Below are 72089 nucleotides of genomic sequence, written 5' to 3' on the forward strand. Positions count from 1 at the left end.
CTATGACGTTCTCGGGACTCCTTGCCTCGATCTCCCTTAAGTCCTTCGGATTGGCTTGGTAAAAATGCTCCACCGTATAGTTCGCGGTCTCATAGACCGTTCCCCGAAAGATGTCTGGAATTTTCTCCAGATCTTGGGCGTTGACCGGGATACGCACGATGGGAGTGGGGACCGGCGGAGCTCCGGCTGGTGCCACCTGGTCTCGAGCAGGGGCTAGGGATCGTGGGGGAGGAGGCGGCATCTTCTCCATAGCTGTGGGATTCTGACCTCTCTCCTTGGCAGGGGACTTAGAAGTTGTCCCAGCGGCAGGAGGAGTCTTCTTGGGAAACCAGGGCCTCTTTACAAGTGACCTGAAGGAGGGATTCCCCTCCTGGAAGATGGAGCGCAGGTCGCTGTCCCCGGGCTGTGCCATCTCCTCACCTGAAACAAGAAGAAAAGGACGTTATTACACATGTAAAGTTATTATATCATAGAGGAAATCTAAAGGTGTATTGAAAAATTCCTACCCTCCGAGCTAGAGGAGGAGTCTATTGTCACGACCTCTGGCCTCGAAACTTCTATAGGGGGGGTGTCTAAGTCTACTACTTCATGAATCAAAGGGGGTTTTGGGTCAGGATCTGCCTCAGGGCTGGACTCCTCTACGTATTGTTTGAGTCCTGGAGCAACTATACCCTCGAGAAGGGAGAGCCATGACCTAAGGTTGGTCCCATACTCCTCAAAAAAGGTCGACCTAAAAGACAAGGTGTTGTCTACTACTGGGTACCCCTAGGACGGCCCATGTCAAGGCGCAGTACTAATTGATCTACGCATTGGAGCAAGGTTATGTTACGGTCTGGGTCATTTTGGTGGCGGTGTACGAGCTGGCTTGGGTTAAACCTAGCTAGCCTAAGATCTGCGGCAACCCTGTCTAGGTCCCTAAAAGGGTATGGGTTACCTTGGCCGGAGGGACTGGCTTCTGCCCCCGATTGAGCTCGATCCAAATCGGGGTCCCGAGCAGCCTCCGGAACTCGCCTCTTCCGCACGAGCGGCATCTCGACCTCCTCTTCCTGCTCGTCGCCACCATCGACCGCAGTATCTCCCTCGAGAATAGGTGTCAGCACGCGGGTTACTGGATAATTGGCCTGCGTCCTCCTCAAGCCCAGAGTTTGGCCTGCGGAGATTAACTTACACACCAACATCGTGTCATCAGACACGAGCTGGCGATAGTCCTTCTCACTGGGCGGAAGCCCCGCCAGGGTATCGTATTGACCCCCAAGGGTCACGGATTTGGCCGTCCTCGCGAAAATGGCTGCATGATTATGCTCCAGTCAGTATACATGCGAAAACACAGAAAAAGAAAAAAAGTAATAATAATTTCGTGAGCTGAGAATAGAAAGGAAGCTTACGAGGACGGTTGAAGCAATGGTACTCGCAGTTTTGAAACCCATTCGACATAAAGAACTGATCTTTGAAGTCGTTGGGATGGCTGGGTAGTTCGATGACCGCAGATGAGTTCGGGAAGCGGGTCAGGTAGTAGAACCCATCGCCTCGTCCCATTTGATCCGGACTAGCCTTGAGGCAGAAGAAGTAGAGAATGTCTGTCGGAGTGGGGACCTCCCACTCATGCTTCAGAAAGAGATATTTCAACCCCGCCAACAGACGATAGGAATTTGGAGGAAGTTGAAATGGTGCCAACTTCACGTAATTGAGAAAGTCGGCAAAGTACTGATCAAGGGGGAGGAAGGCCCCGGCCCTGAGATGCTCGTGCCAGGACACGCGCCTAAGTTCCCAACAGATCCCTGATATTCAGGGATCCTTGTGTCAGGAGGGTCAGGCTATTACTTGCCTTGGGGGAGAGGTTTTGAGAGAAAAACCACCTAGGAAGCGTGACCCCTAAGCTACCCGGTTTTATACCCTAAAAACCTCTCATCTTCCATATCCCGAATGGGTATTTCCTAAATTTACCAAGAAATTTACCCAAAAAGTACCTAGTTATGAACATCACAATCCTAGACATGTTTTAGGGTCTACTCAATACGCCTAAAATCGGAACCTATGTTCCAAAAGCTATTCAGAAACAACCTATTGTTTATGACTATGAGACGTAGATTTGCATGACAAAGAAAAAAGGAAATCAAAACATACGAAAAGTAGGAAACTTACAATATATTTTCCAAACGGAGGTTGCAGGCAGCGTAGAAGTAGGAGTCCTGGAGGAATCCTTAAAACTAGACTTCTGAAGGGTTTTTGTGGTGAGAGTATGGGGATTTCTGGGATTTTAATCAGAAGAAGAAGAAGAGCTTTTGAAATTCGAAAGAGAGAAAATAAAGAAAAATTTCGAATGAAAGGTGATGAGTACTGAAAGCTGCCAACCCTATTTATAGGTAAGAGGCATGAGGAAACGAGGACCATCCGATCAAATAAATGCGAGATACGAGGGTGATAACTCAAAAGACGAAACGGCAACAAAAAGGTGGCCAGGCCATTTAATACAATCCTCAAAACCCGAACAGACGCCAATCACGACGTTCCACGTGTTTGATACTCAAGTGATGGACAGGGTCTGGATGATCGCAATAGGAGTTTAAAAAAGTCCCTATCGTGTAAGTCAGAAGTGACGTCGTAGAACACGAGCAAGGACTTGGGGGGCAAATGTACGCCCTGAAAATCAGCACGTGCCTTGTTGATACAGCTCGAGTACAGCGAGCTAATAAAAAGCCGTAATCGATGCACCACGTGTCCACCTCTCATCAGAAAACATTCGGTGCCATCCCCTATACAAATAGCCCGAGTTGTTTAGACATTTAGCAACCTATCACCTAGAACCATTTTTGTAATCTGGCATCAAAAGGCACGAGCTAACATTACGTTAAGCTCATGGTACACCAAAGTTCTGACGTACCTCAGGGTCTTTATAAAGTTGACCACGCAATATAAACGTGCATAAAACAGACATCACGTGTCTTTTTTATTCCCGAATTCCTGGATACGCAATATATACGTGCGTGATCAGGCACCACACGCCTAATTTAGGCCATGCGACCCATTACCTTTTTTATCTATTGATTAGACCACACTTCAATGTAAAATTTAGATATTAATCATCAATGTCGCAAAGATGATGTGAAGGATCAAGAGATCACGAGATGACCACAATACCTACCCAGAGATCATTCTCCTATAAATACCAGGATCCTGGGTGGTGCAAGGGGTTGGATTTTTTTTTTCTGTAATGCAAATACTCTGTAAAAATAGAGAGAAGTTTACAGCAATAATATCGACTCGTGGACTAGGGAGATTTTAACCTCCGAACCACATAAAAAGGAGTGATCATTTTCTTTGCAGCTAATTTCCAACATCCTTGAGCATTATCACTTTCTTAGTACGATTTATCATTAAGCATTAATTCATCCTAGTTATTCATATAATTCACTGTTGGCGAAAAACTGTGTCAACATATGGTTATACAAAATATAAAGTGTTGTTATTTGGGATGGGGCAACCTCAAAATAATTTGCTACCCCTCGGAAAAATTTGCGCAAGGGAAAAATTGCCCCTGCTTCTATGTGGTACCTCGACCAGGCACTAAAGGCACCTCCGGGCACATTTGTCGTCTGGTCAGGTGTAGGCTTATTTAGAGTAATCCCAGGAAGCCCATAATTCTTGGGATACTTGGCCACCATCCTAGTCGATATGACACTTGGAGGGGCTATGTACCAGGGAACATATGCTCATGGGCCCTCGTGTAGACGGGCCTTAGTTTGGATATCGAGTGGTGCAACCCTTACGAGTTGAGGGTCACTCGAATGACCCTCAATGTTGGTTGTTGGTTGTTGGCTGGCTGGTAGTTGAGTCAGTGGTTTCTCTTTTTCTCTAGGCAGTTTGTTTGACACGGCCCATACTTTGTTTTCTCTTTGATGATATTTTAGGAAAGTTAGTCGTAGAAATTTGGGAGTGGTGGCGAAGGCTCCGATATGGGTAAAGAAGGTTGTTCCTGATCTTCGAACAGCAAGGCAAGGAGATCGTTGTCTATTGGTCTCTCACCTCCCCAGGGATCGTGCATGAATATCTGAAAAGAATAAGGGGAAGTGAGAATCTACGATCAGTAGAGAAAGAAAATAAAAGAAAAAAAATAGCGATTCTCATAGATAAAATTTAAGCTTTTATCCGACCAGCAACATCTAAGTACAAACACAAAAAACCTGCGAGCAGGTTGGAAAAATAGATCAAAAAGTGAATTTGAAAAGTTTTTTCAAAAAAACTTTTCAACTTCATAAAAAGGCAAGAAAAATTCAGTTTTTCCAAAATACCGATAATCGAATTTTTACTTCGATTTTGTGCACGAATCAGTGACAATATGCCTAAATACCCTTTTTAAACATCATTATGTGTCATAAACTGCCTAAAATACCTATTTTATCTCATAAAATCCTATGTGTTTTACCCAAAAACTAACTGCTCTCAAGAACATGTGAAACTAGTTACAAAACAAACAAATCACGGCCAAAGATGCGGAAAAAAATTGCTACAAAATTAGTAGGAGGGGTTCGAAAACTTATTGGAAGTGAATTTGTTGAAGAAATTGCTTGTATTCAGAGAGAAATAGTGATTTTATATACAGCACTTGTATCTATTTTCAGGGCTTGTGAAACTCGGTGAACCCTTGTTCGCTAATCGCAGGTTTTGGAATTCTTTTACATCAATAAAACACTAAGTGAATGTAGGTCATTACCAATCTTTGGGACACCACTATAAAATCCTGGTGCCGTTTACATTCTAGAATTCAGCTCTTTAATTCTTATCGTTATTTGTGACTCTGTCTCGTTGACCAAATCAATGGTCAACAATTAATATAACTAATAAATATATTTTTTTTAAAAAGTAATACAACTTTTAATTTATTTTAAAAGTATATTCTGTTAAATATTTAGAATATTTCAGTAAAATTAACAAACAAAAAATCATTAACTACACACTTTTTATATATAGATACATATATTTATTAACATATATTCATATATAAAATCATTTTTTTTCTTTGGGATAAATTCAAAGTATACGTACGTTACGTATAATGTTGAAAAAGCATGCCATATAACTAATAGAAATATGAAGAAAAAAGTTCATCAACCTGGAATATTAAATTATTCTGTCTCAAACAAAATATAATGAAAATATTATCCAATTAAATACTTTTTATCGTATCTAATCCTACATTATTTCTTTCATCACAATGAATATCAAATATCAAATCTTTGAATTTACATGGTAATGAATTCTTTAATATTTACAAATTTACAATGAATATCAAATCTTTGAATTTACATGGTGATGAATTCTTTATATTTACAAATTTACAATGAATATCAACTCTTTGAATTTACAAAATAATTGCATTATTTATATTTTTATTAAGGATATTGTCGGTGATAATACCTAATTTTTTTCAAAAGTTACATTTTAATACACAAATTTTTTGTTTTGCAATAATAATACATAAATCTACAATTTTAGTGCAATCATTAGTACTCACTGTTAAATATCCGTAAAGTATCCATATAGCACATTTTTATCGTCGCCAATATCTCTAAATCCTTTAAATACTATAAAAATCATTTAAAAATAATTTTAAAATTTTAAAAATCTAAAAGATTATCAAAAAATAATTAATAAAACTAAAATTTGTGAAATCGAAATAAGCCAAATTAATATGGAAACTCAAAATCATCATAAAATTCATATTATTAATTAGTTTTTAATAATTTTTTTAGATTTTTTTTAAATTTAAAATGATTTTCAAAATATTTAAAGAATTTAAATAATTTAGTTTAAAATTATCTCAAAATTCATATGTGACATGTGGATATTTAACGGTGATTACTAATGGTTACACCAAAATTGTAGATTCATGTATTACGTCCAAAAAAAAATTGTATTAAAGTATAACTTTTGAAAAGGTTTGGGTATTATCGTCGTCAATTAGACTAATAAAAATGTGTCATGTAGATACTTAATGGTGAGTACTAACGGTTGCAATAAAATTATAAATTTAAGTATTATTACCACTAAATTGGGTACTAAAATGTAATTTTTGAGAAAATTTAGTTATTATCGCCACGAATATCCCAAAATAAATATTAGCAATTAATGTTGCATTGTTAGATTTATAAAAAAAAAATTATCCATACTTTTGACGAATATATTTTCTGTGCCTGAATTGCAATAGAACTTAGAAGAGATATATATTTACACTTTAAATTACTATAAAAATATTTTTGTTCTTATTTTTTTAAGTAAGATGACTAAAATATATAATTTTAAATCTTCTAATTTTATGTCTAAATTTTCAGTTTTATTAAACCCCGATAATAATAGAATTAAAATTCTATTTACTTCTTTAAATTAATTTTTTTGAATCCTTAAAAGTGATATTTGTTATTGAAACAACATGACGATCAAATTGTATGGGAAGAATCATCTAATATAAAATTAAGTTTATTGTATTTTTTAATTATATTTTAATAAATTTATATTTCAGACTATATTAAATATTTATTTTTTAATCTAATATAAAATTAAGGTTTGTTCATTTTATTAAGAATGATTCGAATTTGTTATATAAATAAACTTTGTACGTCCTGATTCTCCCACGGGCTGATTAGGGAGCTGAGATACGGCCTAATCACGAATACCACGTGAGCATCCCCAAGACCGGAGCTGCCATCGTAAGGTCCTACCTCCTTAGCTCGAGGTAACCTAAGGGTTCGCCAAGATTGCTTAAGGACTGAGCCTGGGCTCTGAAGACCACAGGTCGAGGGAAGCATCCAGCTCGTGGTACGAGCTGGAGTTGAAGGCTGTGACCTTTTATAAAGTCAATCACACAAGGTAAACGTGCATATATCAGACATCACGTGTCTGATATACCCCTGACTTCTCGAACACGCAGTAGGAACGTGCGTATTCAGACACCCACGACTGGTTTGGGCCGTGCGGCCCATTATCCCCTTATCTATTGATTTGACCACACTTATGTATCAGGTTTAGGAATTAATCATGAATGTCACAGAGTTGACATGATAGGTAAGAAGGTCACGGGATGACCTTCTTACCAACTCCCAGGTGCCTTCTCCTATAAATATGGAGACCCTGGGAGTTATAAGGAGTTGGATTCTATATTGTAAGAAATACCCTGTAATCAAATATCAAGTATATAGCAATAATACTGACTAGTAGAGTAGAAGGATTTTAACCTTTGAATCACTCAAAAAACGTATTTTGAGTCACCATTTCATTTCTAAGATCATTTATCTATTTCGGTTCAACCTAAGCACTAATCCCTTTCTCTTCTTTTCTTAATTACCTGTTGGCGAAGAACCGCGTCAACAGTTTGGTGCTTTCATTGAGAGCAAGTCAGATTAGTGCGGCCGCAAACATCCAACTATGGTGACTACTCGATCCAGACACGGTAACGAGACGGAGCAACATGATGGGCAGGAGGCTCATCATGTCGCCATCCCCGACGAACAAATTCCTGAAGTCCAACAGCGGCCAAGCAAACAGCCGGCGGGCCAAGACGACACTGGAAGTTCGGCGCCCCGGCCACCTAATCCGAACCCATGTTATTACACTGCGGTGGAGATGGAGAATGCTCAGCTGAGGAGCCAGCTAGCAATAGCTAATCAGCAAATCAAGGATGTGCTGGCCCGACTACCCCCTCTCACAACCGACGTTAACGTCGGAGAGAGGCAAGGCGAGGCTCCTAAGTCTCGCCGGGGTAATCGGTCCAGGCATAGCCGCTCGAACAGACTTCCGGCAACCAACTCCACTCCCTCGTCGCACCGTCGAGAGGCAAACTTCGAAGAAATGCCTAGAGCCGAACAACAGCAGTACAGCCGTTCGGTCAGGACTTCGACTCCTAGCTCCCAACCAGCCTCGAGCGCGCCCAGGAGAGCTCGAGGAAATTCCAGAAGGAGGTCCGGGGAGGGCTCGCAGCGTCGGCCCATCCCCAACAGCCATCCTGCGCCTCGTCCAGACCGCCAGGCGTGGGACCCGCAGGTTGGCAGGGCCGAAAGGCCCCCACCTAATTTGATCCATCCTGACGGAACTAGGATCGCCTCTCCGGTCAGGCATCCTCCGTCTCCAATCAAATATCCATCTCCTCCTCGGCCCGTCCGAGATATTCCAGCCTATGGAAGTAGCAGGAGAAACCCGCCATCAGTCAGACCTTCCCGACGTAGCAGGACGCCGAGAGAAAGCCCAGATCCTCACCACCAAAGGCAAGCTCCGAGCCTCTCTAGCAGGAGCTATTGGACTGGCAGTCGTCGGAGTGACCTTTTGGGCGGAGACTTGCGTCAGCGTTTGAGCTCGGCACAAAGTCCACAAGCCACCCAGGGGGGCGACCTGCGAGATCGCCTTAACTCTCATAGAGGGGAGCCAGCAGGAGGAGACAGCCATGCTCACTCAGGGGGAGCCCTGTCCGAAGTACGTAACGGAGGGAATGCCCCAAATAACCTATCTCAAGATAGGAGGGGCAATAACCCACCAAATATGTACAATGGATCCGGAGCTGTTGAACAGCCCTGGAATAACCAAGGAAATCAGGACCAAACCCTCGAGCACCTGGCCCAGATGGATGAGCTGATGAGAAAGCTCCTGTCGAAGAAAGAAAAAGATGAATATGATTTAGGGGACGAGATGGAGCTCTTCGCCCCCAGCATAGTAGGAACGGCTTACCCACCTGGTTTCCGTATGCCGCACCTGTCTAAGTTCAATGGAGACAAAGATCCGTCGGATCATCTGGGGATGTTCAACACCCTGATGATGGCCCACAACATTGGCCCCGAGCTGAGGTGTTTAATCTTTCCTTCCACACTGACTGGACCAGCCAGGCAGTGGTTCAAGCAAGGCAAAAGACAGTCAATCAGATCCTAGAAAACTTTCTCGGCTAACTTCAAAAGGGCATTCCGAGCCTCCCAGGCTGCCCGCGTCCAGGCCGACTCTCTGGGTAACGTGAGGCAGCAGCCCGGTGAAACTCTGAAGGCCTACCTGAGCAGATTTGTGAACATCACTGCTCGGGCCAGAGACGCGGATGATAGCTCCAAGCTCATGGCCATGAGAACTGGAATCCTCGTCGGAGGGGAACTCTGGAAAGATATACAAAGAAAGGGAGTTAGCTCGGTTAACGAATTCATCAACAGGGCCCCAGGAATGGATCAACTTGGAGGAAGTCAAAGCCTCAGCTGCAGGAACCAGCCAGGTCCCTGATCAGCCCGCTGGAGTAGGGACGGAGGTCATGGCAGCGACCCAAAACGTCACACAAAACAACCAGCTCGGCGGAGGCAAAAGAAAGGGGAATGGCGAAAACAGCCAGCATGGCCCAAAGTAGAATAAGTCCGTGGACAAGTTCAAGCCCATCTACGAGACTTATACTGAGCTCACCCAGTCTAGGGAGAACCAAAAGGGGAAGAGAGACACCTCCAAGTTTTGTCGTTTTCACAACGATGTTGGCCACAATACTGATGATTGTAGGCATTTGAAAGATGAGATCGAGACTCTCATTCGAGCCGGCCCCTTGGTCCAGTACGCGCGGAACAGGGTTCCAGCAAGTCGACCTGCTCCAGAAGTCCCGGCCAGTCAGCCCGAGTCTCGGGTAGATCAGGACGTCCCTCCTCCCGTGATAGGAGGAGAGATATCCACCATCTCTGGAGGTCTGCATATGGCTGGCACAAGCAGAGGTGCCCAGAAGAGGTACGTGAACGAACTCAAGGTGCACAATGGAGTAGAGTTCGTCCCGGAGCAGCGCCTGCCAAAGCAGCAGTGATTGGAGAAGCAACCGATCATTTTTACGGAGGAAGATACGGGCCATGTCTAGTTCCCGCACAATGACCCTCTGGTCGTAGCAGTTCAGCTCGCTAATCGAAGGGTTAGGAGGGTGCTGATCAACAATGGGAGCTCGGTGAACCTCCTATTCTGGTCCACGTTAGAAAAGATGGGTTTGACTATCGCCGAGCTGAAGGCGACCTCCATGATGCTGTACGGTTTTTCGGGAGAAGGATCAGCGGCTATAGGGACTATCGATCTGGTGATCACCCTGGGGGAAGGATCTCAGACAGTATCCAAACTCCTCGAGTTCGTGGTCATCGACTGCTCCGCTGCGTACAACGCAATTTTGGGACGGTTCACGCTCATAGCCTTTGAGGCCGCCACGTCCATTCGCTACCTCGCGATGAAATTTCCTACCTCCACAGGAATATGCACTGTCCATGGCGATCAGCTCGCTTCCATGGAATGCTACAGCATTTCCATGGAGGGAAAATCGAAACCCGGGCAGCTGGCAATGGCCATCCAAAGTGGTGAAGAGGAATCTCGGGACCCCTCGACTGGTCCTGAGATTGAAAAACCTCAAAGCGCCGAGGGGGAAAATATCGTCTTAAGTGAGGATATTGACCCCCGAATAGGCGAGGACAGATCCGAGCTCCAAGCTATTGAGGAGCTCGAAGAAGTAAACATTGATCCACAGAACCCATCATGGATGGTCAAGCTCGGAAAAAACCTCTGCAGCGAGAAGAAGGCGAAGCTGATCAGATTTTTGCGGGATAACCTGGATGTGTTTGTGTGGTCACACGAGGACATGGTGGGAATCAGCCCGAGTGTCATCATGCACACACTTCATCTGGATAAAAGCGTTCCCGCAAAGTCCCAGAAGCAGAGATGCCTAGGAACAACCTGGGCTGAAGCCTTAGAGGAAGAGGTAGCCCGGCTCAAAAAATGCGGCTTTATCCGTGAAGCCAAGTTTCCGATTTGGGTCACCAACCCCGTGCTGGTCCCGAAGCCCAACGGGAAATGGCGGACCTGCATCGACTTCTCCGACCTGAATAAAGCCTGCCCCAAGGATTGTTTTCCATTGCCAAGGATTGACCAGTTCGTGGATGCCACAGCGGGGCACGAGCTCATGTCCTTTATGGACGCGTACTCAGGCTACAATCAGATCGCCATGAATTCGGCGGACCAGGAGCACACCAGTTTCATGACCCCGACTAACGTTTATTGTTACAAGGTCATGCCCTTCGGGTTGAAGAACAACGGAGCTACGTATCAAAGGTTAGTGAATAGAATGTTCGCAGACCAGATCGGAAAAAACATGGAAGTGTACGTTGATGACATGCTAGTCAAGTCAAAGACTATCGATAACCATGTTTCCGACCTGGGGGAATGCTTCAAGATACTAAAGGAGTATGGCATGAGGCTAAATCCACAGAAGTGCACTTTTGGAGTCGCATTGGGAAAATTCCTGGGTTTCATCGTCAATACCCGGGGGATCGAGGCGAACCCCGACAAGATTAGATCATTGCTCGAACTTCCCTCACCCAGGGCGCGCAAAGATATCCAAGGCCTGACAGGAAGGGTGGCAGCCCTCAATCAGTTTATTTCCAAGTCCACCGATAAGTGTTTGCCATTCTACAACCTGCTCCGAGGAAATAAGAAGTTCGAGTGGACAGAAGAATGCGAAAGCGCTTTCCTCGACCTGAAGGCACATCTGGCCGAGCCACCCGTACTATCCAAACCAAAAGCAGGAGAGCCTCTTTTTCTCTACCTGGCTATCACGGAGGATGCAGCCAGTGCCGTATTAGTCCGGGAGGAAAACCGGATTCAGAAGCCAGTCTACTACGTCAGCAAGAGACTTCTCGGAGCTGAATCCCGATACCCGTTGATGGAGAAATTGGCGTTCTGCCTTATCACGGCCTCGCGAAAGCTCAGGCCGTACTTCCAGTCCCACTCAGTACACGTCATGACCGATCAGCCTTTAAGGAAGGTTTTGCAAAAACCTGAAGCATCGGGATGCTTGTTAAAGTGGGCAATCGAACTCAGCCAGTTCGAGATTCTATACACTCCGCGAACTTCTATAAAGAGTCAGGCCCTGGCCGATTTGTAGCCGAGTGCACAGGATTCCGGGAGGATCCTGCAGAAGACTCACCCCAGATCACCTCGACCCAGGCATCGTGGAGGATATTCATGGATGGTTCATCCAACGAGAACGGCTCAAGAGCTGGAATCATTTTGATATCCCCTGAAGGACATAGATTCCACTCGGCGCTGAGGTTCGGATTCAAGGCCTCCAACAACGAGGCCGAGTACGAAGCTTTGCTGGCCGAGCTAAGGATAGCCCAGGAGCTGAGGGCGAGCTCCGTCCAGTGCTTTAGTGACTCCCAGCTCGTGGTAAACCAAGTTCTGGGCGAGTATCAAGCACGAGGACCCAAGATGGCTGCCTACCTAGCAAAGGTAAAAGTTGAGCTGTCCGCGTTTGGGCGAGGCTCGATCGAGCAGATACCTTGGGAGCAGAACGCCAACGCGGATGCTCTTGCCAAGCTTGCCACCTCCAGGGAGACGGAGAGCTTGGGGTTAGCGCCAGTAGAATTCTTGGAGAAACCAAGTATAGAAGAAGTCAGGACGGAGGTCGAGATGATCGACGCCAGGCCGACCTGGATGACCCCCATCCTTGAGTATCTCACCGAGGGAAAGCTACCTGAAGGACTTAATGATGCACGGCGAGTGCTGTATCAAGCTCCCAGGTATACTGTAGTAGACGGGGTGTTATACCGACGTGGACACTCCCTACCCCTCCTACGATGTGTTCTTCCAAGCGAAGCACAGGCCATCCTGCAGGAGGTGCATGAGGGTTTTTGCGGAGATCACACTGGGGGGCAAAGCTTGGCCTTAAAGGTCCTGAGGCAAGGTTATTACTGGCCAACTCTGTCCAAAGACTCGATCTCATACGTGAAGAAGTGTGACAAGTGCCAGCGATTCGCCACAGTTGCCCGAGCTCCCCCAGTCGAGCTGAAGATGATCTCTTCCCCATGGCCGTTTGTGGTTTGGGGGATCGACTTGGTTGGCGCCCTCCCTACTAGAAAAGGCAGGGTCCGTTACGCCGTGGTGGCCATCGACTACTTTACGAAGTGGGCTGAGGCAGAACCTTTGGCAACGATAACTTCCAAAAAAGTCCTGGACTTCATGGTTAAGAGCATTATCTGCCGATTCGGGCTGCCCAAGAAGATCGTTTCTGACAATGGGACTCAGTTCGACAGCGACCTGTTCACCGAGTTTTGCGAGAGGTACGGAATTGTGAAAATTTTCTCCTCCGTGGCCTATCCTCAGGCGAATGGCTAGGTCGAGGCTGTCAACAAGACGTTAAAGGAGAGCCTCAAGAAGAGACTAGACGAGGCAAAGGGAGTCTGGCCAGAACAGCTCCCCCAGGTTCTCTGGGCATGTCGGACCTCGCATCGGACTCCTACGGGTCATACTCCTTTTTCCTTGACCTTTGGGAGTGAGGCAGTCCTCCCTGTGGAGGTTAAGGTGCTTTCCCATAGGGTCCAGTCATATGACCAGGACCGCAACCACGGGCTACTTTGCGCTTCCCTTGACTTGGTTGATGAGAGGCGAGAGGATTCGCAACTCCAGCTCGCCCATTATCAGCAGAAGATCACTCGCTATTTCAACTCAAAAGTCAAAAATCGCGCCTTTAACGTTGGCGACCTGGTCCTCAGGAGAGTCTTCCTAGCCAGTAAGGATCCCAAAGATGGAGTCTTGGGACTGAACTAGGAAGGTCCATATCAAGTCATCGAGGTCATTAGAGAAGGAACTTATAAATTAGCTCGGCTAGATGGAGGGGCAGTCCCACGAACTTGGAACGCCATCCATTTGAAGAGATATTATCAATGATTCACTTGTAAGGCCTGAAAGGCCATTTTTTATGTATTAAGCAATGAGAATTAACTTTTTTTCTATGTTTGTACATGTTTTCAAGTGTAATCTAAAGTAACCACGAGAGACCCTTTCCAAGTTACTTGGGGGGCATATGGTACCTGGATATAACCAGGTCGCCTTAATGACTTAGAAGTTGATTCATATCGATTGATCGTTGTTTTTCTAAAAAAATGCGAGATATTGATAAGGATTAACGCAAACTAAGCCCTATCCTGGATATAACCAGGTCAAAAAACTTAGAAGTTGATTTAAATCTATTGATCGTTGTTCATCCTAAAGAGCACGAGATATTGATAAAAATTAACACGAACTAAGTTTTCAAATTAAGTTCCTGGATACAACCAGGTCATAAAACTTAGAAGTTGATTTAAATATATTGATCGTTGTTCTTCCTAAAGAGCACGAGATATTGATAAAAATTAACACGAACTAAGTTTTCAAATTAAGTTCCTGGATACAATCAGGTCATAAAACTTAGAAGTTGATTTAAATCTATTGATCGTTGTTCTTCCTAAAGAGCACGGGATATTGATAAAAATTAACACGAACTAAGTTTTCAAATTAAGTTCCTGGATATGACCAGGTCAAAAAACATAGAAGTTGATTTAAATCTATTGATCGTTGTTCTTCCTAAAGAGCACGGGATATTGATAAAAATTAACACGAACTAAGTTTTCAAATTAAGTTCCTGGATATGACCAGGTTAAAAAACTTAGAAGTTGATTTAAATCTATTGATCGTTGTTCATCCTAAAGAGCACGAGATATTGATAAAAATTAACACGAACTAAGTTTTCAAATTAAGTTCATGGATACAACCAGGTCATAAAACTTAGAAGTTGATTTAAATCTATTGATCGTTGTTCTTCCTAAAGAGCACGAGATATTGATAAAAATTAACACGAACTAAGTTTTCAAATTAAGTTCCTGGATACAATCAGGTCATAAAACTTAGAAGTTGATTTAAATCTATTGATCGTTGTTCTTCCTAAAGAGGACGAGATATTGATAAAAATTAACACGAACTAAGTTTTCAAATTAAGTTCCTGGATACAACGAGGTCATAAAACTTAGAAGTTGATTTAAATCTATTGATCGTTGTTCTTCCTAAAGAGCACGAGATATTGATAAAAATTAACACGAACTAAGTTTTCAAATTAAGTTCCTGGATATAACCAGGTCAAAAAACTTAGAAGTTGATTTAAATCTATTGATCGTTGTTCATCCTAAAGAGCACGAGATATTGATAAAAATTAACACGAACTAAGTTTTCAAATTAAGTTCCTGGATACAACCAGGTCATAAAACTTAGAAGTTGATTTAAATCTATTGATCGTTGTTCTTCCTAAAGAGCACAAGATATTGATAAAAATTAACACGAACTAAGTTTTCAAATTAAGTTCCTGGATACAACCAGGTCATAAAACCTAGAAGTTGATTTAAATCTATTGATCGTTGTTCTTCCTAAAGAGCACGAGATATTGATAAAAATTAACACGAACTAAGTTTTCAAATTAAGTTCCTGGACATGACCAAGTCAAAAAACTTAGAAGTTGATTTAAATCTATTGATCGTTGTTTTCCTAAAGAGCACGGGATGTTGATAAAAGGTAACGCGAACTAAGTTTTTGAAAAAATTGTAACTGAAATGCGTAGAGGCAAAAGGAAGTTAATCAATTCAAAGGTAAAAACTAATTGTCTCGAGGTGGGAACACCTCATGCAAAAGTTACAACAAAAAAATAAATAAATAATAAAGAGTGGGGACAGAATGGAAAGGCCCTAGGTTCCACCAGTTGGCCCCTTGGAGGTCACCGTCTCGCCCTGCTCAGCTGCGCCAGAGACTTCCCCGGCCTCGAAAGGTGCTTCTTTCTCGAGGTGAGCTTTGAACTTCTCCAGCAAGGGCTCCCAGACGTCCGCTGCCAGGAAGGAGAAGTCGGCGTCCTGATTATAGGCCCAGCAATGATAGAACATGTCCTCCATGGCGGTGCCTGAAGTTGCGTGCTCGGCCTCCAGGGCAGCCTTGGCCTCGGCCTTCGCAGTGTCTAGGTTGGCCCGCGAGGTGGCGAGGGCGGCTTTGGTGGTCTCGAGCTCTTGTAGCTTGGGACGGGCCTCTTTCAGCTCGGCCTGCGCAGCCGCCAGAGCGTCCGTAGCCGCCTGCAAGGAGGTCTGGTGGTTGTCCACAACCACCTGGTGCTCGCTCCACATCTCCTCGAGCTGGGCCTTGGTCCTGGCTATGCTCCGATGAAGGGCAACGGCGCTCTGCGAAAACGGAGAGACACATGCCTTAAAAAAAAAAGAGAAGGGAGAAAGAAAAAACAGGGCAAGGCATGATAGTCAAAAACCATAAAAGATTGAGGTTAGCTTACCGTTAGGGCCATGCCCAGTGAAGACTCCAGCACGCCCACCGGGCTCCTGGTTTCGATGGCCCTGAGCTCCTTCTCATTGAACTTGTATATATGGCTGACGGCGTAGTTCACCGACTCATACACCGTCCCCCGGAAGGCCTTTGGAATCTTCTCTAGGTCCTGGTGATCAACCAAGATGCGCACCTCGGAGGTTGAAATTTCCGAAGTCCCGGGCTCCGCCCCTGTGTCCCGGACGAGGGCCGGAGCTCGCGGAGGGGGTGGGGGCATGCTGCTCCCCCCTGCGGCAGGAGGAACAGTTCCCACGACCTGAGCGGCGGGAGGCTACTCTTTCTCCTTTGCAGGAGACTTGGTCGGGGTCCCGGCAGTTTTCTTGAAAGTCCGGGGCTTCTTCATTTTGGGCCTAGAGGCCCCAGCTGAGGGATTCCCCCCGGCGAACGCAGCTCGAAGACTCCCTCCGGGCTGAGACATCTCTTCTGTCAAAACAAAGATATGGTTAGTACACAAGTTAGCAGCCATTCAAAAACAAAAACAAAGGGGGAAAAAGAGAAGTTCAAGTATATATATATATATATACTAAAAGGGATCCTACCCCCCGAGCTAGAAGAAGAACCTATGGTTACGACCATCGGCCCCAGAGCTCCTGCGGGAGAATCTAAGTCGATTATTTCCCGAGCTGGCGCAAGTTCTGGATCCGACTCTGGTTCCGGGCTAGATTCTTCTACATACTGCCTTAAGTCCTGGAGCTACGGCACCCCTCCAGAGTGATGGCCATGACCGAAGGTTGGTCCCATACTCCTCAAATAGGATCGACCTAAAGGCTAGGGTGTTATCTACGACTACGGTACCCCTAGGTCGGCTATCTTGGTAATCCAGCACGAGCTGGTTGACACAGTGAAGCAGGGTTGTATCCAGGTCCGAATCACTTCGGTGACGTTGGACGAGCTGTCTGGGATTGAACCTAGCTAGCCGGGGGTCGGCAATGGCCCTATCTAAATTCCTAAACATGTAGGGGTTACCTTGGCCAGAAGAACCCGCAGCTTCTCCGGACTGGATCCTCTCCTCATCCGTTCTCTGGGCGACCTCCAACGCCCACTTCCTATTCCTCACGAGGGGAACCTCGTCCTCATCGTCCTCCTCATCTTCGTCCCCCGCGACCCCCTCCACGATGGCAGGCCTAGTATCGCGAGCAGGGGGAAGCGCCTGGAGCCTCCTTAGGTTCAGAGTCTGATTTGGGAAGATCAGCTTACAGGTCACCATCGTCTCGTCTGTCACGAGTACACAGTAATCCTTTTCACTGGGGGGCAAGCCCGTCAGTGTCTCGTACTGAGCCCCGAGGGTCACAGATTTCTCTGTCCTCGCGAAGATAGCTGCAGGATTAATCTAAGTCAGAAAGGGATACAGGAGGAGCTAAACGATACTTAACTTATGAGCTAAGGTTGGAAAGCACTTACGAGGACGATTGAAGTAGTGGAGCTCGCAGTTTCGGAACCCCGTCGACATAGAGAATTGATCTTTGAAGTCGTTGGGGTGGCTGGGCAACTCGATGACCGCAGCCGTGTTGGGGAACCGGGTTAAGTAATAAGACCCGTCGCCTCACCCCCGCTGCTCGGGGCTGGTCTTGAGGTAGAAAAAGTACAAAATATCCTGCAGGAGTGGGGACCTCCCACTCCTATTTCAAGAATAGATATCTTAACCCCGCCAATAGCCGATAAGAGTTGGGGGGGAGCTGGAATGGGGCCAACTTCACGTAATTGAGGAAGTCAGCAAAATACTGATCCAACGGGAGGAAGGCCCCCGCCTTAAAATGCTCGTCGCTCCAGGCCGAGAATGCCTCATCAAGCGGCACGCAGCTCCGCTCGCCCTCTGCGGGAGGTCGGGCAATCACTGATGCTCTCCCCAGCCCGATGTTGTGGGAGAGGAATATTTTGTTGACCTTCGCCTGGTCGGTAATCTTTGAGACGATCCTCTCCACCTCAAAGAACGCGTCAGGGGCCACCTCGAGCTCCTGTTCCACCGCTGGCCCAAAGTTGGGGATCGGGGATTCGGCCATCACCTCCTTCCCTTTGTCTTGACGGGAGGACGAGCTTCCTACAGGCTTCTTGGGAGCATTCTTCTTGGGTCCCATCTGGTCGCCTAGCGAACAAAAAGAAGAAATTTTAGAAAAAGGCGACCTAAAGTGGAAGAGAATCTGAGTGTGTTTCTTTGACACGAGCTGAGGTAAGCCCAGCCCGTGGAGAGTGAGACCACGCGGTTCTAAGAACACGCGCCTGTGCTCCCAAAAAATCCCCGATTACTTGGAATTCGTGTGTCAGGAGGGTCAGGATAGAATTTGCCTTGGAAGGAAAGTTTCAGTGGGCAAGAAAGGCAAGACCGACCGTGAAGCGTGTCCCCTAAGCTACCCGGTTTTGCACCCAAAAATACTGAATACTCTAAACCAGCATACCAAAAATCCTACCCAGAAATTTTCCCCAGGAAATGCATCCTGTAACCATGCTCCTAAACGGTTTTCTACTGCAAAGATATCCTAACCTAAAAGGCTTTCACCCTTCATTCCCACAAAACCCAGCAAACCCTTGCATGTGGCTACAGTGAATATTTACCTAAGCTACAGTAAAAAATAATTTCGAAACATGCACAGTCAGGAGACTTACAGAGTGTTTGGCTGGGAAGTGGATGAGGATATCGCCTGGGTTGGGGGCTTCGTCGAAGCAGTTGGTTCCAAGGCTTCGAAGGAGTCTTTGCGCCTGAACTTCTTGAACGTTAGGAATGGCGGTTGGGAAGAAGAGGGTTTTTTCTCTTGAAGATGAAGAGAGAAGAAGAGGAAAATTTCTGAAAAATTTCAAATGAACGGGTGGCCCGTGCGTAAGGTAGCCACCCATTTTTATATGCGTGAAGGGTCACGTGAAGAGGGTCGTTGGATTGCCCTGATGTGGGATCCAAGGCCCTCCACTCGAAATACGAAACGACGGCTGGGCATAGGCTAGGCCATTAAATGCAGTTCTCGGAAGACGTACCGTCACCAACCACGATGTTCCACGTATTCGGCGCCTGCGTAGAATGTGGAATATGAAGAGTTCAGGAGGAAGCCTAAAAGCCCCTACTGTGGCCCTACACGATGTCGTGTACCACGAGCAGAGGCTTGGGGGGCAGATGTACGCCCTGATTCTCCCACGGGCTGATTAGCGAGCTGAGTTACGGCCTAATCATAACTACCACGTGAGCATCCCCAAGACCGGAGCTGCCATCGTAAGGTCCTGCCTCCTTAGCTCGAGGTAACCTAAGGGTTCGCCAAGATTGCTTAAGGACTGAGCCTGGGCTCTGAAGACCACAGGTCGAGGGAAGCATCCAGCTCGTGGTACGAGCTGAAGTTGAAGGCTGTGACCTTTTATAAAGTCAATCACACAAGGTAAACGTGCATATATCAGACATCACGTGTCTGATATACCCCTGACTTCTCGGACACGCAGTAGGAACGTGCGTATTCAGACACCCACGACTGGTTTGGGCCGTGCGGCCCATTATCCCCTTATCTATTGATTTGACCACACTTATGTGTCAGGTTTAGGAATTAATCATGAATGTCACAGAGTTGACATGATAGGTAAGAAGGTCACGGGATGACCTTCTTACCAACTCCCAAGTGTCTTCTCCTATAAATATGGAGACCCTGGGAGATATAAGGAGTTGGATTCTATATTGTAAGAAATACCCTGTAATCAAATATCAAGTATATAGCAATAATACTGACTAGTGGAGTAGAAGGATTTTAACCTTTGAACCACTCAAAAAACGTATTTTGAGTCACCATTTCATTTCTAAGATCATTTATCTATTTCGGTTCAACCTAAGCACTAATCCCTTTCTCTTCTTTTCTTAATTACATGTTGGCGAAGAACCGCGTCAACAAACTTTAATTCCTAATTTTTAATAAATGATGTTTATAATTTTATTTATGAAAATAGTGTACAATTCATGATTTATTTATATATACAATTCAAAATTGAAAAAAAAAAAAGAAGAAGATGAATAAAATTAGATTATATATTTTTCATTTAAACATGAAAGAGAACACATTTGGAAATTGAATTATTTCCCTTTCTAATTACTCTTTAAACATATATACACACACTAGTTTAATTTTTTTTTAATATTTTATTTTTAACAAAAGTACTTGTATAGATGAGGTTCATTTTACTCCTTATTCTATTTCTACTCATGTTAATTTGTCCTTTATTTCTCCAAAATAGGGTGTCCAGAATGATTAGTCTATCATGGCCCAATCAAAAAGGCCCACATCAATTGGTGGGCCCAACCAAAAGGGCCAATACCAATTGGTGGGCCCATAATTGTTCTTGCTGAGTCCATTGTTGTCTTGGCTATCACTCTTCATTCCACTATACTACTTTTCTTTGTATGATTGATGAGTTTCCAATCAAGTAGCAATCCACGTATATCATTATATATTTATTTAATATTAGGCTGTTCAAGTTCAGTTACTTCAACTTCACTTAACCACTTTTTTTATTGTTTATTCAAATTACTTAAATTAATGCCATTCTCTTCTTCTTGGCCTATCTGAGAATTGCTTTTGGATTTAGTTTGTCTGTTTATACAATCATTATTAAGCTTCCTAGATCAAATTCAATAATTCAATTATTATTATTTGCACTGTAATAATAATGTTTGACAAGAAAGCTTAGAAAACATTTTTAATTATCACACTAAAACTATATTTATGGCTTGTTGACATTTGTCAGAATGGGTTACTTCGGATCTAGTTGCTGATTCAATCTTATAATTTATACATATACTTGCTTTTGTCATATAAATTTTCTTCGGCATACATTGATTAAATTCATCGGACGATTGTTCATTTGAAGCATAAATAAAATTAAATTTATATTAAATTTAAACATTAGTATATAAAACCAAAATTAAAATATATAACAAGATTTATCTTCAAATATCACAAAAATCAAATAACTTATTTTAATGTATTAATAAAATATAAAACATAAATATCTCTTCTATATAATAAGTGTGTATATAAAGGAAATTCTTAATTTTAACGGTATTTTATTTTCTTAATGCTAACTTTAACGAAATATTCTTATATTTAACATCATATTTTTATATTTAACGGTAATTTGTAAACACTTAAACTTAAATAAAATAAAATAAATAATTAAAAAAATTAAAATAGGATATTTTTGAGATATTTTATAATGATAATTATTTTTAAATAATAAATAATTAAATAAATTAAAATATGATATTTTTCAGATATTTTACAATGATAATTATTTAAAAATAATAAAATCATATGTTTTATAACTTAAATAAAATCTAATTAAACTTAAACTCACTTATTAGAATAATATCATGTTAAACATATAATATAATATAATGTGAATTAGCAACAAATTATTTTTTGTTAAAAAACTAGCAAGAAACTTAAATTTAAAATTCATGTATAATATTTAATATTACATTAAACATATAATATATAATCTCTTGTTGTCATATAATATATAATATTTAATATTACATTAAACATATAATATAATATAATATATAAACTTAAACAAAAATAAATAAATTATTTAATTAAAATATAATATTTATTTCCAAATTTATATATCATTAATATAAATTTAATAAAAATAATTAATAAATTCTATACATAAAACTAAGCAAATATATATATTGTATGTTGTTTGTATCTAATATATATATATATATATATATATATATATATATATATAAGTGGATTGGAGTACAAGAGTATAATTATCGTTTTAAGCATGTCAACCATCTAAATTAGAGAATAATATTATAAGTAGTTCATAGACATATATGTCCACTACCCACATGTCATGCACTATAATTTTCTAGATATGTTGCATTGTTGGTGGGAAGCACCCATGAATTGCTAGAACATGGGCTCTCATTCCATTAAATCTTTTGGTATGAATATATATATATATATATGAAGATTAAATTTCACATGGGATTTTTATTATGATGATAGAGAGACTTCACCATTGGAATTTTGTATGTGACATTTAATTATTTTGCTTTAGTTCTACCTAAATAACAAAATAAATTGTGGGTTTGGAATTTTGGCTTTGCTTATATAAATGATGTATTATCTTTGAGGGTGTGACTCGGAATTTTGGCTATTGTGATATACATCAAATTGTGGGTTTGGAATTTTGGCTTTACTTGTACACTAAATGATGTATTATCTTTGAGGGTGTGGCTCGGATGATCATAATTATTTCTCTATTGTGATAATATATGATGTATATCTTTATTTTCTCCAATCAATTATGGTGATTAAGGGAGGTGTTTGTCTTGTCATAGAGTTTGGGTATCCTATTCTCTCGAGGTGATTGAGTCTAATTTAGCTATTCAAGCTATTTCTAATCCTCATCATGGGTAAGACTTAAATGAATACCCTAAAGTTGGGTATACAACCTCATTTGCACGACTCTCTTATATCATTGAGAGACCATAATCAGGTCGGCCTTGAACCAAGGCAGGCCAAGTCCAAATCTAAGTCCTCCAGATATTAAATTATTAATAAATATAATTATAAACTCTTAAGTATAATTTTATAGGGGTCCTAACCAGGTCCAAACCTAGGTGCTAAGGCACTCGCAATCAAATTGGGTTTGAACTTTGCTAATAAGATTGGTATTTAGTTCTTCATGGTCACGTCTAATTGTGCCAATGTGATTAAATTTTTTCGAGCTCTAAGCCTTGTTATCTTGACTATGGAAATGTAAGAACTCATTTATATAAAGTCTATGCGTATACTCCTTACAAATATGTATTCAAAAAAATATACATATTAGAAAGAATAAAAACATACAAACATGTGATTATTACAAAGACACGTAAATATAATAATAAAACTATTAGAGTACTTACAAGATGCGTAGCGAAACAATGACTATACTATTTGGATTCCTTAATCTTTTGTCTTTGCTATAGCTAGGTATTACAAGGAATCCAAAACACTTTGAAATAAGATCACAGTCTTCCAAGTATTTCTCTAAAACAACCTAGTGTTTGTGTGGGCAAGTCTTAACACATGAGAAAAGAATTTCTAGAGAGAAAACTAAGAGAGAGTGGGCAGCTATGTATAAAATATTATGAGTAAATTTTTATCTTGTCAAATTTATCTCACCTAATGCATTTTTTAACACTAGTATATACAGGCAATTAGCTATGACATAAAATAGGTTTTAGTTTCCAATTTTATTTTAATTTTTAATAATTATAATTAATTAAATACTTGTCAAAATTAACCAATTATAATTTTGACATTTATTTAATTCATTTTATTATATTAATACCAATTTATCAATATTAAAAAAATTGTCTCAATTGACTATAATACTCTCTTTTTGAGACTTTGCAATAAAAACCTCAAAGTTTCTTATATTTCTTTTCTCACAAAATATCAATAACTAATTTAACATTATTTATTTCCATTGAACTAGTCAATATGATATTTTTATAATTAATAATTAAATTAATTATTCAAGACTATTAAGTTCATTTTGATAAGAGATGACATGTGGATCATGGATCCATGAACTCAAGCTCCAATAAGTTACCATGAGTTTATTTATAACAAATAATCTCACTACCTTATTAATTATTCGTGACTCCACTATAGACTCAGAATTGCACTCTTGAATTCATAGAACGCCAGCAAATGTAAATACGTTATCCATTGTTATAACTATAATCGTCATTCAATCATCTATAGATGATCTACTAATGAGACGGGTGCAAATTCCCGCTTTACCCCTCATTGGTATTTTATCCTTAACTCCAACTAAGTTCCTTGTAAATGATATTTCCTTAAACTTAATTACAGAAATGAGTACTCTATAATTTAACACTTGAATCAAGCTATAAGTAAATCATCGTTTCACTTCTTAAACAAAAGTTATAGATTTCATGTCTATGATAAATACTCTCACTCAATTATACTACAAAATCTCCAATATGTAAGTATGAGTTAGTCCGTAGGGTAAGCTGGTAACGAACAAATCAAAAGACTTGAATAATACAATTAGCGAATATTAATCACTCATAATTAAGAATGAAGTGACCTATGGTCAACGTTGTGACATGATTAGATTATATAATAACGATATTTACTTATCTTATCAATAATCAATATCGGTCCAGTCCAATGTAACAAAATACATCTGATCTTATCTACTTGGTCTTGGATAAGACATCACACTCCGAATGTGTAAATAGATCATATCGTAGATTACTAGATAAATTCAATGCATTGACTTAATCTTAAGAGTTGTTATTTTGAACATATAATTACTATTATAATCCACTTTGATCTAATCATTATAATTGTAATTATTTATATGTTCAAATTTTTTTAAATATTTGTATTATTTCAATAATCATGTAATAAAACAAGCAAGCAAGCAATACGGTTATCAAACTAAATAATTTCTATTTTTTACTTATAAGTGCTTGAATAGGTCAAAAATTGCAAAAAAAAAAAATTAGAAACTATGACTTGTTCTTCCTTTATCCTAGGAGCTCTAACCTTTCGGAGCATTATTGGCCGTTTGTTAAGGGATGTCCCTTATTGTGTATTTGCTTAAGATTTGCCTACCATTTTGTAGTCGAGTTCTCTTTAATAAAGCTCCTTTTCAAAACAAAAAAAAAAAGATTAAGATATTTTTTTTAATAATATTTAGTGTTAAAGTAAGTATACAACAAGCAATATGACATATTATCTTGAAAATAACTTTATAATGTATAATTTATTAATGTTTGATGATGAAGACGAATTGGGGTTTGACGAAGCTCAAAAATGCGAGGCTCATTCCCTTGATTGAACCGATTGTTCAGTTCTTCCCACATGGCAGCAGCTGAGTCTAAGAACATGATGCTACTTTTAATGTCTAGAGACACCGAATGGATGATCCAAGACATGATCATTTGATCACATTGGTGCCAAGCATTGTAGTTTGGGTCTGAGGGAGGTGGTTGAGGGAGTTGTCCATTGAGAAACCTTTCTTGTTCTTGGCTCCAATTGATAACATGAAATCTCGGCGCCATTGTTGAAAATTTTTGTCCGTGAGAGGAGGTGAGGCAAGGATGATTCTAGGATGATCTCCATTACCCAAGAAATATGGATTTCTGGCATCTTCATGTGTGGGTCGATCCAAGGTTTCCAGAGGAGCAAAGCGATTGGAGGCAGAGGTTTGGCCACCATTGTTGTGCACATTCGGTGCAGGTGGATCTTCAGGTGGAGGAGGACGATGATCATTGTTCATCGGAGCTTTAGATGGGTCTTGAATGGAGGTAGAGGATTTTCTGGTTCGAGCCATTGGAGAAGCTTAGAGTTGTTTCTCTGATACCATAACAGAAAAATGAAAGAAACGTATTTTGTATTGCTCTGTCAAGTTATGTCTCTTGTACAAAACCCATTAAGTATATATATGGGTGAAAGAGAAGAATGAAAACCAATAACAGAAAAAGAAACAACTTAACATAACAACCTATCAAATATGCTAACTTAATACAAATTGGAACATTTGCTTTTGTTTTGTCATACAACTTCAAGTTCCTCATAAATATATAATATTAGCTTGAAAGAGGTTGCCCTTTAAAGAACTAATAAAGGTCCACTTCGAATGATGGACGGTGTTAGAAATATACCAATTTTTTGTGCTTATTTTTATCCTATTTTAAAACTAAAATAAAGTATCCAATTTTTGTTTTAGAAATATACCAATTTTTTGTGCTTATTTTTATACCCTTTAAAGTTATCACCCATAATCTTAAATATTCCACATCTTACTTTTGATCTAAAATTCTTAAAAATAAGCAAAAAAACTCATTACAAACAAAACTATTTTTCTTCAATTCCTTCTAATTCAATTTTATTACTTTAGTCACATAATCATTCTCATTCCACTTTTTTTTTAGATAAAATACACATATTTGATTGAATCATTACAAAGCCAACTTACCTAGAGCTGTAAATGTGGGTGCCTTCGAAGTGCCTCCGAAAATTCGGACCGGCCGACCAATGTCGTGTTGGGCTAGCCCACTTTCTTTATTTGGCCTCATTTTATTATTGCAAAAAATTTGAGGATGAGAAATTGTCCTCTTTAATAATCAATACTCATCACCAATTCAAATACATTTCTTTATTTAAATTATAGTTTAAGATATTTTTCAACAATACTTTACACAAAATTATACTAAAGATAATTATTAGAATTTGAATAACTAGTAAAAATTTTAACTCACAAATCTTAAAATAAATTAATATAATTATAAAATTATTAACATTTAGAAAAATAATAAACTTTTATTATTATTTTAAGTTATAGATAATTGACAAATAAAAATTTATTATCATTGTTAATGTCAAAATATTAGGCTTTTTATCTTGTCGTGCGTTCGGATTAGTTTGTTCGTGCTTTCGTATCGTGTCTTCGGGCTTGTCGTGCTCAGGCACATGTCATGTCGTACCGTGTCAATTTACAATTCATGTCATGCCTAACCCGCTTACCTTCAGTGAAACTCTTTAGGTCTAGAAATGACAGAAATTTAAAAGAACCATATTTAATATATGTTTACAAGAAGAAAAAGAATTATAATTTGACATGAAAGATTACATCCCTAAAACACTACATTCCTAAATGCTCTTTTTACTGAGACCTCTTCCCGTTTGTTTAGACGAAAATATAAAATTACACGTGATGTAGTTGGGTCAAAATTGAAAAGAGAAGAACATCTGGTAAGATCAAGATGAGACGGAAGATTACCCAAATTTGACAGGAAAAAAAAAAAGAATATATAAATTGCTAATCTTCTTCAGGCTCCATTGTAGGAGTCTTTGAGCAGCTCTCGTCTGCATGGAGTTCCAATAGCTTCGCTTCGGGATTACAGAGCCCTACAATAATAACAAGAACGGTAAGAGACAAAGTGCAAATTTTCCTCCATGAGTTTGAAACCAATCTTAAGCAAGTATCCCCATTAAATATCAAATAAGTCCATTATGTTGACCAAGAAGATGGGAGTTTTGAGTCAATTAATGGAAATCTTTGTTATGCTTATGCTTGGGATTATAATCATTGCAATGAGGCCAATCAATTTCTAACCTAACTACAATTACTCCCAAAATTTTAAACAGTTTCGTCTGTTTTCATATCAAAATCCAAGGTGAAAGTTATCTTGGGGTAGAAGTAGAACAATTCAACAACATGATAAAAAAAAGGCTGCTGTGATGTTTTTCTAGATACTCCAGAGAAGATTGGATATCTCAAGTTCCATACAAGTACTTGGAATAATTGAGAACAATCTGTAGAAGATAGCTAATTCTATTTGCAGTATGAAGAAACTCCAACCTGAACACTTGGGAATATCCCACACAGCAATAGATGTTGATGTACAATCACGTGAACATAATGCTTGATTGTTTTCATGGTTGACATTCATTGCAAGCATCCATGCGCCAATTGTAACATCTTCATTGCTAAACATGCGAAAACTGCATTCAAATATTGAACAAACAACAGAGATCAGATTAAAAACCAACATTAGCATGATGTTTTAATAGTGATCCAGGGTTGGAGACTGCTGCCAAGACGTGGCCAGAAATAATTCAACTGAAAAGTCATGCACGTTAATCTTGTATGATATAGACAACTAATCCCCCCAACTTGGTCAATTTAAGTGATGGGTGGTACCATGATTCTAAAATCTCCAGCCAATTCATCTTTCCGTTAATAAAAAAAGGAAAGTAGTTTGGATTTCAATAGGTCCCATTTGGTCAAAGATAGTATTTTTCAGTAAATTTTATTGTTGTTGCATGAGCAGGGGATACGGAAGTCACAAATCGTTTTCTTTCTTTCTTTCTTTCTGTTTCATTATCTTACCATCAACATCTTAAAAAACACAAGAAGCAAAAACTGAATTGCTTAAAACTTCAGCATACACTTTCCTAAATGTTCAATCTTGTGGTGTGTTAGTCAAATAAAAATGGTCTAGGAGTTAAGCACATGCATATTTTGTTGTATACTTGCCCACTGGGGCAAAAAAGTTCAATGAGATGCTGAATTCTAACAACCATCTTATATCAACAAGAAAGCTACAAGAATCTAGAGAAGGCAGTGAGGAAAGGAAAGTGGGAGTTAACTTAAAAGTCAACGCAATTTAAGTAGTAAAATACAAGGGAACTTCCAAACACTGAGAAACAAATAAGGTCAACCAACCCATGAAAACTTAATGCAAGATATATGATTAATATTAAACAAATGAATAAACTCATTTATATACAACTAAAACATATGTTGACAAATGAGGACAAGCAGGGAGGTCTGAACACAGAAAAGATCGAGAAAGAAACAAACTTGCCTGTTATTTCTAAGAGCAACCAAGCTTGCAACCACATCAGCAGAAAGAGCATATATTGGACCATAAGCATGAAGAAAGTACTCCTTCCCAAGCAAATGAGCTAGTGGCTCATACCTGCAAATATTTACCATCAAAATCAATGGCGAATTTTCAATAATGATTCCTGGTAAATGATATAATCCTGTAACTTGGTACTTGATACCTAGAACTTACTAAAGATGCTAATAGACATTTAAATTCAAGGACACCTCGTTTTATTTATCATGTTGTGCAATTACAAACATATTTGTAGTAGCATTACTGCTTACCAATCTCCCAAAGCTTATTAAAAATTTGGCATATCCTTAATTCTGAAGTACCTGTTCAATTCCTACTAAATGTTGTCAATTGAAAACTCTAAAGAATCATTTGGTCAAGTTTGCCCAATTACAAACAATTTTGTAGTAGCATTTTTTTTAATCACCTCCCCCCACACCATCCAAAATCTTGACTAGTACAAAACAGCAAGAATTATTTAATCAAGTTTCTTAGAACAATATAACAAACAGCAGAGCTTTTCCAATCTCAAGCTCTAGTGAGAAGATTTATAAAGATGGTTTTCTTATGCAGAAGCCAAGCCTAAAAGGGAGAGAAGACTTCTTGCTTTGTTTTATATATATGTATATCTATATGTTAATTTTAATTTTTCCAGTTAGGGTTTGGCCTGGAGATCTACATGATTATGTCAAGTTACTACTTTCCATTTGATATAAACTGAAAATTGACAAAAGCTTCCACTTTTAAGTACTACCCCAATCAAGTCTCATTGTGGTCGAGCCAACAATGATTCTTCATGGTTTTCATAGCCAAGGGAAGAAAATATAGTAGTATCAAACTAGTATTGCACACTAGCAAGCTGAAAGGAAATAAAATAAAAATGATAAATATGAACCAAAACAAAAAAGCACTAACCATTTCAGCTTTGGATCAGTGAAAACCGGGCCTTTTTTCATGCAGCCAAGGTAAGTCTGGGAGTGAGAACGTTCTTTTGCCAAAAGCAGTGAAAGGCGATCTGAAATTATTGGGAAAAGATTGCATCAGTTGAATGCCACCTTTGCAGCAAAGAATGTCATTTATACGGAAGATGGTATAGTTTCATCTTCTCACCTGGCCTTAAATATATGTCATCGTCAGCTTTGACATAAAACTCAGAATCATAGAGAGCGTAAGCAGCTTTAAAGAACGCCAACCTGTAATAAAGGACAGAATATTTACAAAGAACTAAAACATAAATGATAATTGTTGATCACAAACTAGCACTAACGTTTTGTATGGAAGCTTACTATACTCCTCTTCAATATCCAATAGCAAGAAATCATCATACATCGCGATCTCCTTCTTGAGTTCAGACATATTTGATTTTTCATTGGTTTTACCAATGACAAATCTGAAAGCAAGACCAGTAGCTTCTTCTAATCTGCACTCAAAATTCCAATTTATTTAAAATACAATCAGCCAAACAGCTACAATCAAAATGCAAAATAGATTAAGCAGCAAACAAAATTTGGTGGCTTAAATATTCTACGCCTTCAAAATCCATCAAAACAACTAAGAATGTGGGGGTTGGAAAGTTTTCAGATGTAGCTTCAGCCATAGGAGAAATATAGGAAATCAGAAATAAACACGAATTATATTATATAGCTTGATTGAGTTGACTAGATCTAGTACCATAAAAATGCAAGCATAGTATGGAAAATGAAGAGCTCGGATTGTATTGATGGATTACACACAATATATACAACAATGCCAGTGGCCAATACAGAATGTGAAAACCAATTAAACTGAGCTGAACAAAAGAAATGTAGATATAAAATTACAAGTTACAACTGTATGAACCATCAAGTAATGGAAGCCATGTTTGCATTGTTAACTTGCATGTAGTTATAGAGGGGAATTGACAGTCCCTAATTAAAGGAAATCATGACTTAGAGCTGATATGAAACAGAAAACCCTTCATCCACTAGATTCTGTCGAAGCTATTGAAACAAAACTATAATTCATCCGGTTCACCTCTGCTCCTATTGTTCACATAAAGATTAAAAAGCACAGTATTTTCCTAAAGGCGTATGATTGCTATATTCATGAAATGTGTATATCTAAAGGTATATTTTTGTTGACAAAATCCCATGGTGTTAGTCTCCCCATCATGAACTATACAAGAAGATGACATAGACATTTGGTTAAACGACATTTCAGCCAGCCTGATTTCTTGGAGTAGAGGCATACATTGAACTTCTTCTAGTAACTGATAAGACTCCTAGGATGCTTACTGGAATTAGAAATTTGAACAATGTACATCAAGATTCAAGTCACATCCGAATCTCATTCAAGTCCCATATAATACTACAATCCCACTTCAGAAAGTTAATGCCATCAATTTCCATCTGAACCCATAAAAGACCAAACAAACATAATAGTTTCTGATATCAGCTTAAGTTTTCAAATCCCCCATCTCCCTAGCAAATCCATTTGGCAACTATTCTTTCCATGATAACATCTTGCCCAGCAAAAGATCACATTACTCTTACTAACCAAAACCACTAAGCTCAGCCCCAGGCTAGATACCAACCCCAGATCAACTATTAATCTCTACTAATACTATTCTAATTTAGTCTAACCTTTCACACCATAAATCCCATTAGTCACATCCAAACAGAATTGAATTCAAATTTCAAAAAAACACAAAGAACGGTGCGTTACCGTTGAAGGCTTTGATGGTCGGACGGCATCCAAGTCTTCCTCAAAGACCGTCTCCGACCTACCGATGCGAAACCAGTTTGAATCCCCACAAAGCCCATGACTTTATGTCGTTTTTTCCCATCCCCAGAAGCCAAAACGGTACCGAATCCATCACTGTTACCGCTACTACTACCACCGCCAGTACCTCTCTCCCAAACCACTCGAACCGATTTGGGTTCGCCGTGGGGGCAATTTTTAACCGGCCTGAGAAGTGCGACGAATCCGATCAGAAACCCGGCGATACCGATGACGAGGCAGCCGGAGAGTAGGAGGGGAGTCGATCTGCGAGTGGAGGGGGTCTGTTGCCGAGCGTGGAAGAATTTTGGGGACGAAGACATGGTCGATGGTGGTGGTGGTGATGAACCCTAGAAGTAATAGTATAGGGTTTTCTTCTGAAACTGTACGGGCAGATTCATAGAGAGAGAGAGAGAGATTTGGAAGTTATTGGCGGTTGGGAATTATGAAGTTCTTTTTGGTGAGACTGTTTTCCTTTGCTTCGTCTCCAATTCAACTCCAACTAATTTATTTTTTAATAAAAGATAACTAAATTTTGTCGAAAAATAAATAAATAAAAGATAATTAAAGAATCTTTTGTTTGTTGGTTGATTTTATTGATATTAGATTTTGACTTAATACCAATTTTGTTATGTGATAATTGTAATTCAAACCTTTATTTATTTATTTAATGTTAGATTTAATGCACTTTATAATTTATTCTATTAATTGATTCACTCAAATCTCTTCTATTAACGGAAATTCTTGATTTTAACGGTTTTTTATTTTTTTAATATTAATTTTAACGAAATATTCCTATATTTAAGAGAATATTCTTACATTTAACTGTAGTTTGTAAACATTTAAACTTAAATAAAATAAATAATTAATTAAAAAAATTAAAATATGATATTTTTGAGATATTTTACAATGATAATTATTTCAAAATAATAAATAATGAAACAAATTAAAATATGATATTTTTCAGATATTGTACAATGAAAATTATTTAAAAATAATAAATAATTAAAAAACTCAAAATAAGATATTTTTGAGATATTTTACAATAATAATTATTTAAATATAATAAAATCATACATTTTATAACTTAAATAAAATTTATTTAAATTTAAAACTCACTTATTAAAATAATGTCATATTAAACATATAATATAATGAACTGTCAATTAGTAACAAATTATTTTTTTTTTTTAAAAACTAGCAAGAAACTTAAATTTAAAATCCACGTATAATATTTAATATTATATTAAACATATAATATATTGTTGACGCGGTTCTTCGCCAACAGGTAATTAAGAGAAGAAGAGAAAGGGATTAGTGCTGAATATAGAACCGTCGCAGATATAGAATCTTAGAGAATGAACTAGGTGACTCAAGACATGTTTTTAAGTGGTTCGAAAGTTAAAATCATTCTACTCCACTAGTCAATATTATTGATATACTCTAGGTATTTGGTTACAAAGCATATACCTATTCAGAGACTATTTTTTCCAACCCTTATCAACTCCCAGGTTCTCCATATTTATAGGAGAAGGCACCTGGAAGTTGGTAAGGAGGTCATCCCGTGACCTTATTATTTGTCATATCAACTCTGTGACATTCATGATTAATTCCTAAACCTGACACATAAGTATGGTCAAATCGATAGGTAAGGAGATAATGGGCCGCACGGCCCAACCCAACCGTGGGTTTCTGAACACGCACGTTCCTGCTGCGTGTCCAAGAAGTCAGGGAGATATCGGACACGTGATGTCAGACATATGCACGTTTATCTTGCGTGTGTTGGCTTTACAGAGGGTCAGAGCTCCATATATAGCTCGTGCCACGAGCTGCTCCCTTGACCCGACCTTCGGCCTTCAGACTCTCTGCTCCAGTCCTGGGCAACCTTGGTGAGTCCTTAGGGATTGCTCGAGCTAAGAAGGTACGACCTCGAGACGGGAGCTCCGGTCTTGGGGATGTTCACGGACTAATTGTGATTAGTCTGTAGCTCGGCCTGCTAATCAGCCAGTGGGAAAATCAGGGCGTACATATATAATCTCTTGTTGTCACTCTCAAATTTAAAAAACTAGAATAAACATAAACTTAAACAAAAATAAATAAATAAATTATTTAATTAAAATATGATATTTATTTAAAATTTATATGACATTAATATAAATTTAATAAAAATAATTAATAAATTCTATAAATAAAACTAAGCAAACGTGCGTACTGCACGTTGCTTGTATCTAGTTAATATAAATGCATATTTTTCATGATAATTAGGGGAGCTATATATCAAGGAAGAGTGTCAATTTCATATTCGTACTTAAAATTGGGAATTCAAATTTCATATTTCGAGTGGAAGGCCTCGGATCCATCACCAGGGCCATCCAAGAGCCTTCTACACGTGATCCTTCACGTATATAAAAAGGGGGTGGCCACCCTACGCACGGGCCACCCTTTCATTCGAAATTTTCCAAATCTCCTTTCTTCTTCCCTCTCCATATTTCAGAAGAACGAAACCCTCAACCCTGTTGCTGCCATTTTCATCGTTCACGAAGCTTAGGCGCACGGATTTCTCCGAAGCTTTGGAAGCTACTACACCAACGAAGCTCCTACCAACGCAACGCCCTCGTGGACCTCCCAGCCATACACTGTAAGTTTCCTGACCCTGTTCACTTTGAAAACATGCTACTGTAGCTTAGGTAAAAAATTTCACTGTAGCCGCATGCAAGGGTTTTCTAGGTCGTGTGGATATGGAGGGTGACAGCCCTTTTTAGGTTAGGGCACATTTGTTGTAGGAAATCGCTTTAGAGTATGGGTTTCAGGATGCTTTTTCTGGAAAAATTTATGGGTAGGAGTTTTGGGAATTTTTGGGTGCAAAACCGGGTAACTTAGGGAACACGCCTTTAAGCGGTTTTGTAATTTTCTGCCTATTAAAACTCCCCCCCCCCCCTAAGGCAAATTCTATTCTGAACCCCCTGACACGCGAATTCCGAGTAATCTGGGATCTGTTGGGAGTATACGCGCGTGTTCACTGAACCGCGTGGTTCCACTCTCCACGAGCTGGGCTTACCTCAGCTCGTGTAAATAATAATTGCTTCTTTCTCCTGCTTGGGTCGCCTTTTCTAAAGTGTTTTCTTTTGTTCGCTAGGCGACCAGATGGCTCCAAAAAAGAACCTCCCCCAGAAGAACGTTGGAAGCTCGGCCTCCCAGCAGGAAAAAGGAAAGGCGGTGATGCCTAGCTCCCCGATCCCCCGCTTCGGGCCGGCCGTGGAGAAGGAGGTCGAGGTGGCCCCCGACGCATTCTTTGAGGCGGAGAGAATCATCTCAAAGATAACCGACCAGGCAAAGATCAACAAACTCTTCCTCACTCACAACATTCCACGGGGGAAAGCCTCCGTTATTGCCCGACCTGCCTCAGATGGCGAGCGGAGCTGCACGCCGCTCGATGAATCGTTCGCGGCCTGGAGCGGTGAACACTTCAAGGTAGGGGCCTTCCTTCCCCTGGATCAGTACTTCGCTGATTTCCTGAACTACGTGGGGTTGGCCCCATTTCAGCTCCCCCCCAACTCCTACCGTCTGCTAGCAGGGTTGAGGTACTTATTCAAGAAGCAGGAGTGGGAGGTCCCTACTCCTGCTGATATTTTATATTTCTTTTGCCTCAAAGCCAGCCCGGATCAGCGGGGGCGAGGTGACGGGTTTTACTATTTAACCCGTTTTCCCAATACGGCGGCGGTCATCGAGCTGCCCAGCCACCCTAATGACTTCAAGGACCAGTTCTTCATGTCAACTGGGTTCCGGAACTGCGACCACCACTACTTCAATCGTCCTCGTAAGTAATCCCCGATCTTAGCTCGCCTTTTAAGTGTTATTTTATTTTAGCTCCTCCCGTATTCCATTATGATTCCAGCCAATCTTGCAGCCATCTACTCGAGGACCGAAAAGTCTGTGACCCTCGGGGGCCAATATGAAACACTGGCGGGCTTGCCCCCCAGTGAGAAGGACTATCGCGTGCTCGTGACGGACGAGACGATGGTGTTCTGCAAACTGATTTTCCCAAATCAAACCCTGAACCTGAAGAGGCCCCGGGGGCCGCCCCCAGCCCGCGACAACAGACCTATCGTCGTGGACGAGGTCGAGGTAGAGGAAGACGAGGAGGACGAGGCGGCCGAAGTTCCGCTCGTGAGGAATAGGAAGAGGGCCTTGGAGGTCGAGGAGAGGATCCAATCCGGAGCAGCCGCGGGTCCTTCCGGCCAAGGTAACTCTTACTTGTTTAAGAATCTAGATAGGGCCACTGCAGACCCCCGGCTGGTTAGGTTCAATCCTAGGCAGATCGTCCATCGTCACCGAAGGGATCCGGACCTGAACACACTCCTGCTCCATTGTGTTGACCGGCTCGTGCTGGATCACCAAGAGAGCCGGCCTAGGGGTACCGTAGTAGTAGATAACACCCTAGCTTTTAGGTCGATCATATTCGAGGAGTATGGGACCAACCTACGCACATGGCCATCACTCCAGAGGGATATCTATGCTCCGGGGCTTAGGCAGTATGTAGAAGAGTCTAGCCCTGAGTCAGAACCGGACCTAGAACCTGCGCCAGTTCGTGAAATAATCGTCTTAGGTTCTTCCAGCTCGGGGGGTAGGGCTCCCTCAGTGTTCACATATTTTTTAGCTTTAAACCTTTGTCTTTATCTTTGTATGATTGCTAACTTGTAATAACCATGTTTTTTGTTTGACAGAAGAGATGTCTTTGCCCGAGGATAGCTTGCGGGGCATAGTCTTCGGGGGGAACCCCCCAGCCGGACCAAGACTGAAAAGGCTCCGGGGTTCCAAGAGCTCTGCCGGGGTCTCCACTAAATCTCCGGCAAAGGAGAAGGAGAAAACCCCTCCAGCCCAGGTCGTGGGGGCGATCCTTCCAGCTGCCGGAGCAGGACAAATTCCTCCACCGCCTCAGCGAGTTCCGCCTGCCCCCCAGGACGGAGGAATGGAGATCGGGACTCCGGACGTGGTAGCCCCCGAGGTACGCATCCCGGTCGATCCCCAGGACCTGGAGAAGATCCCAAAGGCCTTCCGGGGAACGGTGTACGAATCGGCGAACTACGCCGTCAGCCATTTCTACAAGTTCAAAGAGAAGGAGCTCTGGGCTATTGAGACAATGAGCCCGGTTGACGTAATAGAGTCTTCAATGGGCATGACCCTAACGGTAAGCTGCCCCATTCTTTAAAAGTTTTTACCCTTGCATATTGCCTTATTTTTCCACTTAGCCAATTTATCTTTCATTTCTCGTAGGGCGTCGCTGCAATCCACCGGAGCATCACCAGGGCCAGAGCTCAGCTCGAGGAAATGAGGACCGGGAACCAGGCCGCTCTCCAGGAGGCTCAGGCGGCAAAAGATGCGTTGGCGACCTCGAAGGCCGAGTTGGAGAGGACACGCTCGAAGGTCCAAGAGCTCGAGACCTCCCTTGCCACCTCGCGGAAAGACCTCGAGGCAGCGAAGACTGAGGCCCAGGCCGCCCTGGAAGCTGAACGGACCACCTCGGAGTAGTCCATGCAGGATCTGTTCTATCACTGCTGGGCCCACAACCCGGAGGCTGACTTCTCTTTCATGCCACCGAGTCTCTGGGCGCGCCTGCTGGTGAAGTTCCAAGCTCGCCTCGACAAAGAGGCGCCGCCCTCGGAGACTGGGGAAGCCTTTGACGCGGCGGAGCAGGGCGAGACGACGACCTCCAAGGGGCCAACTGATGGGGCTTAGGACGCTTTTTCCTTTCTTTTACCTTCAGACATTTTTAAGTACTTTGTATAACCTTTGCATGAGGTGTTTTCACCTCGAGACACTTTGCCTTTAATTCACACTTTTTAACTTAGGCTTTTTTCATGCTTTTGGCTACATTATATATATATATATATATTTTAAAAAACTTAGTTCGCGTTAACTTTATCCATATCTTGAACTCTTTAAGAAGAACAACGATAAATAGATTTAAATCAACTTCTAAGTTTTACGACCCGGTTAAAACCAGGAACTTATTTTGAAAACTTAGTTCGTGTTAACTTTTATCCATATCTCGAGTTCTTTAAGAAGAACCACGATCAATAAATTTAAGTTAACTTCCAAGTTTTATGACCCAGTTAAAACCGGGAACTTATTTTGAAAACTTAGTTCGTGTTAACTTTTATCCATATCTCGAGTTCTTTAAGAAGAACCACGATCAATAAATTTAAGCTAACTTCCAAGTTTTATGACCCAGTTAAAACCAGGATAGGACTTAGTTGGCGTTAACCCTTATCCGTGTCTCGAGCTCTTTAGGAAGAGCAACGATCCATAGATAAAAATCAACATCTAAGTCGTTAAGGAGACCTGGTTATATCCAGGTACCATATGCCCCCCAAGTAACTGGGAAAGGGTCTTTCGTGGTTACTTTAAGATTACCCCCACAAATATGCGTAAAAAAAAAAAAAACTGATTTTTATTAATACATAAAAGTTGCCTCCCAGGCCTTACAAGTGGATCATTGATAATATTTCTTTAAGTGGATGGCGTTCCAAGTTCGCGGGACCGCCCCTCCATCAGGTCGAGCTAATTTATAAGTTCCTTCCTTGATGACTTCGATGACCTGGTATGGTCCTTCCCAGTTCGGTCCCAAGACTCCATCTTTGGGATCTTTCCCGGCCAGGAAAACTCTCTTTAGGACCAAGTCACCAATGCTAAAGGTGCGCCTTTTGACTTTAGAGTTGAAGTAGCGAGTGATCTTCTGCTGATAATGGGCGAGCTGGAGTTGCGAATCCTCTCGCCTTTCATCAATTAGATCGAGGGAATGGCACAGGTGCTCATGGTTCCGATCTTGGTCGTAAGACTGGACTCTATGTGATAGAACCTCAACTTCCACGGGGAGGACTGCTTCACTCCCAAAGGTTAGGGAGAAAGGAGTATGACCCATAGGAGTCCGATGCGAGGTCCGGTATGCCCATAGGACCTGGGGGAGCTGTTCTGGCCAGACCCCCTTTGCCTCACCTAGCCTCTTCTTGAGGCTCGCCTTTAGAGTCTTGTTGACAGCCTCGACCTGGCCATTCGCCTGAGGATAGGCCACGGAGGAGAAGCTTTTCACAATTCCGTGCCTTTCACAAAACTCGGTGAACAGGTCGCTATCGAACTGAGTGCCGTTGTCGGAGACGATTTTCTTCGGCAGGCCGAATCGACAGATGATGCTTTTAACCACGAAGTCGAGTACCTTCTTCGATGTGATTGTTGCCAATGGTTCTGCCTCGGCCCATTTGGTAAAGTAGTCGATGGCTACTACGGCATAACAGACTCCGCCCTTTCCAGTGGGCAGGGCGCCCACTAGGTCTATCCCCCAAACAGCAAACGGCCAAGGGGCCGAGATCATCCTTAGCTCGACTGGAGGAGCTCGGGCAACTGCAGCGAATCGCTGGCACTTGTCGCACTTCTTCACGTATGAGATCGCGTCTTTGGACAGAGTTGGTCAGTAATAACCTTGCCTGAGAACCTTTAAGGCCAGGCTTTGCCCCCCAGTGTGGTCTCCGCAGAATCCTTCGTGAATTTCCTGCAGGATGGCCTTCGCCTCACCTGAAAGAACGCATCGGAGGAGAGGTAGGGAGTGCCCACGTCGGTACAATACCCCATCAACTATTGTATATCTAGGAACTTGATATAGGACTCGCCGTGCGTCGTTACGTCCTTCAGGCAGCTTGCCCTCGACGAGATACTCAAGAAAGGGGGTCATCCAGGTCGGCCGAGTATCAATCATCTCGACCTCTGCTCGATCTCCTTCTATACTTGGTTTTTCCAAGGATTCTATTGGCACCAACCCCAGGGTCTCCGTCTCTCCCGAGGTGGCGAGTTTGGCAAGGGCATCCGCATTGGCGTTCTGTTCTCGAGGTATCTGTTCGATCGATCCTCGCTCAAATGTGGACAGCTCGGCTTTTACCTTTGCCAAATAGGCGGCCATCTTGGGTCCCCGCGCCTGATATTCACCCAGAACCCAGTTTACCACGAGCTGGGAGTCACTAAAGCACTGGATGGAGCTCACCTTTAACTCATTGGCTATCCTCAACCCGGCTAACAAAGCTTCGTATTCTGCCTCGTTGTTGGAGGCCTTGAACCCGAACCTTAGCGCCGAGTGGAACCTATGTCCCTCGAGGGATATCAGAATGATTCCGGCCCCGGAGCCATTCTCGTTGGATGAACCATCTACAAAGATCTTCCACAACGATTCGGGCGAGGTGAGCTGAGATGAGCCTTCTGATGGATCCTCCTGGAATCCCGTGCATTCTGCCACGAAGTCGGCCAAGGCCTGACTTTTTATGGAAGTTCGTGGAGTATAGAAAATCTCGAACTGACTGAGTTCGACCGCCCACTTTAACAAACGTCCCGATGCTTCAGGTTTTTGCAAAACCTGCCTTAGAGGCTGATTGGTCATGACGTGTACCGAGTGGGACTGGAAGTACGGTCTGAGCTTTCGCGAGGCCGTGATTAGGCAGAACGCCAATTTTTCCATCAGTGGGTACCGTGATTCTGCTCCCAGGAGTCTCTTGCTGATGTAATAAACTGGCTTCTGAACTTGGTCTTCCTCTCGTACTAGTACGGCGCTGGCCGCGTCCTTAGTGACGGCCAGGTAGAGGAAGAGAGACTCTCCTGCCTTGGGCTTGGATAGCACAGGTGGTTCGGCCAGATGTGCCTTCAGGTCGAGGAATGCGCTTTCGCATTCTACTGTCCATTCAAACTTCTTGTTTCCCCGGAGCAGGTTGTAGAAGGGCAAACACTTATCGGTTGACTTGGAAATGAACCGGTTGAGTGCTGCTACCCTTCCTGTGAGGCCTTGGACATCTTTCTGCGACCTGGGGGAAGGAAGCTCGAGCAGTGACCTGATCTTGTCGGGGTTTGCCTCGATTCCTCGGGTATTAACTATGAACCCCAGGAATTCCCGAATGCGACACCAAAAGTGCATTTCTGGGGATTGAGCCTCATGTCGTATTCCCGTAGTATTTTAAAACATTCTTCTAGGTCGGAAACATGGTTGTCGGGAGTCTTTGACTTGACGAGCATGTCATCAACATATACCTCCATGTTCTTTCCGATCTGGTCCGCGAACATTCTGTTTACTAGCCTTTGGTAGGTAGCTCCGGCGTTCTTCAGACCGAACGGCATGACCTTGTAGCAATAGACATTAGTCGGGGTCATGAAGCTAGTGTGTTCCTGGTCCGCCGGATTCATCGCGATCTAATTGTAGCCTGAGTACGCGTCCATAAAGGACATGAGCTCGTGCCCCGCCGTGGCGTCCACCAACTGGTCGATCCTTGGCAATGGAAAACAATCCTTGGGGCAGGCCTTATTCAGGTCGGAGAAGTCAATGCAGGTCCGCCATTTCCCGTTGGGCTTTGGAACTAGCACGGGATTGGCGACCCAAATTGGAAATTTGGCTTCCCGGATAAAGCCACATTTTTTGAGTCGGGCTACCTCTTCTTCTAGGGCTTCGGCTCGGGTTGTTCCTAAACGCCTTTGCTTCTGAGACTTGGCAGGAACGCTTTTATCCAGATGGAGCATGTGCATGATGACACTCGGGCTAATTCCTACCATGTCCTCGTGGGACCAGGCAAATACATCTAAATTAGCCCGGAGAAATGTAACCAGCTCCGTCTTCCTCTTGCTACAGAGGTTTTTCCCGAGCTTGACCATCCGTGATGGATTTTGCGGATCAAGGTTCACCTCCTCGAGCTCCTCAATGGCCTGGAGCCCGGACCTGTCTTCGCCTACTCGGGGGTCAATGTCCTCACTCAAGGAGACCTTTTCCTCTTCGGCGCTTTGAGGTTTTTCAATCTCAGGATCCACCAAGGGTCCCTAAGATTCCTCTTCGCCCTGAATGGGCATTGCCAGCTGCCCAGGTTTAGACTTTCCCTTCATGGAAATGCTGTAGCATTCCCTAGCAGCGAGCTGATCGCCCTTGATAGTACAGATTCCGGTTGAAGTAGGGAACTTCATGGCGAGGTGTCGAATGGAAGTGATAGCCTCGAAAGCTATGAGGGTAGGCCGGCCTAAAATGGCGTTGTAGGCAGCGGAGTAGTCAATGACCACGAACTCAAGTAGCTTGGAGACTGTTCGAGACTCTTCTCCTAGGGTGATCACCAGCTCAATCGTCCCTATCGCTGCCGACCCTTCTCCCGAAAAGCCATACAGCATCATGGAGGTCGCCTTTAGCTCGGCGACAGTCAATCCCATCTTTTCTAAGGTGGATCGGAATAGGAGATTTACCGAGCTTCCGTTGTCCAGCAACACTCTCCTTACTTTCCAGTTGGCGAGCTGGACTGCTACGACCAAGGGATCATTATGAGGGAATTGGACATGGCCTGCGTCTTCCTCCGTAAAAGTGATCGGTTGCTTTTCTAACCGCTCTTGTTTTGACTGACGCTGCTCCGGGACGAACTCCGCTCCGTTGTGGGCCTTTAATTCATTCACATATCTCTTCTGGGCGCCTCTGCTCGTTCCAGCCATGTGCGGTCCTCCAGAGATGGTGGATATCTCTCCTTCGACCACGGGAGGAGGGACGTCCTGATCTACCCGAGGCCCGGGCTGACTGGCTGGGACTTCTGGAGCGGGTCAACTCGCTGGGACCCTGTTTCGTGAGTATTGCGCCAAGGGGCCTGCTCGGATGAGAGTCTCGATCTCATCTTTTAGATGCCTGCAATCGTCGGTATTGTGGCCGACGTCGTTGTGAAAATGGCAGAATTTGGAAGTGTCTCTCTTTCCCTTGTGGTGTTTCAATGGTTCCGGCCTCTTCCAGGGGACCCGAGTAGAGTTGGCCAGGAAGATACTTTCCCTGGACTGGGTGAGCTCGGTATATGTTGTGAACACGGGCTTGAACTTATCCACGGACTTATTCTTCTTTTGACCGTGCTGACTGTTTTCACCATTCCCCTTTCTTTTGCCACCACCGGGCTGGTTGTTCTGCGCGACGTCGGGGGTCGCCATCATGATCTCCGTCCCCGTTCCGGCGGGCTTCTCGGGAACCTGGCTGGTCCCCGCGGCTGAAGCTTCAGCTTCTTCCAAGTTTATCCACTCTTGGGCTCTGTTAAGGAATTCGTTAACCGAGCTGACTCCCTTCCTCTGAATGTCTTTCCACAGGTCTCCCCCGACCAGGATTCCGGTTCTCATGGCCATGAGCTTGGAGCTATCATCTGCGTCCCTGGCTTGAGCAGCGACATTCACGAATCTGCTCAAGTAGGCTTTCAGCGTCTCACCGGGCTGCTGCCTTACGTTAGCTAGGGAGTCGGCCTGAACACGGGCGGCCTGAGAGGCGCGGAACGCCCTTTTGAAATCAGCTGAGAAGGTCTTCCAGGAGCTGATTGACTGTCTTTTACTCTGCTTGAACCATTGTCTGGCAGGTCCAGTCAGTGTGGAAGGGAAGATCAAGCAACGCAGCTCCGGGCCAATGTTATGGGCCATCATTAGGGTGTTGAACATCCCTAAATGGTCCGACGGGTCTCCATCCCCGTTGAACTTTGACAAGTGAGGCATACGGAAACCAGATGGGTATGCCGTCACTGCTATGTTGGGGGCGAAGAGTTCCATCTCGTCTCCCGAATCATATTCGTCTTTTTCTTTTTCTGATAGGAGCTTCCTCATCAGTTCCTCCATCTGAGTTAGGCGCTTGAGGGTTTGGTCCTGAGATCCTGGGTTATTCCAGGGCTGCTCAACAACTCCGGACCCATTGTACATATTAGGTGGGTTATTGCCCCTCCTATCTTGAGATAGGTTATTTTGGACATTCCCTCCGTTATGTACTTCGGATCGGACCCCCCCCCCCCCCAAGCGAGCTTGGCTACCATCTCTAGCTCGATCCTCTCTGTGAGAGTTGAGGCGATCTCGAAGGTCGCCTCCCTGGGTGGTCTGGTGGCTTTGCGCCGAACTTAGCCGCTGGCGTAGGTCTCCTTCAGAGAGATCACTCCGGCGACTGCCGGTCCAATGACTCCTGCCGGATAGGCTTGGAGTCCGCCTTTGGTGGTGAGGACCTGAGCTTTCTTCAGGCGCCCTGCTACGCCGGGAAGGTCCCGCTGATGGTGGGTTTCTCCTACTACTCCCGTAAGCTGGGATGTCTCGGACGGGCCGAGGAGGAGACGGATATCTGATCGGAGATGGAGGATGCCTGACTGGAGAAGCGATCCTGGTTCCGTCTGGGCGGATCAAATTTGGTGGGGGCCTTTCGGCCCTGCCAACTTGCTGGTCCCGCGCCGGGCGATCTGGACGGGGCGCAGGATGGTCTTCGGGGACGGGCTGACGTCGTGGGCCCTCCCCGGATCTCCTTCGGGAATTCCCTCGAGCTCTCCTGGGCGTTCTCGAGGAAGGTTGAGAGCTAGGAGTTGACGTCCTGACCGAACGGTTGTATTGCTGTTGTCCGATCCCAGGCATTTCCCTGAAGTTGGCCTCTCGATGGTGTGATGAAGGGGTGGAGTTGGCTGCCAGAAGTCTATCCGAACGGCTATGCCTGGACCGATTACCCCGGCGAGACTTTGGAGCCTCACCTTGCCTCTCTCCAACGTTAACGTTGGTTGTGAGAGGGGGTAGTCGGGCCAGAATATCCTAGATTTGCTGACCGGCTGCTGCTAACTGGCTCCTCAGTTGAGCATTCTCCATCTCCACCGCAGTATAATAACACGGGTTCGGATTAGGTGGCCGGGGCGCCGAACTACCTGTATCGTCTTGGCCCGCCGGCTGCTTTCCTGGCCGCTGCTGGACTTCAGGAATTTGTTCATCAGGGATGGCAATATGATGAGCCTCCTACCCATCATGCTGCTCTGTTTCGTTGCCATGCCTGGACCGAGTGGTCACCATAGTTGGATGTTTGCAGCAGCACTAATCGAACTTGCTCTCAATGAAAGCACCAAACTGTTGACGCAGTTCTTCGCCAACAGGTAATTAAGAGAAGAAGAGAAAGAGATTAGTGCTGAATATAGAACCGTCGCAGATATAGAATCTTAGAGAATGAACTAGGTGACTCAAGACACGTTTTTAAGTGGTTCGAAGGTTAAAATCATTCTACTCCACTAGTCAATATTATTGATGTACTCTAAGTATTTGGTTACAAAGCATATACCTATTCAGAGACTATTTTTTCCAACCCTTATCAACTCCCAAGTTCTCCATATTTATAGGAGAAGGCACCTAGAAGTTGGTAAGGAGGTCATCCCGTGACCTTATTATATGTCATATCAACTCTGTGACATTCATGATTAATTCCTAAACCTGACACATAAGTATGGTCAAATCGATAGGTAAGGAGATAATGGGCCGCACGGCCCAACCCAGCCGTGGGTTTTTGAACACGCACGTTCCTGCTGCGTGTCCGAGAAGTCAGGGAGATATCGGACATGTGATGTCAGACATATGCACGTTTATCTTGCGTGTGTTGGCTTTACAGAGGGTCAGAGCTCCATATATAGCTCGTGCCACGAGCTGCTCCCCTGACCCGACCTTCGGCCTTCAGACTCTCTGCTCCAGTCCTGGGCAACCTTGGTGAGTCCTTAGGGATTGCTCGAGCTAAGAAGGTACGACCTCGAGACGGGAGCTCCGGTCTTGGGGATGTTCACGGACTAATTGTGATTAGTCTGTAGCTCGGCCTGCTAATCAGCCAGTGGGAAAATCAGGGCGTACATATATAATCTCTTGTTGTCACTCTCAAATTTAAAAAACTAGAATAAACATAAACTTAAACAAAAATAAATAAATAAATTATTTAATTAAAATATGATATTTATTTAAAATTTATATGACATTAATATAAATTTAATAAAAATAATTAATAAATTCTATAAATAAAACTAAGCAAACGTGCGTACTGCACGTTGCTTGTATCTAGTTAATATAAATGCATATTTTTCATGATAATTAGGGGAGCTATATATCAAGGAAGAGTGTCAATTTCATATTCGTACTTAAAATTGGGAATTCAAATTGTTTTTTTTATACCTCAATATTTTCAAAGTACTCTTTTTATTTTCACTTTTAATTTAATTTTTTTATTCAATTTATGAATTTTAGTTGATTATTAGTTTAAATTTAAATAAGATATTTACAAATTATTTATTTAAATTAATAATATTATATATAAATATCTCATGTCATATCTCTTCTATATAAAAGTGTGTAGATTACGGAAATTCTTAGTTTTAAGGCTTTTTTATTTTTTTCGTTAAATTTAACTGAATATTATTATATTTAACAGAATATTTATTTAATGGTAAATTATAAACATTATCAAGTGATTTGAAGTTTTTTTTTCTTCATCAAATTCACACAAAGATATTGCGAGAAACTAAAAATAGTTTATGTAAACTACTATCTACTATGACTTTTTTATTCTTATTTTATTTTTATTATTAATTTCTTTTTAAATATTATTGTAATTTATATATATGTCATGTAGCCATATAAATATATATGTATGTCAATGTTGTGTTTAGATATCATATATGTAGATATTATTGATATAAATATTTATATATACTATAGAACTATAATTCATTCTATTATATATATATATATATTTTAAAACAATGAACTAATTTTTATTAAAATTATAGACTATGTTTACAACTTTAAAACTAGGCAAACGTGCATTGCACGTTACTTTTACCTAGTATAATATAATAAATCTTTATCTCAGTACACCTAACGTCTTCTCTTTTTTTCTTTTAAAAAACGTAATTTCTTTTTTGTTTAAAAAAAATATTACACAATCTACATTAACACTTTTACTTTTTAAAAAAAATTAATTTAGTTACACATTAGTTTAAATTTAATTACATATTAGTATAAATTATATATGTATACAAGAGATTTTAATATAATTACATATGATAGTCTTATTTCTAAAAAATTATTTATTATTATTAATTTAAATTTAGTTACACATTAGTACAAATTATATATGTATACAAGAGTTTTTAATACAATTAAGTATGATAGTCTTATTTCTAAAAAAAATATTTATTATTAATAATTTTAAATATCAAATTGTTATAATTATTAAATTATTATTATCAAACCAATTAGAATCTTCTATTAAATATTTTATGTAATTATTTATAGGTAAATCACGAGTGCTAATATATATAATTATTTTTTAAATTTATATAAAAAAATCATAATATTGAAATATTAGTAGTTATTATCTAAATATCTATAAGGAATACTTCTCAATGGTTACTACCCATAGATGGGTACTGACAATTACGATGATGTTGCAATATAGTGACTTGGTATAGCAAGTTACCAACAGGTAAATATTTTTTTCTACATTAATTTCGAATTTAGTTATTATTTTTTTGCCATAATTAATGTTGTTTCCAATTAATGAGAGACACTAGCTATATTTAGAAATTAACATGCATTTGAAAAATGAAAAATTTACAATATTATATTTTCATAATAAATACATGTTTTTCATCAAGTAACCCTTCCAAAAATTTGAAAAAATCAAAATTTAATTTTAGAAATATTAATTAACAACTATAAATATGGACCATGATCTTAATCAAATGGTTAATATTAAAGTAATCATCAATGGTTAGTAACCATTAAAAGTGCACACATATCTATAAATATCTAAAATTAAAGACTCTTCACATGTTTTGTTAGGTAAATTCTCTCATATTTCCTATTTACCATATTAATTAATTTTAAAAAAAAAACAAACCAATATTCTATTTTCTAAATGTTTCACATTTTTTAATTCTTCTTTTTCAAATTTATGATTATTAGTTAATAATTAAAAAAGAAAAAAAACTATAATATCTACACTATCCAAATATCTATAAAATTATTAGTTGATAATTAAAAAAGAAAAAACTATAATATCTAAACTATCTAAATATCTAAAATGAAAAACTCTTCACACGTTTTTTTTTTGTACGTTTTCTCCTATTTCCTATTTACCATATTAATTTTTTTTTTAAATGTTGTTACACTAATAAATTACCATACACATTATAATAATAATAAATGTAATTTTTTAAATTTAAATGAGATATTTATAAGATATTATTATTTAAATATATATATAAATATCTCTTTGTAAATATATATATATATATTCTAAACATTCTTTATTAATCTCATATTTTCCTCTACTCTAATTTTTCTTTTTCTTTTTTTCTCTTCTTCTCTCTAAACTCTTTCAATTTCAATTTTCAATTAATTCTAATTCATATCTCCAAATTTGATTGATTTACGTGTTAATGATAACATAATCCTCTCAGATTTTTATTCAATTATTAATAATTTTTAATCTTTAAAGTTTTTATTTTAAATTATTGATCTTTATATTCTAACATCTTCATATTGATCTTTATATTCTAACATCTTCATCTTATTTTTCTATCATGTTTTAGATGTTATTAGATGTTTTATGTGGCATGGGTGATATTGAGATTGTTAACATGATGTTGTTTGTAATCATATAATTTCTCAAATCTCCAAAAGCATTGTGTCACCATCAGATCAAGTGTCTTTGATTTGTATGTTACAGTAACATTTTATACCATGTCTTAGATTTTATTCATGAGGAAATTACGAAACCAAAGGTGTAGATGCCGTTTTTCATCAACTTAAATCGTAGAGCAATTAAACAATGTAAACTATGAAGCGAATGAATAATGAAGAAAAACAAGAAGGCTTTTACGTGGTTCAGCAGTTAATTATGCCTAGTCCACGAGTCTATGTTATTAAGACTTAGAGTTTTCTGGAAATTCTTCAGAGATTAATTACCCAGAGCTTTCTCTCAAGAAATCAGAAAAATCGATCATTTACAAGTGATCATTCCTCCTCTATTTATAGGGAAGGTTACAGAGTTCATTCCCACATATTTCAAGAAGATATTTTGTATATCAATTCAAATAATGACATTAAATGCAATATCTCCTATATACATGGAAACGTCCCATAAAAATCGGGAACAGATAACACACTACATGGTATCCCTTAAATATTGGAATTACACAACAATAAATATGTTCACACGAAATGGGCTTTCTCAGGTGACTCATTAGGTCTTCGAGATCAACAATCGGCATTGTGACTATCAAGACTTATGGAACTGTTACGAACTTGTCACCCAACTTCAGGACATGCTCGGAGTAGATAGATACTGTCGAAGCTATCACTCCCAAGCTTGCACTTCCCAAGCTCGGACTGTTTTATCCGAAGACAATCGGTAACAGATGTATCCCAGTGTCGTGCCATTTCGAACTCAGAAAATATCCCGAGGTTACACATCTTCGAGGTCATTGTTTTACTTAAGAGATTTTACAGCTGGACCATACAATGTTTTCATACATTTCGAGCTCACACTTGACTAGCCCAGCTTTCGAGGTCATAACCCCTTGTCTCGAAATCTGGGTGTAACATTTTTCCCTCTCAAAAGTATCAGTTCGAATCCTATGAGAAGGAAACTTTTGAACTGCTCCTCTTGGAAACTGTATCATCAAATACACCCGAGTGTGGACACGCGTCAGCCGGGTATTGACCAATCAAAGTACTTTAGTGCCTTGGAACCCTGCCCACGTTCGTTCGCCTGCCAACTTTATGGTGCTATCATTTTATTGGTCCCTGACCGTTGGTTCGGATACGAAATCTGGCCAATGGCCCAGATTAATTCGACTTTTAACATTCCCAGGGGTCTATAAATATATCCCCACTTTACTTTCACGTTCAAGCTTTCAGAGAGAAAAAAGAAGAAAAAAATAGAAATTTCTTTGCCCAGCTCTTGCATGTTCTCCAAGCCGAGAAGACAAAGCAACGTTGGCCTCTTCGACTCCATGAGATCGTTTTTGCAACCGCTTATTCGGTCATAAATCTCTTTGTTTTCGTCGACTGCATTGTGTAAGTCTTTGTTCATAGCTTCGTATGCCCGTATATATACATTGTTTTCATGAACGTTTATATTGTTGCACTGTTGGTTCACTCACTAGTTTTGCACATTAGAGTGTTTCAGCTGATAAATATTAGTATTAAGTTCTAATATCATGGGTTCCGAACCCAGATTCTATGTAAAAGACCCAAATACGGTTCTTTTACTGAGTTTTTGGGTTTCGGATGGCATATCTTGTACACCAAGATATTGGGTACAAAATTAGGGTTTTTAAATTTCACATTTCCCAAAAATATCACTTTTGAGTAACCGCCAACTTTTTTTTTTAGTTGTACTTGTGCTTAGTGTATGTCCTAACTCAATTTCTTTGTGTGTCAGGCTCTTGCTGTCTCTGCTCAGCTTAATTATAAGTTGAACAATGAGGTCTATTCGAGTATGTCCTATGCCCAGGAGTCGAAGGATCTCCAACTTAAGCTTACTGACGAGCTCAAGGCCACAAAGGCAAAGATGGAGGTTGAAGCTGAACAAATGAAGGCCAAGACAGTCGAGCTTGAGAAGGTGAATGCCTGGCTCGCTGAGCTTGAGAGGAGAAAGCGACCACTTTCGAGATAATGAAGGGCGAAAAGGCTCGTCTCCATGCAGAGTTTAAGGAGAAGAAGGATCAGGCGGTTGACCTGGCCATGTATAGGATCTGGGCCAGTAATGTCGATCTCGATACCAGCTTCCTAGGCTCTTTCGAGGTAGAACTCGTGGCCAAATGGCAGGCTTGGCTCGACACGGAGGAAGCTGCTCGGAAGGAGGCTAAGAGGGCCAAGGAGGATGCTCCTCCTTCCTAAATCTCGACCCGGGGCTGCGTCCCTTTGAACCTTTTGTAATAGTTTTTATTTTCTTTTTTATGCCCCTGGGGCCAAGACAATTTATAGCTCGTTTAAGAGCTATTTTTTCTTTTGTTCACGATATTTATGATACCGTTTTTTACTTTACTTTAATATTGCTTTACATTTCCTAAGATGAAACATTTCAAGAAATTTATATTAAAGAGTCCTTATGTCTGTTTATTCATACAAACATGTGGTGGATTTTAAGCTCGAGCTTCGATGCATTCATGCATAGTTTACTTGACGTATCCGTGTCCGATCTCGTTATTTGTCAAGGTCGAAACTTACTTTTACCATGCACCTGAAAGTACTTATATGGCGTGTAACGTAGGTGGTTTAGTTATATCTATCTTTTTTAGTTACTTTTCCTCGTCCTTGGGTAGCTCCCCAAGGTTATGAGGTCGAAACTATCTTTTTGCAAGATATTCTAGCCTCGATCTCGACTCCACTTGAAGTATGTTTATTTATGTTCCAACTTACTGTCGATTAGTTTTAGTTGGTTTGTTCCAAACCTATTCAGGTCGTGTTTTTGGTTCGTAGTCCATACACTTTTAGTTATGTCTTAGATCGCGCATTTGATTTTATCCAAATTACTTTGCCTTGCGCATTTGGTTATATCCAAACACTTTTATTTTTAATAATTTGGTTATGTCCAAACTATCTTAGCTCGCGTATTTAGTTATATCCAAACACTAATTTGGTTATGTCCAACCTATCTTAGCTCGCGTATTTGGTTGTATCCAAACACTTTTATGCTTTTCGTATAAGCTATTTTATTTTTTTCAAGCTGACGGTATATATACCACTAATGCCCTCTTAATATCCTATGAGTGTGACCATAGGTTATTAAATCAAGAGAGTTTGCAAAAAATACAACATATTGAAACGAAAACGAGGTTTATTTGAAATTGAACAATTTGTTAACAAAAACATAGCAAAGATAAACAAACATGGTTACAGGTATCATTGTTCCTATACTATTGATAGTAAGGGCGCAAATGTTTGCCATTCCATGCTCGTGGTACCAAATTCCCATTCAATCTTGCCAACTTGTAGACGTCAGGTCGGATAACTAATTCGATCTGATAATGTCCTTCCCAATTAGGCCCGAACACGCCAGCAGCTGGGTCCCGTGTAGCCAAGAACACACGTCTCAGCACCAAATCACCCACACCGAATTTTCTATGTCGAACCCTCTTATTGAAATACCGGGTAGCTCGCTGCTGGTATGCAACATTTTTTAGCTGAGCCTCATCCCTTCTTTCTTCAATCAGATCCAGACTTACTTCGAGCTGGTATTGGTTCGAGGCTTGGTCATAAGCGTGGGCTCGGATGGTGGGTATTTCGACCTCGATTAGCAGCATAGCCTCGCATCCATATGCCAGAGAAAAAGGGGTGTGTCCCATTGAAGTACGGGTTATGGTTCGCTATGCCCACAAAACTTGGGGCAATTCTTCGGGCCATTTTCCCTTAGCTTCTTCCAACTTCTTCTTCATCGAACTCTTCAGGGGTTTTATTTACAGCCTCGACTTGGCCATTCGCTTGGTGATGGGCCACGGAGGAGATGTTGGGGTTTTATGCCCTAATTAAAACCCAAATTCTTTGTAATCTCATTTTATTATCAATAAAAGAATAGAAATAATTTTTTGACTTGGTCAATCACTTTGCTCACATGTTTTATTTTTATGATTATTTGTTTAATATAAACTTCTATTAAATCCCGAGCATATAGCTAATCTTATTTATAGTGACGTAATCACAGTGGAATATAAATATGATTATATGTTCAAAATAAGTTAGTCCTAAGATTAGTCAGTGCACCGGATTTACACTGACTTGCCAATCTACGATATGATCTACTTACACATTATAGTGTTATGTTCTTTCCAGAACATTAGCAAAGTAGATAAGATCGGATGTATTAGTTACATCGGACAAGACCGATATTGACAGTTGATAAGATAAGTAAACATACTGTTATTATCTATTCTAGTCATATCATATAGTTGACCATAGGTCAATTCAATCTCAATTCTGAGTGGTTAGTATTCTAACTGATTGTATTATTTGAGTTCTTTGACTTGTTCGTTACCAGCTTATCCTACGGACTAGCCCATACTTACATCTTGGGAACTCGGTAGTACAATTGAGTGGGAGTGTTAATCATAGATATGAACATCTATAGCTTCTGATGAAGAAGTGAAATGATGGTTTCCTTTTAGTTTGGTTCAATGTGTTAAATGATAGAGATCTCATTTCAGTAGTTAAATTAGTTTACTGAAATATCATTTACAAGGAACTAAGTGTTTTAAGGATAAAATACAATGAGGGGTAAAACGGTATTTTAGTCCTATCTCATTGTAGACCGTCTATAGAGGATTGAGTGACAATTATGGTTGTAACAATGGATAATTAATAGCGTATCTATATTTGTTATAGAGCGTTCTATGAATTCAAGAGTGCAATTCCAAGTCTATAGTGGAGTCACGAGGAATTAATAAGTTAGTAAATTTATTTGTTAAATTTATGATAACTTATTGGAGCTTGATTTCATAGGCCCATGGTCCCCATTGTACCTTGGATAAAATCATCTATATAGTCTCAATTAATTGATTTAATCATCAATTAGAATTATCAAAGTTGACCAGGTCAATTTTGGATAGTTTCACAGAGTTGTGTAATTTTGAGAAGAAAAGAGAAATTATGGCAGATTTATTAATTAAGATAAATTGGTATCTAAATTAATAAATAAATTTAAATCAAGGTTCAAATTATAAATAATTAATTTGATAAAGGATTTAAATAATTATTTAATTAATTAAATCAATAGAAAATAATACAGGCCTTGATTTTAAGTCCAATGGACTTATAATCAAATGGGAAATTTCACGGGCCTATAGCCCATGATAATTTCGACCTAGGGATTCAAAATGGCTGTTATTTTATTGATTTTTTTAATTAAATTAAATGGCCTAATTGAGTCTATAAAAGGAGTGCTTAGAGAGAAGATTTCAGAGACGACAGATAAGTCACAAGTCAGATTTTCTGATAGTTTTATATTCTCTCTAAACACAAGTCATTTTCTAAGCCACTTTGTTATTTTCTCTTCTTCTCTCTATATCTATCTCATGTGTTGAGAATTGCTTACACTAGTCTAGGTGGTTCTAAGGATACATTGGAAGATCGTGAAGAAAATAGAAGATCGGTTCAGTTTCTTGGTAATACTCTGCGACAGAGAGGATACAAGAGTTAGAGAAACTGAAGGAATGACTCTTTAATTCCGCTGCGTATACTGTAAGTATGATATTATTTGTTTCTCTTTGAATTCAATTTTAGAAACATGTTTTAGGCTATCTCGTATTAATTTGTTTAATATTAGATATACATGAAAATAAATAAAGATCATGTATAAGCTTATCTAACAACTGGCCTCAGAGCCTTTGGTAATCTTTATTTTCATGTATGAACATGTTTAAAATTGGATTATTTGATATGTTTGAATAATTGGATGGTTTTTTCATGTTTTTATGAACATATTGATTTTATGTGAATTTTAGCAATTTTTAGGTTATTTTGTTGTGTTTTCTATGCTATTAATTTTTATATCTGCTCTATATTGTGTAAAACATGTTAAAAATTAATTAGAAAATGGTTTTGGTTTGAAAAATTGCTCAAAAAATTTTTTGGAAAAAATTTGGCCTGGCTGCCGATGCGCGCGCGCACACCCGCGCGCCCCCGCGTCACCCACACCACCAGCGCGCGCACCCGCACGCACGCCCGTGTCACCCGCACCACCCGCGCGCACACCAGCACCAGCGTGAACAGTGCCCGTGAACAGTACCACTGGTACTATTCAATTTTTTTTTTTTCAAAAATATTTTTTTTTAAAATTAAAATTTGTAGAAATAAATTATTTATAATCAAAACCAAAAATATCTTTTTTTTTATCATTTAATTTTTTTTTTTTTAAATAAGATATTTTTGTTAGTTGAGATTTAAATAATTAGATATTTTCTACAAACATTCAAATTCAAATTTAAAAATAGACTAACAATTTAATTTTAAATCTTTTAATATATTAAAATATTAGAATTATGATGTCAGATATTTAAGATATTTTCATTTAAATTCTTGATATTTTTATTAAATCTTTATTTGAAAATATAAATATCTTTTTATTCTATAGTTTTTAATATTTAAATTATTTGAAATTTGAATATTGTTAGTTATATATTTTTATGGATATTTGAATTTGTTTAACTATTTGAGATATTTTAGGGTTGTTATAACTATTTGTATTTTATTATTTTTAAATGGTTAAAATATTAGATAATAGTTGTAACAACACAAGATATTTTGGAAAATAGTTAAGATGTTGATTTTAAAATTTAAAATTGGTTAAATTTTGAAAAATATCATTTTTTTTCAGCTAATTAACAAAATATATTTTTTTAATAAATGAGATTTAAATTAACTTTGGTTAATTGTTGATAAATCCTATTTAAATTAAATTAATATATTTTTTTTTATCAAATTAACTTAAAACCAAGTTGATTGTTGATAAATGAAATTTAAATTAACTATTGTTAATTGTTGATAAATTTCATTTAAATTGACTTATTTTTTTTTTGTAAAAATTTAATTAATTTGAATTTTTTTTATAAATTCTAGATAATTAATTGTGGTATTTTTGCAAATAAAATAAATTGTGGTATTTTTGCATAAATTCATAGAATTGCTCATATAGTAACATGATTAGGCCCATCCAATTATAACATGTCTGTTTGCACTATATGTGGTATTTTTGCAATTGGGCTTAAATGCATATAGTGGCCCATATGTTTGTTAGATATATGGTATTTTGCCAAATAAAATATTCATAAAATGATAGGTTTTATTTGAGCCCATTAGAAAATGTAAAGTTTAAATTCCTCTCTTGTGGGTGATTCCACTTGTGAAGGCCCATTTGCTTTGCATGACTATAGTGGGCCTAATCAATTAATAACAATTAATAAAACGAAGGTTTAAATTCCTGTCTTTTGGACCTTGTATGGAAGATAGGGGGCCTTTGTAGTGGGAACGACATACTGGACCCAGCCCTCCTCCATACAAGCCCAATTGTTAAGGCCCATTTACCTGAGTTTGACTTAATTGTATAGGTTTATTATATTAGTTAAACCTAAATATTGATTAGCAACAAATTAATTCTAAATTAATTGAATTTGTTTCAATGTGACACTTTAGAATTAATAAGAAATTATAGGACTTTGGTTTTAAAAATTTTAATCTGTTTAATTTTATTTTTATGGAAAACCATAGTCATTAATTTTCTAAAAATAAATAATAAAAATACTATTTTTAATTTTATAATGAGCTTATTTTAAGAATTTTATTCGATCTCCACCATTGGTTTAACATAGTCAGTAGCTTAATGGGGCCTCGAGGCGCTTTGATTCGTCCCCCTACGGAAGGTGTTCATTAGTTATTTTGACAAGGTTAGATCTCAAAAGATAGATAATTATAGGTCAAATTTTACTAGACTCACCCCTACGGTGACTACTAGGATTAAATCTATGATTATTGAAATCGTGGGTCTAGCTCATAAAATAAGAGATTTTGTTTTCTTATTTTGATCGAATAGTAGGTTGTTAATAATGGTGTCCATTATTAAATGAGTTTACAACTCTATTTAACTAGTGGTATTTTTGACTCTCGCCAACCGGGACAAGGATATCATAGATTAGTTAAAAACCTAAAGAAATAGAGATATGATTGTTTTTGGTATTTTTTCTCATATCTTACATATTTTTGGTATATGTTGTGCTATTTCTTGAAATTTGTGTGAATAGAAGTTTTATTGAGCAAATGTGATTGATTTCTATTTTATTGATAATTTGTAGTTTTAAGTTAAGTAGTGTCTGTGTATACTCCCATCCTTTTCTCAACTTTCGATGGAGAAACTCACTAAAAAAAAAAACTTCCTTAATTGGACGTAGAATATCAACATAGAGTTTATTGGTGACAACTCTGAATTCTTCATGATTGAGGAATCCCCAGAACGAGCACCGTGTTCGCACGTTAGTGATGGCACTGTCAATGCTCGTGATGGTACCGTAAATGCTTGGATAGCACCAACTCTGCACGTTCGTGATGGCACCGTAAATTCTCGGATGGCACCGTGTCTGCACGTTCGTGCTCAACTCAACTATGGTCTGACGCAGCTCATGAACGAGCTTTAGATTATTGAACCTATCATGGGTGGACCTAGTAAAGTAGGTGAAAATAAGACTACTGATGTTGCTGTTAATCTAGCTAAGGCTAAAGCTAACCCAGCTTCATCTTCGAAAGCTGGAAACAAGAGGAAAGGTGGACAAATAAACAACCCCAAGCCTGCAAAGGCTGCAAAGTCGAGTGCACAACCGCGTGCACAGACGCCTAAGGGGAAAAACAAGAAAAACAAGAAAGGTAAAGGTAAATGTTTTCACTGCAAAGAAAAGGGGCATTGGAAACAAGATTGCCCCAAGTTTCTAACAGATAAAAACAAAGGTAATGATTATAGTTCATTTATCTTAGAAACATGTGTTTTAGAGAATGATAACTCTGTTTTGGATTATTGATTCTGGATCTACTACCCATGTTTGTAACTCTTTACAGCTTCTTGAATCGTGGGAGGAAGTGAACGAAGGCGGCTTAAAGCTTAGAGTTGGGAATGGAGCGTTCGTTGCGGTCCAAGCTAGAGGAAGAGCTCGTCTGAAGTTCGGAAATAAATTTTTAATTTTAAAAGATGTATTTTTTATTCCGGATTTTAGTAGAAATTTAATTTCAGTTTCCATGTTGCAATTAGAACGATTTGTTATGACTTTCACAAGCTTTAATATATCTAATTCTTTCAATGGATCACAATTGTGTATTGCATGTTTGGAAAACGGGCTTTATATTCTGCGACCTAACGAACCCCTCGCTCTTAACAATGATTTATTCAAAGTAGCTAAACCTAGGACCAATAAACGTCAAAAGACCGATAACAATAATATGACGTATTTATGGCACTTGAGACTAGGCCACATTGGCTATGATAGGATTCAAAGACTTACAAAGGACGGACCTTTGAGGGAACTCACCTTAGGTGAATTACCTATCTGTGAATCTTGTCTAGAAGGCAAAATGACCAAGCGTCCATTCTCTGCAAAGGGTGATAGGGCCAAAGAACCACTTGGTCTTGTGCATTCAGATGTTTGTGGACCTTTGAATATACAAGCCAGGGGTGGTTTTGAGTATTTCGTCACTTTCATTGACGATTACTCTAGATACTCATGTCTTTACCTAATGCATAGGAAATCAGAAACATTTTCAAAGTTTCAGGAATTCCTAGCAATGGCTCAGAACCAATTAGGTAAAAGGTTAAAGATCTTGCGATCTGATAGGGGTGGAGAATATTTGGATATGCAGTTCCAAGATCATTTAACTGAACTTGGGATTTTATCACAACTTACTGCCCCAGGTACTCCGCAACAAAATGGTGTAGCGAAACGCCGAAACAGAACTTTATTGGAAATGGTTAGATGCATGCTTAGTTACTCAACTCTACCAACTTCATTCTGGGGACATGCAATTGAAACCGCAAATGACATTCTCAATGTCATGCCGTCAAAATCAATCCCCAAAACACCTTTAGAACGTTGGAATGGTCGTGAACCTAGTTTACGCCATTATAGAATTTGAGGGTGTCCCGCTCACGTCTTGAGGAAAAAGGAGGGAAAGCTAGAACCGCGAACTGAAGTTTGCATGTTTGTTGGCTATCCTAAAGGTACTCGGGGTGGACTTTTCTATAGTCATTCAGAAAAGAAAGTGTTTACTTCTACAAATGCTACTTTTCTGGAAAATGACTATGTCAAGAACTTTAAACCTCGCAGCAAAGTAGTTTTAGAGGAGATGGTTAAAGAATTGACTCCAACCAATGTTCCATCGTCATCAACGCGAGTTGATGATGAAATTCCCACTCTTCATGTACAACCGACGCAAGTCAATTTAAATGAAGAAAGTACCACTGTTCCTGAGCAAACAGTCACGGAGCCTCGTCGTAGTGGAAGGGTTTCTAGAAACCCAGTTCGCTATGGTTTGGATGGTGAAACCAATATGGTTGTTGGTGACACTAGTGATGATGATCCATTGTCTTTCAAACAGGCAATGGCTAGCCCTGAAAAGGAACTATGGCTCGAAGCCATGAAACAGGAAATGGAGTCTATGTACTCAAATTCCGTCTGGGATCTTGTGGAAGTACCTAGTGACTTTAGGGCCATTGGGTGCAAGTGGATCTACAAGAAGAAATGAGGTGTTGATGGAAATATCGAGACTTATAAAGCTCGATTAGTGGCAAAGGGTTATACCCAAAGAGAAGGACTATGAGGAAACTTTTAGTCCGGTAGCCATGCTCAAATCCATTCGCATCCTCCTATCCATAGCAGCCGCTCTCGACTATGAGATTTGGCAAATGGACGTCAAGACAACTTTTCTTAATGGAAAGCTTGACGAGATCATTTATATGGATCAGCCAGAAGGATTTAAAGTATCTGGACAAGAAGGAAAAGTTTGTAAGTTAAATAGGTCCATCTATGGACTTAAGCAAGCTTCTCGTTCCTGGAATCTTAGGTTTGATGAAATAATCAAAACCTATGGCTTTGAACAAAATATTGATGAGCCCTGTGTTTACCAACTGAAGGCAAATCAAATAGTGGTATTCCTGGTTCTTTATGTAGATGATATCTTACTCATTGGAAACAATGTTAAGAAATTATCAGATGTGAAGAATTGGCTGAGCACTCAATTCCAGATGAAGGATTTGGGTGAAGCAAGTTATGTTCTAGGTATCCAGATCATCAGGGATAGAAAGAACAAACTTTTAGCTCTATCTCAAGCAGCTTACATTAATAAAGTGCTTGAACGTTTCTCAATGACAAATTCCAAGAAAGGGCGTCTACCGTCCCGCCATGGAATTCATCTTTCAAAGAAGCAGTCTCCCCAGACTCCTGAAGAGGAAGATGCAATGAGAAAAGTTCCTTACGCATCTGCAATTGGAAGTCTGATGTATGCCATGTTGTGTACTAGACCAGATATCTGCTATGCAGTGGGAGTAGTGAGCAGGTATCAGTCAAACCCAAGACCGGAACATTGGATAGCAGTTAAGCATATCCTGAAGTATTTGAGACGGACTAGGGATTATATGTTAGTCTACAAGGGTGGTGTTCTGAACCCTGTAGGCTACACCGATTCAGATTTTCAGAATGATGTCGATGACAGAAAGTCTACCTCTAGAATGGTGTTTACTCTTGGGGGTGGAGTTGTGATTTGGAGAAGCGTAAAGCAGTCTGCAATCTCAGATTCCACCATGGAGGCTGAGTACATAGCCGCGTCAGAAGCAGCTAAGGAAATAGTCTGGCTAAAGAAGTTCTATTCAGATCTTGGTGTTATTCCAGAAATGGATAAACCGCTTGTGTTGTTTTGTGACAATACAAGAGCGATAACCAACTCAAAAGAACCTCGAAGTCACAAGAGGAGTAAGCATATAGAAAGGAAGTATCACATTATTCGAGAATATGTGGCCAAGGGAGATGTGAATGTTATGAAGATTGCAACTGAAGACAATCTTGCAGATCCGTTTACAAAGACACTACAGAAGCTACATTTGATAAGCATATCAAGGAGATGGGATTAGTAGAATTAAGGCATTAGTTTCAATTAGTGCAAGTGGGAGTTTGTTGGGGTTTTATGCCCTAATTAAAACCCAAATTCTTTGTAATCTCATTTTATTATCAATAAAAGAATAGGATTCATTTTTTGACTTGGTCAATCACTTTGCTCACATGTTTTATTTTTATGATTATTTGTTTAATATAAACTTCTATAAAATCCCGAGCATATAGCTAATCTTATTTATAGTGACGTAATCACAGTGGAATATAAATATGATTATATGTTCAAAATAAGTTAGTCCTAAGATTAGTCAGTGCACCGGATTTACACTGACTTTCCAATCTACGATATGATCTACTTACACATTATAGTGTTATGTTCTTTCTAGAACATTAGCAAAGTAGATAAGATCGGATGTATTAGTTACATCGGACAGGACCGATATTGACAGTTGATAAGATAAGTAAACATACCATTTTTATCTATTCTAGTCATATCATATAGTTGACCATAGGTCAATTCAATCTCAATTCTGAGTGGTTAGTATTCCAACTGATTGTATTATTTGAGTTCTTTAACTTGTTCGTTACCAGCTTACCCTATGGACTAGCCCATACTTACATCTTGGGAACTCGGTAGTACAATTGAGTGGGAGTGTTAATCATAGATATGAACATCTATAGCTTCTGATGAAGAAGTGAAATGATGGTTTCCTTTTAGTTTGGTTCAAGGTGTTAAATGATAGAGATCTCATTTCAGTAATTAAATTAGTTTACTGAAATATCATTTACAAGGAACTAAGTGTTTTAAGGATAAAATACAATGAGGGGTAAAACGGTATTTTAGTCCTATCTCATTGTAGACCGTCTATAGAGGATTGAGTGACAATTATGGTTGTAACAATGGATAATTAATAGCGTATCTATATTTGTTATAGAGCGTTCTATGAATTCAAGAGTGAAATTTCAAGTCTATAGTGGAGTCACGAGGAATTAATAAGTTAGTAAATTTATTTGTTAAATTTATGATAACTTATTGGAGCTTGATTTCATAGGCCCATGGTCCCCATTGTACCTTGGATAAAATCATCTATATAGTCTCAATTAATTGATTTAATCATCAATTAGAATTATCAAAGTTGACCAGGTCAATTTTGGATAGTTTCACAGAGTTGTGTAATTTTGAGAAGAAAAGAGAAATTATGGCAGATTTATTAATTAAGATAAATTGGTATCTAAATTAATAAATAAATTTAAATCAAGGTTCAAATTATAAATAATTAATTTGATAAAGGATTTAAATAATTATTTAATTAATTAAATCAATAGAAAATAATACAGGCCTTGATTTTAAGTCCAATGGACTTATAATCAAATGGGAAATTTCACGGGCCTATAGCCCATGATAATTTCGACCTAGGGATTCAAAATGGCTGTTATTTTATTGATTTTTTTAATTAAATTAAATGGCCTAATTGAGTCTATAAAAGGAGTGCTTAGAGAGAAGATTTCAGAGACGACAGATAAGTCACAAGTCAGATTTTCTGATAGTTTTATATTCTCTCTAAACACAAGTCCTTTTCTAAACCACTTTGTTATTTTCTCTTCTTCTCTCTATATCTATCTCATGTGTTGAGAATTGCTTACACTAGTCTAGGTGGTTCTAAGGATACATTGGAAGATCGTGAAGAAAATAGAAGATCAGTTCAGTTTCTTGGTGTTGACTGTATTTTTAGCCAACGACGTGAGAACGTCAATAACGACAAACCTTCAAGAGAATGTAAACGACAACAGACAGCTTAATCAATGAAAGTAAATAACACAAGAGATTTTATAGTGGTTCAGCCCCGATCAGTCGGTAATAGCCTAATGCACTTAGAGATTTTATTACTTTATTCACACTCAAGATCAGATGAACCTGTGTCAACTGAGTTTCTTAAGTATAAATGTTCCAGAATACAAAAAAGGGATCCTCTCAAGAAAAACACACTTTTTCTCTCTAGAACACAGACTAATTCTCAATTTGCCAAAAGTCCCTTTACGATCCCATCAACCCTCTATTTATAGGCTTGGGATCCTCAACTGATATCCCCTTCAGATAGGGATATTTTATTATTCATCTTATATTTAAATTACAAGAAATATTTAAAATACAACAGATTCCTCAATTTGAGTGAGGAATGAGAGATTCCTGCGGTGCCCAGACCGATTCTTACTGAAGTAGTTTCCGAGAATTTGACGTAGTCTAGTTTGTTTGTTGATAAGGTCCGAGCCACATGCATTGGCTCTCCTCGGACATGGTTCGAGCCAACCTCTTTGAGCATACCTCAGACTAAGGTCTGAGCCAAATAATTTGGCTCCTTGGACTAGGGTCCGATCGGACCTATTCTTGCCTTCTCCTCGAACTAGGGTCCGAGCCAACCATCTTGGAAGCTCACCTCGGATAGGTCCGAGCCAAACACTTGGAAGTTTACCTCGGATAGGTCCGAGCCAAGCACTTGGTTCCTCCAACTAAGGTCCGATCGGACCTTTTGTGGCCTCTCCTTGGCCAAAATCTAAGTCCATCTCTTGGCATGCATGGGACCTCTCCTTGGACTTGGTTCGAGCCAACCATCTTGGAAGCTTACCTCGGATAGGTCCGAGCCAAGCACTTGGAAGCTTACCTCGGATAGGTTCGAGCCAAGCATCTAGGGGCTCCTCAAGCTAAGGTCCGATCGGACCTGCTGCTTCTGTCCCTCGAGCCAAAGTCCAAACCCATCCTTTAAGCTCCTTAGACTTAGTTTTGAATCAAACACTTGGGCTTCTCGGACAAGGGTCCGAGCCAGGCACACCTTAGCCCAAGTATTCCCCTCGGGTGTATTTGACTTGACTATGGCTTCTCTCAAGCAGTCCAAATTTTTTACTGATGCATTGGGCTACTGCTAAGCCAGATCACCCAACTAATCCATGCCATGTGTCAATTTTACTGCCACATCATCCTTTTCAAATTTTGGGATAACATTTGCCCCCCAAGTTTATTATATGATACATTCACATAATAAACTTTTTCTCCAACTGACGTCATTATAAAAAATAATAACTGTTCATCTCCATGCAGTAGACCCACGATCACTGCAAAAAACTGCCCATGATCATGGAGAGAAAAAATAGTCCCGGAATGCCAAGGGTCCAAAAATAAACAATAAACCCCACTTTTTTCCCTTTAAATAACCCAACTTTACACACTTTTCTTCACACAAGAAAAAATCACATTTTTCAAAAACCTCTCTTCTTCTTCCTTCTCTTTTGGCCGAAACCCCCAAAACTTCTCTTTTTCTTGCCGAATCTCCAAGAACTTCAAGGGAAGCTCTCCATCTTCAAGCAACCCAAAGGTTCTCCAACCTTGAGTAAGTCTTCTTTTCCATGCCTTTACATTGTTATAATTTTTCAAAATATTTCTATGGAAACCCATGCCATGGCCGAAACTCCTTGATAGCTTTTTTGGTTGAGTTTGTTCTTGAAGTTCATATGAATGCTTGTACAATGTGTTAGCTTGTGGTTTTGATGATGTTTGTGGTATGGGTAACCCAACATGACCTTTAATTTCATAGGAATTTCAAGAAAAATGGGCTAATTTGACATGAATCATGAGTATGGGTTTTGGGGTTTTTGATAGTATAGTGGGTTTTCAAGAACATAAAAAAAAACTTTTCATTTCCATGTTTTGATCTTGTTTTTGTATGTGTGAATGAAGAAGTGTGTTTAAGATATAGATTTTAGGGCTTTGCTCATATGGTTTGGGTTTGAGGTATGAAAAGTGTATAGTTAAGGAAATTGGCCAATCGGCCATTGAAAATTCTGGGCAAGTATGTGGTCCAATCGGACCACATTTACCATTCTCGACTGCCCATGTCCGATCGGACATGTTGGGCTCAGATGCTCGGATGTCACCCGCTCGGACCGTGTGGCACGCCTCTCCTCGAGTGTGCTACGTCCGATCGGGTCTCTTGGGGGGACTTGGCGCTGGGCTCGCACGGAGGCAATTTCTTCGGTTTCCCATGGCTGCTGAACGTCTCCTCGGTCGCGCGCATTAGAGTGTCTAGGCATCCGATCAGATGCACTAGGCATGGCCACCTCTTAGGATCAACAATGTGGTCCGATCGGACCACACTCACTTCCCTTAGCTTCGGCCTTCTTCACTTTCTTTTAAACACATACACAGCCCTTTGGCATGCACACATAAGGAATTTCGCCTCTATGGAAAACTCCAAAATTTTCCATTTATATAGATTTTAGTGACCTTAAATACTTCAAGTACTCTATAGGCACTTTTAGGCACTCTTGGGCACTAAGATCATTTTCTCCCTTGTGTGCTATATTTTTATAACTTAGATAGACTTTTCTAAGTATAAAAATAAATTTTATTCTTGGTGAATTTTTTCTGTATGGTTACTCACCTCCCCATTTTTTATTCATTTTTGTAAATGAATCGCTCTGACTAAAGGGGAGGTGACAACCATACGGACTCCGATACATCCATCCCGCAATCAATCAAGACTCCTCTAAATAGCGATTCCTCACCAAACTCGTCCACCGGTTGTACTCCAGAGGACCGCCTTCATAGCTTCAAGCAGATCCTCCCTCGCTCAGCCTTGTATCTCCTCCACGAGGAACAGTTTCTTCAACAAGTTTCTCAGTCGACGATGAGGGTGAAACAATCCAACAGACTTCCTCAGGAACGTGATCCACAGGTTGCCCGCAGAGCGGTGCAGAAGGTGGTAAAGCGCAGTCACTCTCGCGCTGCCACTCCTTCAAAAGAACCTTCTCAGAAATTTGCTATCGTGATCCAGGACTTGGCTGTTCAAAGGCCACGTAAGGGGGGAGAAGAAGAACCTTCCTGGTTCATTGCCGAAGCTTCAAGGCTTAATCCCGCGTTGTTCCAAAAACACATCGAGGCTTTGGGCTTGAGCGAGGCAAACGTGATATGCCTGGGCTCTCATCAGAGAGCCAATAGGCTTGGTGGAACATACTGCGCCTGGTCCAGGCATCATGTGCACGCCGGAGCGACACTTCCGCTACACCCCTATTTCCGATCTGTAGCGGATTACTTCAATATCTCCCCATTCCAGATCACACCGAATGGGATCCAGGCACTCTCTGCGTTGTACATCCTCTACTTTCTGCATGGTTGGGATGAGCCCACCCATCACGAGGTGCACTACTTATTTGACCTTAGGACCAATCCCTCCCACAACAACACGGGCTTCTTTCACTTCTACCACAGGCAAAGAGGGACCACATACCTCAGTGGTATCTCTCACAAATCGAACCCCGGGAAGTATCACAAAGAATACTTCCTTACATCGGACATTACGGCCAACAATCTGGCCTTTACACATGCGGGTCCATTCGAGCGACCCTTGCCTACTAAAGGGATGTTTGAACGAGCAGAGAAGCTGACTAGCATGAGTCCCGGGGAGAAGGATGTGAAAAATTTGGTCACTGTGGACCTCCTTCAGATGGTAAGCCTGATACCGTGTGGCCAAGATATGGCGGTGGAAAGTACCACCGGGGAGAACAACACGACTGATCAGTCCAACGCGGGCACGGAGCTAGTGGCTGATCAGCTTTCTCCTGGACCTTCTCCGCTCTCTCGTAGACCTGGTGATCTTGTCATTAGGGAACCTGAGCCTCAGCGCAGATCTGCCATTCCCGCTTAGTCCGGGAAAGGAAAGGCTATCAAGGTTGAGAGGGAACTCAGCTCATCCTCGGACGACGAGGATGAGTTCCTCGATCAAATCCTCAACGCAGGTAACACATGTCTAGTGACCATAGGAATATTTTTAATAACTTGGTGATTCGAGAGTAACAAAATTGTAGTATATACTTATGTACATTTTATTATGTTTATATTTCTAACAACTTTGTGTTTTCCTCTTTTGCAGATCCAGACATGTTCAGACAGTGCGTTGCTTCTGCTCCAAAGAGGAAAGCCGGTGATGGAAGTGGCTCCATGCCCCCGAGGAAGATTCCGAAGGTAGTACCACCCAGCCAAGGGAGACAACCCGAGGGACTGACTACACTCCCACTGCTGACTCCCTCTTCGCTTCCTCCCTCTGCGAGCTTAACTCCTACCCACCTGGCTAGCTCGAGTGAGGTCCTCCGTGCTGCTAGTGACCTAGGAAAATGACTTCTTGAGGAGATCGACCATGACGCTTCAATGCTCCAAAGCTTCGAATCCTTCCCTCGGCTTAGCGTTGAAGTCATCCTAAGAAGAAGGCTTGCTCAACTGATGAAGGTAGGTATTTTGTCTTAAGACAATTTGTTATTAATATTTTTGCTTGTAATAACCTTTTGTCTTTCATGCAGTCACTTGTCACCATCAGTATTGCTCAGCTCCGAGCGGTAGATTACAAGGAGTTGATCAAGGTGCTAAATGATCAACTGGTGGAGGCCCAGGCTAAAGTAGAGACTTTAACGGCTTCAGAAAAAGACTCCAAATCCAAGTTGGAGCAGGCAGAGAAAACCGTAGCTGAACGGGATGAGTCTCTTAGGAAACTTTATGATGAGAATCAGCAGCAAGTTCAAAACAACAATTCCTTGACAGCCCAACTGGAGAAGCGGTCCCTCGAGAACAAAGAGTTAGCTCGGGATAATGAGAGACTGATCAGCGAAAATGAAGAGTTGAAACAAGAAAAGGAGTTTGATTTAATTCGCTTTGAGGAGGCCAGCTTCGACTGCTTTTATCAGGTCTGGAAGCTGAACAAACCTTTCAATCTCGATTTTTTCACCAAGGAGGTTCAGGCAGAGGAGCTTGCTAGATGCGAAGCAAGGGCTGCTGAAGAAGTTGCCAATCCTCCTGCACCTGCACCCGCCTCCTCTACCTTATCATTCCGAGCAAGAGGAGTAGCTGAAGCCGAGGAGGGGGTTGATCAACCCACCAGAGAAGCATGCCAGTGACTCCTTATCATAGTTTATCATAGTTTGTTTTACTTTGTATATTCTTGCTCGGATTAGTGAGCTATTTTGACACTTAGCACTTTACTTTTTTCTTTTTTGACTAACTCTAAACTTTTAAGTCTTTATTGTGAATAGTAAAGTTCCTAGATGCCTTAAATTTCACATGAGTATTTAGTTTTCTAACTTAGAAATTCTAACCATTCCATAAGTCCATACTAAATATGCTTCCTCATGCTCTTATTGCTCTAACCTTTTATGAGCATAAATTTTATCATTACACGAATATCTGTTTCTAACTTAAAATTTTAAAAATTCTAAGTTACTTAAGCTTTGTTAAACAAGTTAGCTTAATGGCCTTTTTAGACTTCCAAACTTACAAGTCAGCCCAAAAACAGATATATTTGCTCGTGCTCTTATTGCCTGTGTTGAAGTACAAACCAGTATACCCTATGTGCCCCCCAAGTGATTGAGGGTTGATAAATCCTTGATCACTTGCTACTTGATCGAATTTGTCCGAGTATTCACTACTCGTGAAACACATAAAATATACGAACATATTTTAGTAGTTGACCACTACAAAAACATTATTTAAACGTTGGTCATTCATATCATGGTACCGACCAGTTGAACACTGTCCGGTATATATTTACACTTAGTTTTTAGAAGACCTGTTTTGTTTAAATCATTATGACAGTTGAACACTGCCAAGCAAGAATAATCAACACATATGCAAAATTTGTAGCAAGATTCGACCACACTGCGCGTGGTCTCTTTTATTACTCGTAATAATAAGTGACAAAACGTGTCTAACAACAAGTTCCAAACAAAATAACATTGTTCAAAATAATGTGACTGGGTAGCAAATAACCAGTTCACAAACAAAAACTTAAATAACAAGTTAAGCACTTGATACAAAGCTACTACTCTGCAAGCAGTATTTATTGATAATATTTTCTCAAGTGCTCGCCATTCCAGTAGTTCCTGATCAACTCTCCATTTAACCGAGCAAGCTTGTAGGTGCCGGGTGGCAAGACTTGCTCAATTTGCTACGGTCCTTCCCAGTTTGGTCCTAGCACACCAGCTGCTGGGTCTCTTACAAACACTTTTCTGAGGACCAAATCTCTGACCTGGAACTTTCGATCTCGCACTCTGGAATTGAAGTAGCGCGCCACTTTTTGCTGATGAGCAGCAACTCTGAGGCTTGCCTCCTCTCTTCTCTCCTCGAGGAAGTCCAATGATTCTGCTAACAACTGATGGTTCTCCTCTTGGTTGTACATGGTCCTTCTATGAGATGGAGGGTCTATCTCTACAGGTAGCATGGCCTCATACCCATATGCCAAAGAGAATGGGGTATGTCCGGTTGCCGTCCGAGCAGTAGTCCTATATGACCAAAGGACCTCTGGTAACTCTTCTGCCCAAGCACCCTTAGCTTGCTCCAGGCGCTTTTTCAAAGTGTCCTTCAATGTTTTGTTTACCGCTTCAACCTGCCCATTGGCTTGAGGATGGGCTACCGAGGAGAAACTTTTGGTGATGCCATGCCGAAAAATCGGTAAATATGTCGCTGTCAAATTGGGTGCCATTGTCAGACACTATCTTCTTAGGCAGACCATAGCGACATATTATGTTCTTAACCACAAAGTCCAATACTTTCTTCGATGTGATCGTGGCTAATGGCTCGGCCTCAGTCCACTTAGTAAAATAGTCTACCGCGACCACTGCAAACTGCACTCCTCCTTTTCCTTTGGGCAACTTCTCGATCAGATCAATACCCCACACTGCAAAAGGCCACGGACTTTGCATTTGCTTCAAGACATTTGGGGGCGCTCTGGGCACTTTAGAAAATCTTTGGCATTTGTCACACCTCCTCACGTATTCCATAGAGTCCTCGTTCATGGTAGGCCAGAAAAATCCTTGCCTCAAGATCTTTTTAGATAGACTCTGCCCCCCCAGCATGATCTCCACAAAACCCCTCATGCACCTCAGCTAATAAGTTCTTTGACTGGTCGGGTGTTATGCACCTGAGTAGAGGCAGGGAATACCCTCTCCTATATAACACTCCATCCACCATGGTGTATCTAGCAATTTTCCTCATAACCTTCTTTGCTTCATTACGACCGTCTGGGAGGGTCCCTTGCTCAAGGTAAGCAATGATGGGAGTCATCCAGGTGTTGGCTATCATGATCGGCATGGTCTCTTGTTTATCAATGCTTGGCTCCGCCAAGTATTCTACCGGTACTATATTTAGAGTTTCGGCATCTTTTGCACTAGCAAGCTTTGCTAGAGCATCTGCATTGGAATTCTGCTCCCGTGGTACTAGCTTGATGGTATACTCCTCGAACTGGGCTAGCAAATCTTTGGTTTTGTTTAAGTATGCCATCATGTGTAGGCCCCTTGCCTGGTATTCCCCCAATACTTGATAGACCACCAATTGGGAATCACTATTTATCTCTACCGACCGGGCACGTACATCTCTAGCCAGTCGCAAGCCTGCTAAGAGGGCCTCATACTCCGCCTCATTGTTAGAAGCATTAAATACGAATCTTAGTGCACAATGAATTCGGTGCTTCTCTGGTGTGACTAGTATAATCCCAGCTCCTGAATGGTGCTCATTCAACGACCCATCAACAAAAAGTTGCCAAGTAGGAATTTCTTCTTTTTGCCCAGTAACAATCTCTTGCTGGTCGGGAACATCAGCAATTCCGGTACACTCAGCGATGAAATCTGCCAAAGCTTGACCTTTAATAGCAATCCTCGGTTGGTACTTGATTTCAAATTGGCCTAGCTCAACTGCCCATTTAAGTAGCCGACCAGACGACTCCGGCTTCTATAAAACTTGGCGTAGAGGCTGGTCAGTAAGGACCTTAATGGGGTGTGCTTGGAAGTATGGCCGCAATTTTCGTGATGCAAGTACCAAGCAGTAAGCTAACTTCTCGATCATGGGATACCGGGACTTCGCTCCTATCAATCGCTTGCTAACATAATATACCGGGTGCTGCACCTTATCCTCCTCACGTACTAAGGCAGCACTAACAGCGTGCTCCGTGACTGCTAGGTACATACATAGGTCTTCTCCATCAACTGGCTTGGAAAGAACAGGAGGTTGGGCCAAATGCTCCTTTATTGCCTAGAAAGCTTGTTCACACTCTGCGGTCCACTCAAACTTCTTGCCTCCTTTAAGCAGGTTAAAAAACGGGACGGACTTGTCCGTTGATTTCGAAACGAACCTGCTTAGAGCCGCGTGCTGTACTTCATGTTGTACTTCGAAACGAACCTGATTTCGAAACGAACATTTGAGGGGGTTTAACTTCATGTTGTACTTCCTCAATATTGCAAAGCACTCCTCTAAGTCTCCCACGTGCCCCTCAGCTTCCTTTGACTTCACCAGCATATCGTCTATGTATACCTCCATGCTCTTGCCGATTAAGTCACGAAACATACCATTCACCAAGCGCTGGTAGGTAGCTCCTGCATTCTTCAATCCGAAGGGCATGACCCTATAGCAGTATAGCCCTATATCTGTTCGGAAGCTGGTATGCTCTTCATCAGGAGGATGCATGCTGATCTGGTTGTACCCCGAATACGCATCCATGAAGGACAAGGTCTCGTGACCAGAGGTTGCATCTACCAACTGGTCTATTCTCGGTAAAGGAAAGCAATCCTTCGGGCACGCTTTGTTTAGATCAGTAAAATCTACATAAGTCCTCCACTTTCCATTGGGTTTGGGCACCAACACTGGGTTTGAAACCCAAGCTGGGTAGTATGCCTCTCTGATAAACCCATTCTCCTTCAATCGCTCTACCTCCTCCTTAAGAGCCTTTGCTCGATCCTTGTCAAGCAATCTCCTCTTCTGCTGCACCGCTGGATATCCTTCATCCACGTTGAGCACGTGGCTGATCACAGTTGGTGAGATACCCACCATATCCTTGTGAGACCAGGCGAAGACATCTTGATTCCTTCGCAAGAATTCTATCAGCTGTGCTCTCACCTCAGCTTTCAACTTCTTTCCAATCTTGACCCCTCTCGTCGGGTCATTCTCATCTATAGGGACCTCCTCTAACTCCTCGGATGGTCCCACATCACTCTCATAATCCCCAAAGCGAGGATCAAAATCTCTTCCCTCGCTTTGGGCAACGCCCTATTTGGTGACTTCATCACCGGATGGGGTCTTCTGCTTTTCCAAACTAGGAGTGCTCTCCTGGCCACACTCCTCTAACATCTCTTCATCATTTACTACTACAAGACTCTGGTCTACATCCATCTCATCCACCTCCTCTCTTTCAACACATACAATCATGTTGTTCTCCTTGGCACTTTTCTTCGCCTTAGCTATCGAGGTATTATAGCACTCCCTAGCCTCCCTTTGGTATCCTTGGACACAGCCTATGCCAGCGCTGGTCGGGAACTTCATGGATAGGTGCCAAATTGAAACTACCGCATGCAAGTTGGTGAGTAGCGGTCGACCAATAACCACATTGTAGGCGGACGGGCAGTCAACAATAAAAAACTCAGTCATTACGGTTTCATGCTTGGGGGCTTCCCCCGTCGTGACTGGTAACTTGATTGTCCTTGCTGGTGACAATCCTTCTCCATTAAACCCATAAATGACGTGAGAGCATGGCTTTAAGTCATTGATAGATAGCTTCATTTTTTCAAAAGAGGACTTATAAATGATGTTTACAGAGCTTCCTGTATCAACCAGACATCTTTTCACCTTCATATTAGCTATTTGGACTGTCACAACAAGAGGGTCATTGTGAGGATACCTCACGTGTTTAGCATCTTCCTCAATGAAGGTGAGGGACTCACTTTCATACCTTGGGTTCTTTGGTGGTCGCTCCTCCACCGTCATAACCTCGGAGGTGGATGCCGCATCCAACTCATGACGAAGGGTGAGAGCATACCTCTCCCTCGCCTTGTTGCTATCTCCAGCAAGATGTGGTCCTCCACATATAGTATCTAATGTGAAGTCCACGGGTTCAGGTTGCAAAGGTGGGGACCGTTGCCGCTTGAACCCAGGATTATTGTTGCTCCCCTCTCCTTGGGTCTTCTCTGCTCGGTACTTTTTTAGCTTCCCCGACCGGAGGAGAAACTCTATCTCATATTTAAGGTGATTACACTCATTCGTGTCGTGTCCATAGTCTCCATGGAAACGACAAAACTTGTTCATATCCCTCTTACTCATCTCCTTCTTGATTGGTGGGGGTTTCCGGTAAGGGACCTCCTGATGACTGGCTAGATAGATCTCCGCCCGGGTCGCCGAAAGAGTGGTGTAGTTGGTGAATCGAGGTTCAACTTCGTTGGCTTGTCGTTTGATCTCGACTTAGCCTTTTTCTCACTGCGGCGGTCAGACCCGTTATTCCCACGTTTCTTACTACCACCTTGATCATTTCCGCTGT

General features: G+C 40.6%; 1 protein-coding gene across 1 annotated transcript; it reads right to left on the reverse strand.

The window, feature by feature from the left end:
• Nucleotides 1-26704: 26704 nt before the first annotated feature.
• LOC133802616 (probable beta-1,3-galactosyltransferase 14) lies at nucleotides 26705-31810 on the reverse strand. The gene is made up of 7 exons (XM_062240964.1): nucleotides 31271-31810; nucleotides 29835-29987; nucleotides 29678-29760; nucleotides 29483-29582; nucleotides 28532-28645; nucleotides 27523-27665; nucleotides 26705-27068 (listed from the first exon to the last, which is right to left on the reverse strand). The coding sequence occupies exons 1-7, from the start codon at nucleotides 31645-31647 to the stop codon at nucleotides 26980-26982; spliced, it is 1059 nt and encodes a 352-aa protein (XP_062096948.1). The 5' UTR covers nucleotides 31648-31810; the 3' UTR covers nucleotides 26705-26979.
• Between the last annotated feature and the right edge of the window lie 40279 nt (nucleotides 31811-72089).

Source organism: Humulus lupulus, chromosome 9 (assembly GCF_963169125.1).
Source record: "Humulus lupulus chromosome 9, drHumLupu1.1, whole genome shotgun sequence".
NCBI lineage: Eukaryota > Viridiplantae > Streptophyta > Magnoliopsida > Rosales > Cannabaceae > Humulus > Humulus lupulus.

Bases quoted from the DNA above. Each gene is read 5' to 3' on its own strand.
- LOC133802616 (XM_062240964.1), bottom strand. From the start codon at position 31,647: ATGTCTTCGTCCCCAAAATTCTTCCACGCTCGGCAACAGACCCCCTCC. The intron at 29,988-31,270 runs GTAACGCACCGT...TTTTGAGTGCAG, and splicing joins GACCATCAAAGCCTTCAACG to ATTAGAAGAAGCTACTGGTC. The intron at 28,646-29,482 runs GTTAGTGCTTTT...AAATATTTGCAG, and splicing joins ACTGATCCAAAGCTGAAATG to GTATGAGCCACTAGCTCATT.